The following is a 61376-nucleotide window of genomic DNA, read 5'->3' on the forward strand; positions in this document are numbered from 1 at the left end:
ACGAACGGTTTCCCCTTATATACCCATCGCAATTAATGAGGAGGGAGAAAACGAATCATCACGTTCAAAAAGAACGAATTGCGCGACACCACGTGTTAAGCGCCGTTTCCGCTGACGGTTATCACGCGCGCGTGGCCGCCCACGCGCCTGACATAGGAGACGTTTACACTCTTTGCTACAGTGCATTTAATGCCTCGGGCAGTGCAAACGTCCTTTCATTTCAGCACATGCCAGAAAGATCTCACCAACTTCCACCAACTCACACGTGAGATCAGCCACGTATGCAACAAAAAGCGACTACCTTATCCAATTACAAGCGGCATGCGGTTTCTCTGGTATACCGCACCATAACCCATACCGCATGTCGTTTTTTTACATACCCCTAAAAATAGGCAAAAATATATATCTCCACACTGTAAGGGGGTATAATACCTGTCCGCACTACCCACGAGCACACGTGGAATATGCGGAAATGACACACACGAGCCCGTTCAGGTGTGTCAGATACTCAGAACCAGCGTTGTTCTTTGGACTGAACCGCATCTCAGAAACAGGTAAACCGCATTGCCTTCATTCTCTTCAAGCTTCAAATCCCTCCTGTCCGGTTCACAACCACAGAGGGTGCAAGCACCCCTTCTTTAACAAGAAGAAGGAAGGGAATGTACGCGTGCGCACATCAGCAACCCCGACTCCTGAACCTTCAAGAGCCACATCCGAGCAACACACCCGTTTCGAGCGAATATGGGAATGCAAAACCGCAGACACTCATGAGTCGCTGCGGACATAACCATAGCTTCCGCAAATGGTTGTTACGGAAGAGCCACAACTAACTCCACATTGAGGAACGAAACTACTTCAAGGAAAAACTCCTCGGTACTGGAGCGTGAAGGAAGGTGCCTAAGGAAGAGATGCGGACAAGATCCCCAATGATCATACGAGCCCTTGTCGAACAACAAGCGATCGAACAAACGGTAACAAGTCTGCTTATGACTTTGTTACCCTACTTGTAAGTTGGATACAATAAACAATGGTAGGCATTACCATGCCTATGATCATGTTTATTTGACCGTTATCCAGAATCACATTGTTCGACCAAACATGGCCAACAATGACGCAAGTACCCAACGTTGTTCCCACAACCGTGGCCAACAATGTCAAGCAACGAGGTAACCGCAAAGGACGTGCGGTTACTTGAGAGCTAATGGGAAGAACATGAACACCCCACGAAAGGAATCATCATTAGATATCCAATCATGGGAGCAGCATGCTCTCTTCTTCATTCACCACTTCAAAGGTTGGTTCGAAGTTTGTGCACACCTTCAACCACCATCTCAGAGATTGGTTCGAATTTTGTACACTTCCTCCAACTAATTCCCACAGTTGGTTCGGCACACCAACAGGTGGCAACCAGCCAAAGGCTGAGAATTTCGCATCAGACGAAACATTTTCACCGGTACGGAAGAGGCGTCAAATGACCCTTCCAGAACTCCAGCTTGATTTACAAACAGAGAAGACCATCCACATGGTCCAGGATCTTCTCCAGACTTCAAACTACCTTCTAAACACCATAGTCGAGTACTCCTCCCACATACAACTTGCATGTGGCAGCAACACTAGACTGGGGGGACTTGAAGGGGTATGGTCCCAAATCTCGCGTCAGCATCGACCGCGAGTGACCATTACCCTTATCAAAACCCCCACCAGCCAACAACTTGTGCCCATGCGAGAACGCGTCGACACAAGGGTTGAATCCAATCTATCTAGTGATGAAGGAGGACTTACCTGGAACATGAGAACGGTAGAGTGATGCGACATAGCATCACATCTGATGTATGAAAACGGAAGTATTCACAGCTATGCGGCCTCACACCGCGTCCAGTGAACACTTCTATCAATACAAGGAAACTGGATAACAGCAACAGTCACCACAGGCGACGATGCGGCCAGCACCGCATCTCGCGTATTTCTTGATCACAAGCAAGAGACGCGATAACATCAGATGTTACCGCAGGCAGCGATGCGGCCAGCACCACATCCTATACGCTCAACAAGTGGGACTGACACCACAGTGCAAGTGGAACCAATGGCAGTCACCTGTCAGGTCTACGTAAGCGACAGACTGACGTGGCGTCGTCTCCCCGGCCGACATTTCTGACACACCTGCAAAGGTGCAGCATGCCGTCAGTCTATCCATCCACCTCCTCCTTCACTCCTCGGCTATAAATACCAACCCCAAACCAGGTTTGAGGTATCTCTTCACAACTCTCTCACTACTACTACTATCTTACTTTGCTTCCCAAGCAAACTACTGATTCTCACGCAGGAGAGTGGTAACAAGGAGCACCCCCCACGCCATCCTCCTTGTTACGAGTCACGGTTTGTTTCCTTGTGCAGGAGATCAACCCACCGGTGATCCAGCCAGCGATCCTCGAGAGGAAGGGATTAACCCTTCTTGACGAGACCAGTGAGTTAACCCTGCCCGGTTAACCATTGTTTCATCATTGGCGCCCACCGCTACTCTTAGCACTTTTCAAACCATCCTTTTCCCTCTCTCACGATCATGACTGATCACCAAAACAACACTGGGGATAACCAAAATCCCACAAATCTAAGTCCGGTAGGGGTCAATCCCTCAACATCGCAACCCGGACACATCGGCACGTCCACACAAAGGGGTCCCTCCCTTACGTTTGGACATAACTTATCACAGTACGCATCTGTGATCCCACCAGGCATGGACGTTCACGCCTGGTACAACCAGCAGGCAGCCTTGCTGACAGCAACATACAACCGCGCTTGTGCGGAAGCGCAGATACAAGCTGGGCCTACCCCAGCACCGCACACCCCCGCCGATCGTATTTTACAATACGCAGGCAGGGCACATTCACGTCCTGCTTCTAGAAGCCGACGTGAAGACCGCGGATCATCTTACTGTTCGGTCCACACGATCAACGAGGATGATTCCGCATACGGATCCCACACCAGGGGACCAGTGCATACCCGCCTAGGTCCCTACGTTGAGGACAGGCAACGATCCGCATCCCGACATGGCTCTGGAATTCAGAGCCGGTTGGGCCCACAGCCATACACCGAAGGGTATGGTCGTACCGACCCGGACGACCGTACATATTGTGGGGATTCGCATGACACCTGCAGCAGACCGGGAGGACGCAACTATGTTCCTCCCACTCACCCCCGCAGTACATACCTTAGGGCTGCAAAGCACCCTGAGAATAAACCCTACAGACCAAAGGCTGCGGCCGAAAACTCCAAATTCGCTCCGCGGATTGCCCGTGCACATGTCACTACAACAAAATTCCCATTCAACGTTGGGAAATACAGTGGTTCATCCGACCCGGACGACCACATGAACATTTTCATAGGCGCAGGGTGCAATGGCCAGTGGGACGAACCCACTTGGTGCAATTTTTTCCCCCAGACCCTTACGGGTCTGGCTAGGGCTTGGTTCGATTCTTTGCCAGTGGGATCACTGGCCTTATTCGAGGACTTTCATGCAAAGTTCCTCGCTCATTTCAGCGAGCAACGACGTCACGCGTGTGACTCATTAGACGTCATGAATATCTGGCGCAGAGACAACGAATCCCTAGAAGCATTCGTTGTCCGATACAATAAAGAGTGCCTAGAAATAGGCGACGTGGCAGATCAAATGGCACGGAACCATTTCATCAGGGCCGTGAAGGATAAGCAGATGGTTATGACCATCTCCGGCAAAGAAGGCTTGCCTAAAAAATGGGAAGATGTCATGGCCGCAGTCAAGACATATGCCCAGACACAGCGGTCCCTCGAACCGTATATGGCAAAGATGGAGCACCAGGCCGAAACTTCCAACCAAGGGTCCAAGCGTAACAATAAACGCAACCGGGACGTAGGGAATAGCGATATTTCCAAACCGTATGTCCCGCGGACCAACCCGTTTGACTCGAGGAAACGCAGTCCTCAACGGGACAACCGGGCACCAAAGAAAGATTCTCGGGACCGCAACTGGACCGAGATCACCATGTCGCCAAGCGAGGTCCTTCTTGCAGAACCGCAATTCTTGCGACCGGCCCAACCAATGAAGTCCAAGAAAAATCAGGACCTCACACTCTACTGTGAGTATCACAAGGACTCGGGCAACACCACCAACAACTGCATCAGTCTCCGGCTGGAGATTGAGCGGGCCTTAAAAGTGGGGAAACTGCAACACCTTTTGCCAGGTGGGCAAAAACCCACCAAGCGCATCACCCCTCATGGCGAAGGTACCTCCTCCGGAAAGAGAACCATGTACGTGGCTTCCACTCACATGATCAACGGAGGCAAAGGTAGGCCGCGCAAAGCAGCGAGAAGGCCGGACAATGATTGGAAAGACGAGCAAGTCGTCTTTCCAAAAGTCCGAGGCGGACCACGCGATAGGCGCGCCGTCGTTATTTCAGGCCAACTGGCACATTACTGCACCGAGCATCTATTCATCGACCCGGGCAGTACTTCTGATATAATCTACGAACAATGCTTCAACCAGTTCGACAAGGAGGACAAAGATCGGTTGCAAGCAGTAGATTACCCATTGGCCGGGTTCGCAGGGGAAACTGTCTTTCCCCTAGGCCAGATCACTTTTCCTGTGCGCCTTACCAGCGGAAGGCACACACGAACAGAAGAGGTAAACTTCATGGTTTTACCTCACACCTCCAGATATGACGTACTCCTTGGGAGAGAATCCCAAGGAGATTTCAATATGATTACATCCGTCCCCCACTATGCGGTCGGTTTCCCAACCGAATCAGGGGTCGCGATAATCTATGCCCGCAGGGACGTCATGATGTCGGACGAAGTACGTCCGACCAAGGTCGCAAGGCCCACTCCCAACGACCAACCAGAAAAATGGGTTCTCAACGCGAGATACCCAGAATAAAAGGTTACATTGGGCCACGCCTTGTCCCCGACCACAAAAGCGCACCTGAAGCAGCTTCTCTTCGGGAACCAAGACATTTTCGCATGGACACCCGCAGACATGACGGGGGTCCCGCGTTATATTGCGCAACATCACTTGAATACCGTACCAGGTATCAAGCCGGTGATCCAAGGCCAACGCCACCTTGGATCCGCTAAAAACCAGGCGATGCAAGAGCAGGTCGAAGAACTGCTCTCCGCAGGCATCCTGCGGGAAGTTAAATACCAGACTTGGTTATCCAACCCAGTCATGGTAGAAAAACCGTCCGGGGGCTGGCGCATGTGCGTCGATTACAAAGACCTTAACAAAGCCTGCCCCAAGGATTGTTACGTGCTTCCAGAAATCGACGAAAAAGTCGACAATCTCGCACCATTCAGATGGAAGTGCTTCCTCGATTGCTACAAAGGGTACCATCAGGAACAAATGGGAGTCAAGGATGAAGACAAAACGGCATTCCGCACTCCCACCGGGAATTACTGTTATACAAAGATGGATTCAAGGTAAACCCGGAGAAAGTTCAGGCGATCGAGCACATGCCATCGCCTTCATCGATGAAAGAGATGCAACGACTAGCCGGCAGGCTAGCAGCACTCAACAGATTCTTAGCTAACCATGCAGCTAAGTCTTATCCTTTCATCAAGACCCTGCGGAACTGTTTAAAGAAAGAACAATTCCAGTGGACCGCAGAGGCTGAAAACGCTTTCTGGGAAATGAAGGAGTGTTTGATACAACTCCCAACTTTAACCGCACCACGCAAGGATGAGCCACTCATATTATACCTATCCGCGGCGGACAACGCGGTGGGTGCGGTATTGATAGTGGAGCGGGAGGGAGTTCAAACACCCATCTATTACATCAGCAAGATGCTCAACGACCCAGAGACGAGGTACTCAATCATGGAGAAGTTGGTGCTAGCATTGGTGCATGCTTCAAGACGGTTGCGACGCTACTTCGCAAATCACGTCATCACAGTGCTAACCAATTACAGGATCGGCCCGATCCTATCCAAACCTGACATCTCTGGGAGACTAGCAAAATGGGCAATCGAGCTGGGCGCACACACGCTACACTACAAACTGCGCCCCGCGATTAAAGGCCATGTCTTAGCTGATTTCGCCGCCGAAGTACCGGTGAATCGCATCCAAGAATTCGAAGAAGCACAAAATCCTTCACCAACGCCATCTTCCTCAGAAACATGGGCACTATTTACCGATGGTGCCTCTAACGAGGAAGGTTCGGGCGCAGGTCTGCGACTCGTCAGCCCTGACGGCCAAGAGCTTACATATGCAATCCGCCTCGATTTCAAAAGCACAAACAACGAGGCAGAATATGAGGCCCTGTTAGCGGGACTACGTTTAGCAGTCAAACTCGGCGTGCAACACCTCGAAGCACACGTCGACTCTTTGTTGGTTGCAGGACAAATACGCGGCGACTATGCCGCAAAAGGGGACATCATGATCCTCTACCTCGACCAAGCCCTGCAACTAACATCCAAATTCGCTTCGTTCAATATCCGACATATTAATCGAAGTGAAAACAAGTCCGCGGATGCACTATCAAAACTCGCATCCACCAGCTTCCAGCACTTGGCAAAGGAGATACGCATCGAAATTCTGCAAAATCCTTCGGTACCCCTGCGCCAAGTCAACGTCATTCAATACGGTACAACATCATGGATGACACCTATTATCGCATATCTGCAATCAGGTGTGACTCCCGAAAGCAAATCAGAGGCACGCAAGTTACAACACAAAGCGTGCCACTATCAAATGGGAGACGGTATCTTATACCGAAAATCATACCTAGGGCCACTCCTGCGATGCGTCAACCCACAGGATGCCACATACCACATCCGAGAGATACACGAGGGCATATGTCGCATACATGCCGGACCACGCATGGTAGTGGCCAAAATCATGAATGCCGGGTATTACTGGCCCGGCATGCATCTGGACGCCGTCAAAGAGTTGCGCAAATGCATCGACTGTCAACATCATGCTCCAAAAACATTGCGGCCAAAGAACAACTTAGTCCCCGTCACAACCGCATGGCCCTTTCAGAAATGGGCAATTGACGTTGTGGGACCTTTCCCTGACGCTCTGGGTGCGGTCAAATTTATCATAGTAGCGGTTGATTACTTCACAAAATGGGTAGAAGCAAAACCGCTCGCCTCAACCACTGCTATGATAACAAGAAAATTCATTTGGGAACACATCATCTGCCGTTTCGGTTTACCAATGTGCATTGTCACCGATAACGGCACCAACTTCGCTGCCGACGAATTCCAAAAATGGCTATAAGAATTACATATTGAGCACATATTCTCATCAGTAGCACACCCGCAAGGGAATGGCCAAGTCGAGAGTATCAATAAAAGTCTAGTCGAAGGCATCAAGGCACGGTTGGGAACGGCCAGGCGTGGCTGGGTCGATGAACTCCCAAGTATCTTATGGGCTCACCGTACAAGCCCAAAAACAAGCAATGGGGAAACACCCTTCAGCCTAGTCTACGGTTCAGAAGCGGTGATCCCCGCAGAAGTAGGTCTCCCCTCTCCTAGAATGTTGGCTATTGAAAAACTAGACAACATCACAGAACGCAGGATCGATTTGGACCTCTTGGAAGAAAGGCGCGAAAACGCTGCCATCAACGAGGCCAAATATAAATCCAAACTTGAAAAGTACTACAACACGCGCGTCCGCGTTTGTACTTTCAATCCAGGAGACTACGTCCTACGCGACAATGAAGCATCTAATGCTGAGCGCCCAGGCAAACTTGCCCCCAAGTGGGAAGGACCCTACCTCATCAAAGAGGTCTTAGGGAAAGGCGCATACAAATTACAAACGTTAGAAGGCGAACCTATCGCACGAACATGGAATGCACAACAGCTTCGACGCTGTTATATGTAAGCCATGTTCTTACATTTTCTATGTAACCTATCGGGCCGCAGGCCATTGGCAAATAAATAAAAATTATTGTTTGTTACTACTATTACAAATGCGTGTTTCCACTTTGCGGTATCCCAAAAACAGATTGGCAAAATCTTCATTCGTGATACCCATACAAAGTGGTAACCACACACAAATATTGTAATAGGCCAGCAAAAGGCAAAAAGACTAAAGTGTTTATCCGGCCGGATAGACAAGTTTTTGTTAACCTAACACAATTCCTGAGCCCAAAAAGGCAAACAATGGAATTGACGCATACTCATACCGCAACAATATGGAGTACACTCGACCCCATTCACAATGGGTAGAGATCCGCATACATACGTTCAAACATGCAAGAATTAAAAACACTTGTCCAAATTGAACAATAAACTTTATATTCAAAAAATTCAAACACCTACACGGTGCTTAATGGATTTACATAAAGTTCCTATCATATACAAGAGGAAAGCAAAAAGGGGGCACACTAGCCAACCTAAACCCTATTTTGTACCGCTGGTACCCGCGTCATCTTCGCCGCCGCCAGCGGGAGTTTCCTCTTCTGCATCGGCATACAGCATCCGCAACCGATCAACGTAATCCGCAGTCTCTAAACAATCATCCAACTTCTACACACAAGAGAGGGACGTATCATAAAAGGAGGCTATAGCCGCGTTCAGGCGACCTTCGGTGTCCACGTCACGAAACCTGGATCGCTTTGCGGTAAAACCGCCTTCAGACATGACGTTCATATGACTGACACAGCGGCAATAACCAGCTTTAAAACCGGCATCGCGGGCATGTTCCTTGACCAAGTCCAAACCAGTCGCGGTCTCGGGTGCATCCATGATAGCCTGAACAATCTGCAGTAACAGGATGATAAGACTCGGATACTAATCCAAGCAAATATAAAGGCAAGGGATACTCACACGCGCGATACCGTGACTCCGCATCCATTCACGGTCAGCCTCCAGTTGGTTAAATGAAGAGGTCAGAGCATCTCTGGCCTCAACAGCAGCATTAGCCCGTTCTTCCGCGGCAGTCGCGCGGCCTGTAAGGTCCGTAACCGCAACCTCCCGGGCCTGAACTTCAGCCTGTCAAAAAGCAGAAAACAGTTTACTCAGTAAACATTCTAAAAAAAGCAGAGAAATATACAACAGAGGTAACGAATCATACCTGAAGGCTGGCAACAACTTTATTCAAACGGATGCGCTCAGCATTCGCCTCTTCAAGAGCCTTAGAAGAGCGGCTCTCCCTCTCTTTGGCCTCCTCAAGGGCCTTTGCAGCACGAGCCCCCGCTTCCTTGGCCTCTTCAAGTGCCTTTACGGCCCCGGCCTCCGCCTGCTGCGCTTTAACCGCAATCACCTCGGCTGCAGCTTTCTCTTTGCCCAAGGCAACGTTCGCTGCCTTGGCATTCGTCAACTCCTGACGAGCACGAAACAGATTGTCATTCTGCTTAGCCCAAGATTCATTCCACTTCTTGCGCTCATTGGAAAACTTCTCATTCCAACTCTTGCGTTCGTCAGAAAGGAGTTTGGCAAGAGTACGAACCTGTTTCAGCTGAGCAGTGGCAGCCCACTCTGATGTCTGTTTCTGCTTCTCAAAAGCAGCTCTATCCTTCTCAAGCTGCTCCGCACCCGCACGAGCAACTTTGACCAACTCTTCCGCTTCGGCCCGCAAGCGAGCAGCTTCCTCCTCCCTGCGGCCTAACACCTTGTAGTCTTCCAAACTGGCGTTCGCCACAATGGAACTTCCTACTAGCATGGTAGAAAGTTGGTTGATGCGCAACTCACGGGGTGCAGAACGGGCACGTTCAACTTCAAAAGGGGTGCCCAGACCACCCAGAATCTCCTTGCACGCAGAGGGGTCGTTGGAAATATCATCCCCCTGCATAACAGTCCAGGGGGGTCGGTGATAAACAGTACTTCGACCCTGGGTATAGGTGCGGTAATAATACTCCAATTCAGACTCCCCAGGCTGAATTGGAGGCCCATCATAACCCGCACCACCGGCAGACGAACCGGTACCCTTCTCACCAGCAGAAGACTTCTGCGGCCCAGCATCAGTTTTTTGCGGCTCTGCATCAGACTTTTGTTTCCCAGAATCAGAAAACCGTAGTCCCAAATTATCACCCTCATTAGGAGAGATCAGATTGTTGGACGAATCAACGGTATCGAATATCTGGGTCGCCACCTTCTCCGCAGTACCCTCCGTTCGCACGGTTGAATCAGGCACCACCTTGACAAAAGGCGCCGAAGGTTCCTCAGACGCACCCGCACCCGCACCCGTGGCATGTGGGAGTGACGACAGAGCATCAAAGATAGAAAAATCTTTATCTTGAAGCTCTGCAAAACAAAGTCAAAAAACTGTCAAAACACAAGTTGTGCGTACCACTTGAGACAAGCTATACAACACTCACCAACGGTAACCGCAGGTTCCTTTGGTGTCGGACCAGTCCTCTTGGACTGCAACCTCCGACGTTTCGGTCCACCAGCACCAGCGGCCGTCTCTTCTACTCGCCTCTTCCCAACAACAGACTGCGAACCCGCAGCGTTTCCACCCGCAGCTATACCCAAACCCTCAAGGGTATCAGATACTATCACATAATTCTTGTATCTATGCAAAGAAGAGTGAGAGATACCTACCGGCTGCGGCACCAGATGAGGCACAACAGTGACCTCCGGTATTTTCTTTTGGCGAAAGCGCACGCCTTTCACCGCTTGCCTCTTAGGCACACCCTTCGTGTCGGGGTCCCCTAAGGCCCCAAGATCACCTGCATGGAAACCATCCAAAAGGCGAGTTAGTGAAACCATTATTGTTCTCAAGTAAAAAGGATTCCTAAATATACCTTTGCCCCGCGGCAACTCAACTGCCAATGCGGCCTCAGTAGGCACCCGGAAGTTATCTCGAATGATGACATTAAACTCCTCCTCGCCATCCGCACAAACAACTGTTTCAACCTGACCCCGGAAATCCGAGGCAAACATCCTCCATAAGGGAGCATCCTCTGATAGCGAACGCACAAGTCAGTAATGCATACGGGGATAAGAAAGTTAAACAAATGAAAAGTACGTACCACCACTTTTCTCCCGCACCACGGGCTTTGACTTCTTGTTCCTCCTTGTCAGCATCATGCGCAACACCCACAACTGTGTGTTGCTCAGCTTCACCCATTCAATGGTCTGCAACCGCGGAAACCACTCCACCGTCTTCAAACTCGGGACTGCAATGGTTTCTGTTATGATCGTCTCGGTCACATTCCGAAACGTCATATTTGCAACAATTGCAGCAGCTTTGATGTAAAAGAACTTCATTTTCCACTTCGTCATACCCTTGGGAGGAGTCATCAGTTTGGGACTACCATCTCGTTGACGGAAAGAAAAGAACCCCAAGGATACCGTCATTTGGTAAAACCGTCGGAAATCTCCAACAGAAGGCTCTATGCCAAGAGCACGAAAGGTTGACTCAAAATTCCGAATCCGGATCATACCTAACGGACTCAGTTGAGAAATGTGGATCTTGTACCACTCCAAAACCTCAACAACAAAAACAGTCAAAGGTAACCGGAGATTACAGTCACCAAAAAAGTCTGCCCACATGGTAACATAACCGGCCGGAGCATCGGCACCGGTGTCACCCTCCGATGGATAAAAGGCCCCATATTCTGGGGGCATTTGGACGTCAAGAATCAGACGATCAAAGGACTTCTTGGTCCATTTTAGCACCGGTAAACCACCACCGGCGGTTCCCCCCCCCCCCCTTCTTCCTCTGCCACCACCGGGGATGAAGGCTCCGGGTTTTCACCTTCCACATTATGCGGACTTGTTGGTTCAGCCATCAGAAATGTCGAAGAAACAAAAGAAAGTGAGTGGAAAAACTAAACTCAACCTCACCGGAAGTTCAAGAAGTACCGTCGGAGAAGACAAAGAAATATTCTCTCACCGGCAAATTTTTGAAATTTCGAACAAGTGAGGGGAAACCACGAACGGTTTCCCCTTATATACCCATCGCAATTAATGAGGAGGGAGAAAACGAATCATCACGTTCAAAAAGAACGAATTGCGCGACACCACGTGTCAAGCGCCGTTTCCGCTGACGGTTATCACGCGCGCGTGGCCGCCCACGCGCCTGACATAGGAGAAGTTTATACTCTTTGCTACAGTGCATTTAATGCCTCGGGCAGTGCAAACGTCCTTTCATTTCAGCACATGCCAGAAAGATCTCACCAACTTCCACCAACTCACACGTGAGATCAGCCACGTATGCAACAAAAAGCGACTACCTTATCCAATTACAAGCGGCATGCGGTTTCTCTGGTATACCGCACCATAACCCATACCGCATGTCGTTTTTTTACATACCCCTAAAAATAGGCAAAAATATATATCTCCACACTGTAAGGGGGTATAATACCTGTCCGCACTACCCACGAGCACACGTGGAATATGCGGAAATGACACACACGAGCCCGTTCAGGTGTGTCAGATACTCAGAACCAGCGTTGTTCTTTGGACTGAACCGCATCTCAGAAACAGGTAAACCGCATTGCCTTCATTCTCTTTAAGCTTCAAATCCCTCCTGTCCGGTTCACAACCACAGAGGGTGCATGCACCCCTTCTTTAACAAGAAGAAGGAAGGGAATGTACGCGTGCGCACATCAGCAACCCCGACTCCTGAACCTTCAAGAGCCACATCCGAGCAACACACCAGTTTCGAGCGAATATGGGAATGCAAAACCGCAGACACTCATGAGTCGCTGCGGACATAACCATAGCTTCCGCAAATGGTTGTTACGGAAGAGCCACAACTAACTCCACATTGAGGAACGAAACTACTTCAAGGAAAAACTCCTCGGTATTGGAGCGTGAAGGAAGGTGCCTAAGGAAGAGATGCGGACAAGATCCCCAATGATCATACGAGCCCTTGTCGAACAACAAGCGATCGAACAAACGGTAACAAGTCTGCTTATGACTTTGTTACCCTACTTGTAAGTTGGATACAATAAACAATGGTAGGCATTACCATGCCTATGATCATGTTTATTTGACCGTTATCCAGAATCACATTGTTCGACCAAACATGGCCAACTATGACGCAAGTACCCAACGTTGTTCCCACAACCGCGGCCAACAATGTCAAGCAACGAGGTAACCGCAAAGGACGTGCGGTTACTTGAGAGCTAATGGGAAGAACATGAACACCCCACGAAAGGAATCATCATTAGATATCCAATCATGGGAGCAGCATGCTCTCTTCTTCATTCACCACTTCAAAGGTTGGTTCGAAGTTTGTGCACACCTTCAACCACCATCTCAGAGATTGGTTCGAAGTTTGTACACTTCCTCCAACTAATTCCCACATTTGGTTCGGCACACCAACAGGTGGCAACCAGCCAAAGGCTGAGAATTTCGCATCAGACGAAACATTTTCACCGGTACGGAAGAGGCGTCAAATGACCCTTCCAGAACTCCAGCTTGATTTACAAACAGAGAAGACCATCCACATGGTCTAGGATCTTCTCCAGACTCCAAACTACCTTCTAAACACCATAGTCCAGTACTCCTCCCACATACAACTTGCATGTGGCAGCAACACTAGACTGGGGGGACTTGAAGGGGTATGGTCCCAGATCTCGCGTCAGCATCGACCGCGAGTGACCATTACCCTTATCAAAACCCCCACCAGCCAACAACTTGTGCCCATGCGAGAACGCGTCGACACAAGGGTTGAATCCAATCTATCTAGTGATGAAGGAGGACTTACCTGGAACATGAGAACGGTAGAGTGATGCGACATAGCATCACATCTGATGTATGAAAACGGAAGTATTCACAGCGGTGCGGCCTCGCACCGCGTCCAGTGAACACTTCTATCAATACAAGGAAGCTGGATAACAGCAACAGTCACCACAGGCGACGATGCGGCCAGCACCGCATCTCGCGTATTTCTTGATCACAAGCAAGAGACGCGATAACATCAGATGTTACCGCAGGCAGCGATGCGGCCAGCACCGCATCCTATACGCTCAACAAGTGGGACTGACACCACAGTGCAAGTGGAACCAATGGCAGTCACCTGTCAGGTCTACGTAAGCGACAGACTGACGTGGCGTCGTCTCCCCTGCCGACATGTCTGACACACCTGCAAAGGTGCAGCATGCCGTCAGTCTATCCATCCACCTCCTCCTTCACTCCTCGGCTATAAATACCAACCCCAAACCAGGTTTGAGGTATCTCTTCACAACTCTCTCACTACTACTACTATCTTACTTTGCTTCCCAAGCAAACTACTGATTCTCACGCCGGAGAGTGGTAACAAGAAGCACCCCCCACCCCATCCTCCTTGTTACGAGTCACGGTTTGTTTCCTTGTGCAGGAGATCAACCCACCGGTGATCCAGCCAGCGATCCTCGAGAGGAAGGGATTAACCCTTCTTGACGAGACCAGTGAGTTAACCCTGCCCGGTTAACCATTGTTTCATCATTCGTGCATACCGCTGCTGCGGGTGCGGGGGTGCCGAAGGAGCCTGTTGTGCCCAAGGAGCCTGCGGCTCCTTTTGTTGGGCCGGTTCGCGATCCCACCGTGGAGAAGACGGTGGAAAAGACTGCTGCCCAGATTTTTGATACTGTAGATTCCTCTGACAATCTGATCTCTCCTAATGAGGGTGATGGATTGGACTTGAGGTTTTCAGATGCTGGTAAGCAGAAGTCTGATGCTGAGGTGCGGCAGCATGATGCTGAGCTGCCTAAATCTTCTGCTGATGAGAAGGTTGCTGGTTCTACTTCTGGTGGTGCGGGTTCCGATGAGTCTCCCATTCAGCCTGGGGAGTCTGAATTGGAGTACTATTACCGCACCTACACGCAGGATCGCGGTACCGCGTATCATCGACCCCCCTGGACTGTTATGCAGGGGGATGATGTTTCTAACGATCCTTCCGCGTGTAGGGAGATTCTGGGTGGTTTGGGTACCCCCTTTGAAGTTGAACGTGCCCGTGCCGCGCCTCTTGAGCTGCGCATCAACCAGCTCTCTTCAATGTTAGTAGGAACTTCCATTGTGGCGAATGCCATTTTGGAAGATTACAAGGTGCTGGGTCGCCGCGAGGAAGAAGCTGCTCGCTTGCGGGCGGAAGCAGAGGGGTTGGTGAAGGCTGCTCGTGAGGGTGCGGAGCAGCTTGAAAGGGATAGAGCTGCTTTTGAGAAGCAGAAACAAACCTCGGAGTGGGCTGCTACTGCTCAGCTAAAACAGGTTTGTACTCTTGCCAAACTTCTTTCTGATGAACGCAAAAATTGGAATGAGAAGTTTTCCAATGAGCACAAGAAGTGGAATGAGTCCTGGGCTAAGCAGAATGATAATCTGTTTCGTGCTCGTCAGGAGTTAACGAATGCCAAGGCAGCGAACGCTGCTTTGGTCAAAGAAAAGGCTGCAGCTGAGGCGGTTGCGGTTAAGGCGCAACAAGCAGAGGCCCTGGCTGTTAAGGCGCTGGGAGAGGCCAAGGAAACGGAGGCCCGTACTGGGAAGGCCCTTGATGAGGCCAAAGAGAGGGAAAACCGCACTTCGAAGGCTCTGGAAGAGGCGAACGCTGAGCGTACCCGCTTGGGTAAGGTTGTTGCCAGTCTTCAGGTATGATTCGTTATTCCTATTGTAGTTTTCTTTCTGCTTTTTTGCGAGTGTTCCCTGATTTTGAGTAAACTGTTTTTTGCTCTTTGAAAGGCTGACGTTAAGGCCCGGGAGGTCACGGTTAAAGACCTTACTGCCCACGTATCGGTTGCGGAAGAGCGGGCTAATGCTGCTGTTGAGGCCAAGGACGCCTTGACATCTTCTTTTAACCAGCTTGAGTCTGACCGCGAGTGGATGCGGAGTCACGGTATCGCACGTGTAAGTATCCCTTGCCTTTATATTTGCTTGGATTAGTATCCGAGTCTTATCATCCTTTTACTGCAGATTGTTCAGGCTATCATGGATGCACCTAAGACCGCAACTGGTTTGGATTTGGTTAAGGAACGTGCCCGCGATGCCGGTTTTAAAGCTGGTTATAACCGCTGCATTACTCATATGAACGTCATGTCTATGGGCAGTGTTATCGAAGAGCGATCTGGGTTTCGTGACGTGGACGCCGAAGGTCGCCTGAACGCGGCTGTAGCCTCTTTTTATGATACGTCCCTCGCTTGTGTGGAGGAGTTGGACGACTGTTTAGAGGCTGCGGATTACGTGGACCGGCTGCGGATGCTGTATGCTGATGCAGAAGAGGAAAATCCCGCTGGTGGTGCGGGAGATGGTGCGGGAACCAGCGGTACAAAATAGGGTTTGGGTTGGCTAGTGTGCCCCCTTTTTGTTTTCCTCTTGTATATACTAGGAACTTTATGTAAATCCATTAAGCATCGCGTGGGTGCTTGAATTTTTTGAATATAAAGTTTATTGTTCGATTTGTACAAGTGTTTTTAATTCTTGCATGTCTGAACATATGTATGCGGATCTCTACCCATTGTGAATGGGGTCGAGTTTACTTCATATTGTTGCGGTATGAGTATGCGTCAATTCCATTGTTTGCCTTTTTGGGCTCAGGAATTGTGTTAGGTTAACAAAAACTTGTCTATCCGGCCGGATAAACACTTAAGTCTTTTTGCCTTTTGCTGGCCTATTACAATATTTGTGTGTGGTTACCACTTTGTATGGGTATCGCGAATGAAGATTTTGGCAATCTGTTTTTGGGATACCGCAAAGTGGAACACGCATTTGTAATAGTAGTAACAAACAATAATGTATAAAATTGCTTATTTATTTATTTGCCAATGGCCTGCGGCCCGATAGGTTACATAGAAAATGTAAGAACATGGCTTACATATAACAGCGTCGAAGCTATTGTGCATTCCATGTTCGTGCGATAGGTTCGCCTTCTAACGTTTGTAATTTGTATGCGCCTTTCCCTAAGACCTCTTTGATGAGGTAGGGTCCTTCCCACTTGGGGGCAAGTTTGCCTGGGCGCTCAGCATTAGATGCTTCATTGTCGCGTAGGACGTAGTCTCCTGGATTGAAAGTACAAACACGGACGCGCGTGTTGTAGTACTTTTCAAGTTTGGATTTATATTTGGCCTCGTTGATGGCAGCGTTTTCGCGCCTTTCTTCCAAGAGGTCCAAATCGATCCTGCGTTCTGTGATGTTGTCTAGTTTTTCAATAGCCAACATCCTAGGAGAGGGGAGACCTACCTCCGCGGGGATCACCGCTTCTGAACCGTAGACTAGGCTGAAGGGTGTTTCCCCATTGCTTGTTTTTGGGCTTGTACGGTGAGCCCATAAGATACTTGGGAGTTCATCGACCCAGCCACGCCTGGCCGTTCCCAACCGTGCCTTGATGCCTTCGACTAGACTTTTATTGATACTCTCGACTTGGCCATTCCCTTGCGGGTGTGCTGCTGATGAGAATATGTGCTCAATATGTAATTCTTCTAGCCATTTTTGGAATTCGTCGGCAGCGAAGTTGGTGCCGTTATCGGTGACAATGCACATTGGTAAACCGAAACGGCAGATGATGTGTTCCCAAATGAATTTTCTTGTTATCATAGCAGTGGTTGAGGCGAGCGGTTTTGCTTCTACCCATTTTGTGAAATAATCAACCGCTACTATGATAAATTTGACCGCACCCGGAGCGTCAGGGAAATGTCCCACAACGTCAATTGCCCATTTCTGAAAGGGCCATGCGGTTGTGACGGGGACTAAGTTGTTCTTTGGCCGCAAAGTTTTTGGAGCATGATGTTGACAGTCGATGCATTTGCGCAACTCTTTGACGGCGTCCGGATGCATGCCGGGCCAGTAATACCCGGCATTCATGATTTTGGCCACTACCATGCGTGGTCCGGCATGTATGCCACATATGCCCTCGTGTATCTCTCGGATGAGGTATGTGGCATCCTGTGGGTTGACGCATCGCAGGAGTGGCCCTAGGTATGATTTTCGGTATAAGATACCGTCTCCCATTTGATAGTGGCACGCTTTGTGTTGTAACTTGCGTGCCTCTGATTTGCTTTCGGGAGTCACACCTAATTGCATATATGCGATAATAGGTGTCATCCATGATGTTGTACCGTATTGAATGACATTGACTTGGCGCAGGGGTACCGAAGGATTTTGCTGAATTTCGATGCATATCTCCCTTCCCAAGTGCTGGAAGCTGGTAGATGCGAGTTTTGATAGTGCATCCGCGGACTTGTTTTCACTTCGATTAATATGTCGAATATTGAATGAAGCGAATTTGGATGTTAGTTGCAGGGCTTGCTCGAGGTAGAGGATCATGATGTCCCCTTTTGCGGCATAGTCGCCGCGTATTTGTCCTGCAACCAACAAAGAGTCGACGTGTGCTTCCAGGTGTTGCACGCCGAGTTTGACTGCTAAACGTAGTCCCGCTAACAGGGCCTCATATTCTGCCTCGTTGTTTGTGCTTTTGAAATCGAGGCGGATTGTATATGTAAGCTCTTGGCCGTCAGGGCTGACGAGTCGCAGACCTGCGCCCGCACCTTCCTCGTTAGAGGCACCATCGGTAAATAGTGCCCATGTTTCTGAGGAAGATGGCGTTGGTGCAGGATTTTGTGCTTCTTCGCATTCTTGGATGCGATTCACCGGTACTTCGGCGGCGAAATCAGCTAAGACTTGGCCTTTAATCGTGGGGCGCGGTTTGTAGTGTAGCGTGTGTGCGCCCAGCTCGATTGCCCATTTTGCTAGTCTCCCAGAGATGTCAGGTTTGGATAGGATCGGGCCGATCCTGTAATTGGTTAGCACTGTGATGACGTGATTTGCGAAGTAGCGTCGCAACCGTCTTGAAGCATGCACCAATGCTAGCACCAACTTCTCCATGATTGAGTACCTCGTCTCTGGGTCGTTGAGCATCTTGCTGATGTAATAGATGGGTGTTTGAACTCCCTCCCGCTCCACTATCAATACCGCACCCACCGCGTTGTCCGCGGCGGATAGGTATAATATGAGTGGCTCATCCTTGCGTGGTGCGGTTAAAGTTGGGAGTTGTATCAAACACTCCTTCATTTCCCGGAAAGCGTTTTCAGCCTCTGCAGTCCACTGGAATTGTTCTTTCTTTAAACAGTTCTGTAGGGTCTTCATGAAAGGATAAGACTTAGCTGCATGGTTGGCTAAGAATTTGTTGAGTGCTGCTAGCCTGCCGGCTAGTCGTTGCATCTCTTTCATCGATGAAGGCGATGGCATGCGCTCGATCGCCTGAACTTTCTCCGGGTTTACCTTGAATCCATCTTTAGTCACGATGAACCCAAGGAATTTGCCTTCTTCCATTCCAAACGAGCATTTCCCTGGATTGAGCTTTATGTTAACGCTTCGCAGAGTCTGGAATGTTCTTTCAATGTCTGTGAGCATGGTATCTTCCTCCATGCTCATGACGACTAGGTCGTCCATGTAGATTTCGACACTTTTGCTTATTTGGCCGCGGAAAGTGTCGTTCATCATCTTTTGATAAGTTGCGCCCGTGTTGGGCAACCCAAACGGCATCTTTGTATAACAGTAATTCCCGGTGGGAGTGCGGAATGCCGTTTTGTCTTCATCCTTGACTGCCATTTGTACCTGATGGTACCCTTTGTAGCAATCGAGGAAGCACTTCCATCTGAATGGTGCGAGATTGTCGACTTTTTCGTCGATTTCTGGAAGTGTGTAACAATCCTTGGGGCAGGCTTTGTTAAGGTCTTTGTAATCGACGCACATGCGCCAGCCCCCGGACGGTTTTTCTACCATGACTGGGTTGGATAACCAAGTCTGGTATTTAACTTCCCGCAGGATGCCTGCGGAGAGCAGTTCTTCGACCTCATCTTGCATCGCCTGATTTTTAGCGGACCCAAGGTGGCGTTGGCCTTGGATCACCGGCTTGACACCTGGTAAGGTATTCAAGTGATGTTGCGCTATATCACGTGGGACCCCTGTCATGTCTGCGGGCGTCCACGCGAAAATGTCTTGGTTTCTGAAGAGAAGCTGCTTCAGGTGTGCTTTGATGGTCGGGGACAAGGCGTGGCCCAATGTAACCTTTTGTTCTGGGTATCTCGCGTTGAGAACCCATTTTTCTGGTTGGTCGTTGGGAGTGGGCCTTGCGACCTTGGTCGGACGTACTTCGTCCGACATCATGACGTCCCTGCGGGCATAGATTATCGCGACCCCTGATTCGGTTGGGAAACCGACCGCAGAGTGGGGGACGGATGTAATCATATTGAAATCTCCTTGGGATTCAAGGAGTACGTCATATCTGGAGGTGTGAGGTAAAACCATGAAGTTTACCTCTTCTGTTCTTGTGTGCCTTCCGCTGGTAAGGCGCACAGGAAAAGTGATCTGGCCCAGGGGAAAGACAGTTTCCCATGCGAACCCGGCCAATGGGTAATCTACTGCTTGCAACCGATCTTTGTCCTCCTGGTCGAACTGGTTGAAGCATTGTTCGTAGATTATATCAGAAGTACTGCCCGGGTCGATGAATAGACGCTAGGTGCAGTAATGTGCCAGTTGGCCTGAAATAACGACGGCGCGCCTATCGCGCGGTCCGCCTCGGACTTTTGGAAAGACGACTTGCTCGTCTTTCCAGTCATTGTCCGGCCTTCTCGCCGCCTTGCGCGGCCTACCTTCGCCTCCGTTGATCATGTGAGTGGAAGCCACGTACATGGTTCTCTTTCCGGAGGAGGTACCTTCGCCATGAGGGGTGATGCGCTTGGTGGGTTTTTGCCCACCTGGCAAAAGGTGTTGCAGTTTCCCCTCTTTTAAGGCCCGCTCAATCTCCAGCCGGAGACTGATGCAGTTGTTGGTGGTGTGGCCCGAGTCCTTGTGATACTCACAGTAGAGTGTGAGGTCCTGATTTTTCTTGGACTTCATTGGTTGGGCCGGTCGCAAGAATTGCGGGTCCGCAAGAAGGACCTCGCTTGGCGACATGGTGATCTCGGTCCAGTTGCGGTCCCGAGAATCTTTCTTTGGTGTCCGGTTGTCCCGTTGAGGACTGCGTTTCCTCGGGTCAAACGGGTTGGTCCGCGGGACATACGGTCTGGAAATATCGCTATTCCCTACGTCCCGGTTGCATTTATTGTTACGCTTGGACCCTTGGTTGGAAGTTTCGGCCTGGTGCTCCGCCTTTGCCATATGCGGTTTGAGGGACCGCTGTGTCTGGGCATATGTCGTGACTGCGGCCATGACATCTTCCCATTTTTTAGGCAACCCTTCTTTGCCGGAGATGGTCATAACCATCTGCTTATCCTTCACGGCCCTGATGAAATGGTTCCGTGCCATTTGATCTGCCACGTCACCTATTTCTAGGCACTCTTTATTGTATCGGACAACGAATGCTTCTAGGGATTCGTTGTCTCTGCGCCAGATGTTCATGACGTCTAACGAGTCACGCGCGTGACGTCGTTGCTGGCTGAAATGAGCGAGGAACTTTGCATGAAAGTCCTCGAATGAGGCCAGTGATCCCACGGCAAAGAATCGAACCAAGCCCTGGCCAGACCCGTAAGGGTCTGGGGGAAAAAATTGCACCAAGTGGGTTCGTCCCACTGGCCATTGCACCCTGCGCCTATGAAAATGTTCATGTGGTCGTCCGGGTCGGATGAACCACTGTATTTCCCAACGTTGAATGGGAATTTTGTTGTAGTGACATGGGCGCGGGCAATCCGCGGAGCGAATTTGGAGTTTTCGGCCGCAGCCTTTGGTCTGTAGGGTTTATTCTCAGCGTGCTTTGCAGCCCTAAGGTATGTACTGCGGGGGTGAGTGGGAGGAACATAGTTGCGTCCTCCCGGTCTGCTGCAGGTGTCATGCGAATCCCCACAATATGTACGGTCGTCCAGGTCGGTACGACCATACCCTTCGGTGTATGGCTGTGGGCCCAACCGGCTCTGAATTCCAGAGCCATGTCGGGATGCGGATCGTTGCCTGTCCTCAACGTAGGGACCTAGGCGGGTATGCACTGGTCCCCTGGTGTGGGATCCGTATGCGGAATCATCCTCGTTGATCATGTGGACCGAACAGTAAGATGATCCGCGGTCTTCACGTCGGCTTCTAGAAGCCGGACGTGAATGTGCCCTGCCTGCGTATTGTAAAATACGATCGGCGGGGGTGTGCGGTGCTGGGGTGGGCCCAGCTTGTATCTGCGCTTCCGCACAAGCGCGGTTGTATGTTGCTGTCAGCAAGGCTGCCTGCTGGTCGTACCAGGCATGAACGTCTATGCCTTGTGGGATCACAGATGCGTACTGTGATAAGTCATGTCCAAACGTAAGGGAGGGACCCCTTTGTGTGGACGTGCCGATGTGTCCGGGTTGCGATGTTGAGGGATTGACCCCTACCGGACTTAGATTTGTGGGATTTTGGTTATCCCCAGTGTTGTTTTGGTGATCAGTCATGATCGTGAGAGAGGGAAAAGGATGGTTTGAAAAGTGCTAAGAGTAGCGGTGGGCGCCAATGATGAAACAATGGTTAACCGGGCAGAGTTAACTCACTGGTCTCATCAAGAAGGGTTAATCCCTTCCTCTCGAGGATCGCTGGCTGGATCACCGGTGGGTTGATCTCCTGCACAAGGATACAAACCGTGACTCGTAACAAGGAGGATGGGGTGGGGGGTGCTCCTTGTTACCACTCTCCGGCATGAGAATCAGTAATTTGCTTGGGAAGCAAAGTAAGATAGTAGTAGTAGTGAGAGAGTTGTGAAGAGATACCTCAAACCTGGTTTGGGGTTGGTATTTATAGCCGAGGAGTGAAGGAGGAGGTGGATGGATAGACTGACGGCAGGCTGCACCTTTGCAGATGTGTCAGACATGTCGGCCGGGGAGACGACGCCACGTCAGTCTGTCACTTACGTAGACCTGACAGGTGACTGCCATTGGTTCCACTTGCATTGTGGTGTCAGTCCCACTTGTTGAGCGTATAGGATGCGGTGCTGGCCGCATCGCTGCCTGCGGTAACATCTGATGTTATCGCGTCTCTTGCTTGTGATCAAGAAATACGCGAGATGCGGTGCTGGCCGCATTGTCGCCTGTGGTGACTGTTGCTGTTATCTAGCTTCCTTGTATTGATAGAAGTGTTCACTGGACGCGGTGCGAGGCCGCATCGCTGTGAATACTTCCGTTTTCATACATCAGATGTGATGCTATGTCGCATCACTCTACTGTTCTCATGTTCCAGGTAAGTCCTCCTTCATCACTAGATAGATTGGATTCAACCCTTGTGTCGACGCGTTCTCGCATGGGCACAAGTTGTTGGCTGGTGGGGGTTTTGATAAGGGTAATGGTCACTCGCGGTCGATGCTGACGCGAGATCTGGGACCATACCCCTTCAATACCCAACAAGTTTTGCTAAAGTTTCTTGAGTTGGAGAGGGTGGTGGATGTGTTGTGGGGACTTGGGAGGGTGGTGATGGTGCGGTGGTGGTAATGGTGGTAGAATGGTCTAGGAGTGAGAGAGAGAAGAGAGAGAGAGAGTGTATGTACAGGTTGTAGGTTTGTATTATATATATATATATATACCAGTAGGGTACCCGCGCGATGCGGCGGGAGCAACGCTTTGTATTGCGGTACTCAAAATGTTTTAACATCTGGTTGGAGGTTCATTAACAGATATTGAGTTTTGGGTTTTGTATGAAGGTTCTAACAATTGATTTAAAAGTTATATTTGTTACCTTGAACTCAAAACAAAGCAAAATTTGGTGGTGAGGAGTGGTGATGATGCGCAACACTTGTGATGTTTATAAGCTATCGTGTAATGCGAGGATGACGAACGAAATGGACCAGGATGGCAAGCTACCAAACTTCGATTGTTGATTACAATTGTTACCATTTGAATGTTGATTTTGGTGGTTGTGGTGGTCGTTGACGTCGGAAAAAAAAACAAAGAAAGAGAGAATGATGGAGAGGCAGCAAATAATATGATGAATTTCAAAAGTTTAGGCAATAATTTCTTAAAAGAACTCAAAATGGTTTAAATTGATTATGCCAATGATGGCTTCTTGAATGCTTGTGATGGTTCCCTCATTCAAGACCCCAGTTAGTTATGAATCGATGTCGCAGATAACTCTACTTTGAATTTTATTTACTATTTATTTATCACTTCAAGTTCCTAATTCTACCTCTTTATTTTGTAATTTTATTATCATTTATATTTGTCTCAATTACCTTTCAACATTACATAATTTAGTAATCTTTGAGGTGAGGATTTTAGAGATTTTATCGGCTTTTCATGATTGCCGAGTTAAGCCTATTTTATCACTTCAAGAACTATCTGTAGCTGATTGTATATTCATCAAGAACTATCAGTTTTAAAGACAATATATTTTGCCCTAACAAAAATAAATTAATAAGCATAAACATTTTTCTTCATCAAAAAACTCAAAAGCCTTAAGCTAATTAAAAATAGAAACCGATGTCAAGATTTCTTAAAAAGAAAAAAAAGTACCCTTTTTTCAATCACAACCCTCAGATATTAACTTTAGACCTTCAGATTTTACAGCAGTTGGTTTTTTAATAAGTTTAGAATCAGAGAGACACTGCCCATATTTTGTAACCAAACTTTTAATATTCTTCATCAACAAACTAGGTACCATAGATCATAAGTTAGATCTGTGAATTTGTTATTTGAGGTTTTAGTAAGTTATAATTGTATTTAGTTTATACATGAAAGATCAATAAAGTTATAAAAATGATATTAAGTAGAAATAGAACCATACGCCCTATCTATAAATAATACTAAAAAAATTAAACCTTGTTCTATCTACGGGCCAGCCAAGAAAGACAATGGAATGTAATGCTCATTCCATTAGGCTGACCAACAATATAACTTCTGAAATAGACCCAAAAGAATTTCAAAATAACTAACACTACAAGAAATTTGGTGCTTTACCGACACAAAGTATATGTGGGAAAAAGCATATAGTGTGTTGGTAGTTGTCTTTACCTACACATAAATTAAGTGTAATGATGTGTAGACTCGTGACTGTGGATATAGGCCATTACCCACACATAAGTTATGTGTAGGTATATAGCAAGCTATACCTACACAATATGTGTGGCTAAAAGGCATTTATATGTGTGGTTAAAAGTACAATTTGTTTAGAAAGCATTTGACGTGGCAGATGATATGGCATCTGACGTGGCAGATGATGTGGCATCTGACATGGCAGATGATGTGGCATCTGACGAGGCAAGTGATGAGGCATCCGACGTGGCATGTGACATGGCATCCGACGTGACGGATGACGTGGCATGAATATATGTGTAGGTAAAAGTAATCTTATATGTAGGTAAAAGTAATATTATGTGTAGGTAAATGTTGAAGATGTGTTGGTATTGATCTTAATATGTGTTGAAACAAATGTAAACTAAAAGGCACTAAAATCATACATAATGTCACAAACATCACCATTGATTAATACATGAAACAAAGTGCCAATTTGATTAATACATGAAACAAATGTAAACTACAAGACAGTAAAATCATAAATAATCAAAAGGCTTGTCAACTTAACAAGAGAATCAAGAGTTGGATCTTGACCATTGATATGACCATGAAAATATAAATGTTACGATAGGTCCATAATACATCGTTAAACCATTTTATCTAACTTGTGACAGCAGGAGCAAGCACTTTATTTTGAAATGTCTGCAAAAAAAAAAAAAAAAAAAAAAAAAAAAAAAACAATCTTGAAACATAAGATATGCTCATTTAAACTATCATTAATTAATGTAAAAGAAAACCACCTGCATGAGTGTGTTGAGAACATACAAGACCTCGAAGATGCACACACAAGCTAATGTCGAAGTCCTTGCAAAAAAAGGCATAAAAATCAAATCAAAGTATGAAAGATATATAAATATAAGTAGAGCATCGATTACCTTAGCTGCCAAACAAGATGCAAGCCTGTTAGCATACTAAACACTACAAGAAATCTATTCTAATGAGTGAATCACTCCTATACAAAAAAAAAAAAAAAAAAAAAAGAGTTGATGAAACAAACAGGACACTTTTGCAACTCTGATTCAGCAACACTTGTCTATTCTTGAAGCTCCTTATGTTTTTTCTACATCTTAGACTCTTACCAATCATTTATGTAATCATATCTTCCAGTATACATTATTAACTAAAATTAATCAAGAGTAACATTATTACACTAAAATTAATCAAGAGTAACATTATTACACTAAAATTACTAACTTTAAACAACTTTGAACATTATGAAGCAACCCTACTCTCTTAAAAGTAACATCATACAATGATTTGGTTAACCTATTTACCTAGATTAATGTATACATCATATAAGTACACTAGGTTATCTACCCGTGTAATACATTACATGATAGTATATATATCCTTTTTATACTAATTCACAGAGAAGCACTCAGACCAGTATACCGATTCGGAAAGCTGCCAGCTGTGTGGGCTGACCTGGAGGCACAGCCTAAGCTCCCACTCCTGAAGGTGACCACTTCAGCATCTGTACATCCCTTTAAAAATCTAGAAATACTCGAAGTAAAATTACGTTAGAAAGAAATTTCACAATATTGTATTCGAGAAAAGCTATCAAGTTTCAACTCTTACTCACACACACGCACACCTGATAGAACTGCAAGATTTCTTGCATCTGATGTTGCGCCATCATATCCCCTGTTGGAAAGAATCCCAGGAGCAACATAGATAGGACTCCCACACGTTGTATACAGTAGCCCGTCATCCTAATAAATCACAAGCATGTTATTATTATCTACAATATAAGAAACATAAATGCCCTTAAATGAACAATGAATGACATCAAAGATCTTGCATGGAAAGGGCAGCCTTTTGAAGCTGAAATGGCGGGAATACCTCTTTCTAGTGCAAATTCCTTTAGCTTCATGTTCATCCTTTGGAGCAAACGAAATGCAACCACGTCTATCTCAAAAAGATATTCCCTAAAGCTTGCAACTCCACATCCAACGTCCAAATCACTTGGGTTATCTTACCCCATGCAATATCACGAAGTGTCTGCAGTTACAAAATCAAATATATTTAAGGTGAAAACAAATCAAATGAGAAAGAAACCAAAACCATTTTAATGAAATTGCTGAAATGTTGATAATATCATTTTACAATTTACATAATCAGAAAGAAACCAAAACCAAAACCAAAACCATTACCTCATCAGGTTCTTTTCTTATCTTGAACTTTATACAGGCATGATACTTTTTTAACTTTTAGTATCAAATAAATAAAAGATCACAGGAGTAAAAATATCAAAAGTTGTAGTTCTAATGTCAAAAGTCTGGTTAGATTAAAAGGGTTAGTATTTGAGTTTGAAATATCAAAAAATTATGATGGAAAATCACAGGAGTAAAAATATCAAAAGCTTCTAATTTAAAGGGTTAGTATTTGAAATGGGTAATCTGACGTAAAAACCTCAACTGGGAATGGGTCAAATGAAGGGGTGTGGGCCAACCCAACCTGGTTTGCCCATATCCATTATACCTACACTAAAGAGAATAATAACCAAACCAGGTGAAAGAAATTTATTCAATTACCAAATAAGCACCTTGGTTGCAGGGCAAGCTGGAGATAACCATACTATTCCGATCACCTAGGTCTACTTCGTGATTGTGTCATCGTCACCCGTTTAACCCTTGAAGTTATCTAGACACAATAAACAAACAACTTTAAAAAAGTGAATTAACTTTGAAAAAAAGTGAATTAATTTTGTTTTGACAATTCATAAGACGTAACACACACGCGTAAGTCATAACGGGTCAAAAGAAATCAAATACCCTTTATTAGATCTTATTGATCAAAATACACTTGTATGGGTCAAATGAACCCAACCAATTTATCGTTATGTTTATGACTTTTGGGAATAGTAGATAGGGACATATGATTTCTTTCAATTCTAGCTGTTAAATTCCAGGTCCTTTGATTAAAATTCAAATTTTCATGTAGGCATGGTTGTAAAAGTCCCGCCTAGGCTCCGAGTACTCGCTACAAGGTAGGCTGCCGAGGCCCGAGTATTGTTCGTCTAGGACAATTACTCCCCGAGTAATCTCCGCCTAGGCCGAGTACTTCCCGAGTACTCCCGAATCCGACTAGAAATAAGTGAAAGTGTGATTGTTGACTTCTATAAAAGCTTAATATAAAAAACATATGAGAAGTTCATTAAAGGCTAAATTGAAGTAAATTCAGCTAAAAAATCCACTTCTTGTTCTTTAGTTGACCCTAATTTGAAATAACTTTCTACGGTAAGATCTAGGTAACTATTTTCTAAAACTCCATCCATTTCTTAGAAAGTCAAAACAATTTTCAGAACATCATGGCTATCTAAAAGCACGCATGAGGCGCGCTAGGCACAAAGCACATTGGCACTTCCATATTTGCCAATATTATTATCATAAAATAATAGTCTATAAAAGCATACCTATTTTCTTTTTATTACCAGTAGCTTCTTACTCTGCTTTTAACTTCTCATTAGCAATGGCACTTACGGAAGCAACTTCTTTTGCATCAGCAACTTTTAAATGAAATGATAATCTCACTACATGATACTCTCATTACAGAAAGGGTCAATCGAAACACCCCTTATTGAAATTCCAATTCAAATGTTAATATAAACTGAAAGAGACAAAAGACTTACATTTCGTCAAACACTTGCTATGCCTTTCCAAATCCTCAAATCAAACATCCATCATTGAAATCAAAACCAAAGCAGAAAATAACAACAAATTAGGGCTTCAATCGAGCCAAAAAGCAAAAGAAAACTCAATAAAAACTTACCCTTAAAACTCCTGTCGAAACCCAGTTCGTCGCTGCCCGTTCATCCTTCTCTCGATTATGACAAAATCGATGCCTCTCAACCTTTTGTCCATTCGATTGTAGCCCCCTAACAAAGGTTTCGTATCGGAAATCCTTCAAGATCTGAACGATTTTGTAATTTAGGGTTTCTCATGCCGTCATCTCTCCTTCTCCATCGCCTCTCTCTCTATATTTCTCATTCTCTCTCTGTCTTCCTCTCCTCTCTTTTCATTCAGGAATTCAAATTTTGAAAATGCAGAGAGAGGAATTTGGTGCATAGAGGAATAGTACAGCTTTCAAAAGGGAATGTGCGGATCATGATCCGTGTGAAGTTAATGGACGGTAGGATCATGATCCGTGTTAAGTGATGGACGGTAGATCATCATCAACTGTGTGTTTTTGTTTGAGTTAGTAAGGGTATATGTGAAAAGTGAGGTTATAAATAGGGGTCGAGCCCGAGCTCGACTGGGCTCGTGCTCGGCTCGTCATGTTTTTATGAAGTTCGAGCTCGAGCTCAGCTCGAGCCTACTTATTTGAGCTTGAGCCCGGCTCGCGAGTTTAAACCAAAGCTCGAGCTTGGCTCGAGCTATTGTGAGAACAAAGCTAAAAGCTCGGCTCGAGCTCGCTTCAATATCGCTTAAACGAGCCAAAGCTCGGCTCGAGTTCAACTCGCCAATGTTATCATCATTATTATTATATTATAAAAAAAATAAATAAATTTTTGTTTGGGCTCGTTTAGGCTCGCGAGCCTAAATGAGCTTTGTATTTCAGGCTTGAGCTCGGGCTCGATAACTAAACGAGCTCTAATTCAGGGTCGAGCTCGGGCTCGTTAAAGCTCGGCTCGTTCGAGCTTTTAACCGAGCCGATAACGAGTAACTCTCGAGCTTCTAGGCTTGTTTACACCCCTAGTTATAAATGTGTTTGTTGTGTTTAAAAGACTTTTACATTATGCATTAAGGGTGTTTTAAGGGAATGGCAAATTACTTTAAGAAGTCCTTAGGATATGCTTATTATATATAGTATAGATATAAAAGTTTGAAAATATATAATTATAATTAATATAAATTAATAAATCAAATAGGTAGGGCTGGCATATCGTGTATACCCGTATACGATAAGACACGATACACGAAATCGCATACAAGAACACGACACGATAACTTATCGTGTCCTTTTTTTTCAAACACGAACACGATTACACGAAATTACCTGTTAATACCTGTTAACATGATTGTTCGACTGTTATACACGAAAATTACCTGTTAATACCTATTAACACGAACAAAAACACGAACACGACATGCTATCTGAGAGTTACAGAAGGAGTCTCGCGTTTTATTTATTTTTTTAATTGAATGAGGAATGAAAATAGAAAGGAATTAAGGAATCCACACGCACATGGCTGATGAGTTTTATTTAATTTAATTTCTTATCGTGTACTAACGGGTATTAACAAGTAAACAGTTATACACGAAAATTAACAGGTAATCTCGTGTCTACCTGTTTGGTACACGATACTTGTTAAGGCCATACACGATACCTGTTAACTTCGTGTAGGTTCGTGTCGTGTATTTGTGTATTCGTGTAAAATTGCCAACCCTACAAATAGGAGCCAAGTCGGAGCCTAGCTTGAAAAATGACCAACAAACCAAGCTTGAGCTTTAGATGGAGCTTGTTGCCCTCATAAGTTATTTTATATGTATCCAATATCTATACATATTGTACATTTCTAAATATGTGTAGGTATTTGTTTTGCCACATCACCTTATAAAAAAGATTCGAATATGTATTTTATATGCATTCAATATCTACACATATTGCACATTTCTAAATATGTGTAGATATTTGTTTTGCCACGTCATCAAAAAATATATATTTACTTATTTTATATATATCTAATATCTACACATATTGTACATTTAAACATGTGTAGGCATTTAATTTGCCACGTCATTTTTTAACTTAGTTTATCTACATATTTTTTTTAAAAAAAATTATGTGTTGGTAAACATAATCATTTACCTACACATCTATTAGTTTTTTACATATATGTAGATAATTTACCTACACATGACGAAAATTTGCCACATGTGTAGGTAATTTAATATTTAATTGATTGCCAATTTTGGGGGGAAATTTTCCCACCAACACCAAGTGTGGCTAAAATCTATTACCAACACATATTAAGTGTTAATTATTATGAAAATATATTATCAACCAGTACCCACACATATACAAACGTGTGAGGGTAAATACCCACACATTTACATGTGTAGGTAAATTATGTGTGGGTAAACACCCTAATTTCTTGTAGTGTAAAGTTAAATATATTTGTGTCTTATATTACTGAAATACATCACCCGCGCGCCTTCTTCTGAACCGCCACCGGTAGTTACTGTTCCTTCTTCCCACTCTTTTATTTCACCGTCAAAGCATGTGAAAGAGAAAGCAAGCCAACCAATGTTTGCAATCTTATGCCACTTATGGAGGCCTAAATATATCCTACCTATAATGTAAATTATACTACTATGAAACACAAGCTCATATAATAGACTATACCATGTACAAAAAAAACATTTCAAAGTATCAAAAGACAACAATTTTACCTAACTATGACTATATGCACCAGGAGCACTTCAAGAATTTGACCAAGGATCTGCCATGCTCTTTCAACGGAATCAACACTGCAAGTTTAATGATGCACATTAAGGTATTTGATTTCATACAAAAGTTATAAAAGATTCATAATTTACAACTGTTTAAATATATATGCCTAAACAAACCCTATGAAAATTGAGTTACCTAAGCCGGAGAAAGTATTCCACTGCGAACATATCCCTATGTAAAAAACAATTTTAAATGTTTTGATGAATAAAATTGTACCCTAGTATCTACTTGTTTAAGGACAAAATGTAATGTTCTAATTTGAGGTTGATTATTTCAAACTCACCATCCTTAGAAAATCCAAAATTACAAGTTTAAAAAACATAACTCAATACTATTAAACAAAGTAACAAACATTAGAAGCACTAACAAAAAACATGACTCGATCCTAAAATCATGTCAGAAAAGTAAAAAAATAAGATCAAGTAATGAATTAACAAACCTTGGGGTTAAAGGAGTCAACAATAAGAGAGGAGTTGACTCATGATAGGAGGAAGACTAATCTCTCAAAAAAAGTCACCATCGAAGTTGCATCTGACCATGATCAAATAAGGTCGACATCAACAAACTATACAAATCTCTAAAACACAATCAACATTTAATCAATTTAATCAGAAACATAAAATATCAATAGCCCACCTAGGGTTATTTTACCAGATCTAGCTAAGAAATGCTTAAAACAACCAATCAGCAAAAATAACTCAATAGAGAATTAAGGTTCGTGAATTTAGGTACCTGATACAAAACCTACAATGATAAAGATGGAGTTGTTAGTAGCCGGTGGTGCCTCTGGTGGACGAAGGAGCAGAAGTAGGAAAACGAAACAATGGGAGAAGGTAGAAGACGACTGAAGAGTATCATGAGAGAGAGAGAGAGAGATGGCGACGGGGTATCTTCCTATGTGCTTTATAAAACAATACAGATAACAACTATATGTTTTAAATTTTAAAAATTGTTTCCCACTTAGTTTTTTCCATCCTTTTTATAGAAGGTTTGTTATACTATCTATCCTTAAAATTAGGAAGTTTTGTTAAAATTTGACTAAAGTATAAAGAAATTGTTTAATCAATTATTTGACAATAGTTTTAGTTTTTAAAAGTTTAGAATGAAAATCTTATAGAACCTATTATTTAACTTATTAAATGATTATATAGTATAGATTAGTTGTTATATTTTTATTTAATCACTTGTACATTAAAGCATTATCTACTTGTACCTTATAATCCGTGCGTCGATATTGAACAAGATAACTACCGAAACGTCGACAAAAATGTGTAGGTCGTCATGCTATCTTTGGATTTTTTTTAAACAATATAGTTTACAAGATATGTCAAGAATAAGTAAAAAAAAATTATAAGTTTGTTGTGGAGGGGTGAATTGTAACTAATTATCTATAATTTTGTTAAAACCTTAGGGATGTAAGTGTAATAAGTTTAGGGGCTAAAAAATAAATAGTGTTTAAAAGACCAAACTACCCTCATTTTAGGGGTCTTTCTATAAATAAAGAGAGGGAAAAGTTTTTATTTTTTGGGTATCTTAAAATGTCCTTGACTCATGCATTATAATATAGTATAGATATATATTACATTACGGCTTAACGTACTTCACGAACGACAACGTGCGTGATTTGTTCTATAACATGCGTGATTTTAAAATGAACGTGCGTAATTACGTGTCGTATGTAATGTACGTTAGGCCGTAATGTACGTTAACCTTCCTCTCTCTCTCTCTCTCTATATATATATATATATATATATATATAAAATTTAATTTTATATAATATTAAAACCATATATTAAAGACTTGTTCTTTGTATTTTATGCATTAAAGAGTGTTGTACTTTATGTGTAAATGACTAAAATGCCCTTGTAGTTAACAGACTTGGTGGATGGTGCTAAAAAAATGGACTCAAATGGTTAAGAAAAGTGGATGTAAGGACTCAGGGCGTTAAACATTTTGATTTTGGACTCAAGTGGTTAAAACCTCTAAAACATAGGGACTCAAAAAGTAATTTATCCAACAAGGTTTTAATAAATTAAATATGTGGGCTAATTATTATTGGGCCAAGGTCCAAAGAAGGATTAATTGTGGAAAGGTTACGATGTAGGAGTATATAAAGAATTTATAAATCCTAATCCTTAAATTCTTCTCATTTAATTAAAATGTAGAGAGAAAATGAAGAATCAAGATAAAAAGCCACAAACTTGAAGGATAGAAGCTCGATTTTTTATCCAATGATAATGGATCATCACAAAATTGTTTAGGTCGGATTCTAGGTAAGAATCGACCTCTAAGATTTCTCTTTTAATGGACAATGAGGTTTTTGGCAAACTAAAGGTTCCTTCACCAAAGGTCGGATCTTTACTTGTCAAAGAGGCTAAAAACCTTAATTTTTGGTTCATGGAAGTTAAACGTAAAAAGTTGGGATTTTGAGTTATAAACGGAGCAAACAGCACGAATCCACGTATTTGCGACACTAGACATTTATAGTGAGACATTCAAGGTGTCGTGCGTGAAAGACTTTACAGTATCGCATGAGTTAATACGACACTCCCTAAGACACTTCCTACGACCCTCCCGACGATAGCTTCTCAAACTCAAACTCGACTTCGAGAAATCATATTATGAAAGAAAGAATGAGGGAACGTTGAAAGTGGTCAAACAAGTTATCGACCCTTAAGGTGACATTTTTCAACGAGTTTAACAAGGTTCAAGATCAAATGATGAAGTTCGTGATTCAAGAAGGTTTGTCGTTCAATAACATCGGCAACCCTCGCTTGACAAAGATGATTCAAGACATGTTCCAACCTTGTACAAACAAGTAAGTTGTACGACTGTAAAAGGTTATTGTGTGAAATTGTGGAAACAAGCAAAATAAGATTTAATTGTATTTTTTGAAAACTTACAAACTGAGGTTAACTTAACTTCCGATGTTTGGTTGCTCCACATGCTTTACCAGAATTGTACCTTTTCATCAACGCTCACTAGGTAGACCCCAATAAGTGGCAAATGATAGAGCGTATGATTGTGTGCATTCGTTTGGCTTATTATGGGTTTCACCTAATAGGCCTAAAATGCATGAACTAAGACACTAAGCACTAGTTAATACACACACAAGAGTAGAGATGCACAAATATGTCAACCGGTTTTGGGGTTATTGGATATTAATAAAAATTGGTACAATCAATAACCAGTTTATTAGGGTTACCGATTAGGTTAATAACCAAACCAATTTACCAAAATCTGATTAAAATAACATGTTATTTAAAAAAAAGTTTCAGATAAATACTAAAAATATAATAGAAACTCAATATCTTTTCATTACTTATGAAATATTAAGATTAACAAAACATAATTTTCTTACAAAACACATAGAGAAATCGCGAATACATTGTTATTATTTAATAAATAATCGTAGCCTTCATTTAATGCCTATTCTACGCCTAGGGCAACTAGATTCATCATAAGCTAGTTCATCAACAAAAACCGAAAATGCCTCTGCTTTTGCTTCTTCTTCCTCGTGTAATTATTCTTCAACAGCGAGTTTACCTTCGAGACTTGTAATATGTTGTATAGATTCTGCCGCCCCCAAGTGGTCTTTCAGGAAAAGACACATTTCCATGACGTTGGATTAAATCTCATTCTTTGAATGGACTAAACCCTCTCACTAAAAGAAGAAAAAACTGAATTCCAAAGCTACCATGGAAGCTTGAACACTTGAAGATCACGGGCCATGACGGGTAGAATGGGATATTGAGATTCCCTTTTCCCTTTTCATTTCAGCTGCATAGTAGATAGAAAATTGTTCCAATGTACCAACCGAGCTCGCTATGTGGGGTGTTTCCCCGTACCCGTTTATTATTTTCATTTCTTAGTGAAGTATATAAATTTAGCATCTGGTCCCTCCTTGACGCACTACATGAAGCTGAACCCACTGACTCATGTATTTTGATGTGAAACCATATTTAAGTAAATAGGAAAAGTATAAATTGAAAACCAACTTGGGTTGAGGAAACATGTCAAAACCCTATTAAACAATGATTTTTTTTATATTTATGTTGTGTATGTTATTATATTTGTTAAAAAAATTGAAACAAAAAAGTTTTTGTATCCAAGTATTACACTTAGTCTAAAAGATGTTGTGTAATTTTATACAGTTTACACAAGTTTTACATATTTAACAAAAATGTGTAAAATGAGGTTTTGAAGGTCCTAGAACTTTTTATTTTATTTTTGTGTATCAACTATAAATAACATATAAATATAAAAAAATAATGTTAAAATGAGTTTTCACGGGTTAATTTAACTCAAGAAGGTTTTCTACATAGCCATCCCCTAAGTAAATAATAATCAAACATATATTGTAAACACTTATTTTGTATCTTTTTTTTATAAAAGTGACGTCTTAAGAACAAGTTTAAGAACAAGTTTAATGCCGCAGCATAAGTGATAACACGATGATCTCTTTAATATATTTTTTAAACTTTCATCGGAACCATCCTTAAATTTTAAATAAACATTGTTTTCATAGTTATAGTCATTTAATTTGGTACACACTAAATATAACTGGTTAGATACCCTCCTTGACACACTACATGAAGCTGAACCCACTGACTCATGTATTTTGATGTGAAACCATATTTAACTAAATAGGAAAAGTATAAATTGAAAACCAAGGGTTGAGGAAACATGTGAAAACCCTATTAAACAACGGTTTATTTTTTATATTTATGTTGTGTATGTTATTATATTTGTTAAAAAATTGAAACAAAAAAGTTTTTGTATCCAAGTATTACACTTAGTCTAAAAGATGTTGTGTAATTTTATACAGTTTACACAAGTTTTACATATTTAACAAAAATGTGTAAAATGAGGTTTTGAAGGTCCTAGAACTTTTTATTTTATTTTGTGTATCAACTATAAATAACATATAAATATAAAAAAATAATGTTAAAATGAGTTTTCACGTTAATTCAACTCAAGAAGGTTTTCTACATAGCCATCCCCTAAGTAAATAATAATCAAACATATATTGTTAACACTTCTTTTGTATCTTTTTTTTTTATAAAAGTGACGTCTTAAGAACAAGTTTAATGCCACAGCATAAGTGATAACACGATGATCTCTTTAATATATTTTTTAAACTTTCATCGGAACTATCCTTAAATTTTAAATAAACATTGTTTTCATAGTTATAGTCATTTAATTTGGTACACACTAAATATAACTGGTTAGGTACCCTCCTTGACACACTACATGAAGCTGAACCCACTGACTCATGTATGTATTTTGATGTGAAACCATATTTAAGTAAATAGGAAAAGTATAATTGAAAACCAACTTGGGTTAAGGAAACACGTCAAAACCTTATTAAACAATGATTTTTTTTTTATATTTATGTTGTGTATGTTATTATATTTGTTAAAAAAATTGAAACAAAAAAATTTTGTATCCAAGTATTACACTTAGTCTAAAAGATGTTGTGTAATTTTATACAGTTTACACAAGTTTTACATATTTAACAAAAATGTGTAAAATAAGGTTTTGAAGGTCCTAGAACTTTTTATATTATTTTTGTGTATCAACTATAAATAACATATAAATATAAAAAAATAATGTTAAAATGAGTTTTCACGGGTTAATTCAACCCAAGAAGGTTTTCTACATAGCCATCCCCTAAGTAAATAATAATCAAACATATATTGTAAACACTTGTTTTGTATCTTTTTTTTATAAAAGTGACGTCTTAAGAACAAGTTTAATGCCGCAGCATAAGTGATAACACGATGATCTCTTTAATATATTTTTTAAACTTTCATCGGAACTATCCTTAAATTTTAAATAAACATTGTTTTCATAGTTATAGTCATTTAATTTGGTTCACACTAAATATAACTGGTTAGGTACCCTCCTTGACACACTACATGAAGCTGAACCCACTGACTCATGTATTTTGATGTGAAACCATATTTAAGTAAATAGGAAAAGTATAAATTGAAAACCACGAGTTGAGGAAACATGTGAAAACCCTATTAAACAATGTTTTTTTTTATATTTATGTTGTGTATGTTATTATATTTGTTAAAAAATTGAAACAAAAAAGTTTTTGTATCCAAGTATTACACTTAGTCTAAAAGATGTTGTGTAATTTTATACAGTTTACACAAGTTTTACATATTTAACAAAAATGTGTAAAATGAGGTTTTGAAGGTCCTAGAACTTTTTATTTTATTTTGTGTATCAACTATAAATAACATATAAATATAAAAAAATAATGTTAAAATGAGTTTTCATGTTAATTCAACTCAAGAAGGTTTTCTACATAGCCATCCCCTAAGTAAATAATAATTAAACATATATTGTTAACACTTCTTTTGTATCTTTTTTTTTATAAAAGTGACGTCTTAAGAACAAGTTTAATGCCACAGCATAAGTGATAACACGATGATCTCTTTAATATATTTTTTTAAACTTTCATCGGAACTATCCTTAAATTTTAAATAAACATTGTTTTCATAGTTATAGTCATTTAATTTGGTACACACTAAATATAACTGGTTAGGTACCCTCCTTGACACACTACATGAAGCTGAACCCACTGACTCATGTATTTTGATGTGAAACCATATTTAAGTAAATAGGAAAAGTATAATTGAAAACCAACTTGGGTTGAGGAAACATATCAAAACCTTATTAAACAATGATTTTTTTTTTATATTTATGTTGTGTATGTTATTATATTTGTTAAAAAAATTGAAACAAAAAAAATTTGTATCCAAGTATTACACTTAGTCTAAAAGATGTTGTGTAATTTATATATACTCTAATTTGCAACATAAAGCTGCATTGATTGTTGTAACATGTGTTTCTATTGTGTTTCATGCTTTAGTGTTTGTATTTTGAGCATTCATAATTGTACATTTACTTTTTGGTGTTGTAAATTCATCCCACAAAATCGCAGGAGAGAGTGTGAGACAAAAACGTCAATGGAAACCCTAACTATCTCCCACCGCCCTCTTCTCCGTCTTCCCGTCGCTCCTACGTCCGCTCCGGCGCCTCCTTCACTCTCCTCAACAACGCATCCACCTGGCCATCGATCAGTTGCCGAATATCTCACCGATAAAAGTGCCGATTGACGTTCAAATCGGCGCTAGATTCAGCTTCAATCGATCAGTATTTCGGACTCACGGAGTCAGACGCACGCAATCCGACTTTATTGATTTCGTTTAGGGTTCGATGCGTCAAAAACCTAATCAGACGGTGTTAGAAGACGACAGGGTTCCGGTAAGCCCCGTTTTCATCTGCTGTTTGATTTGCCTATCTCTGTTTCATTCGGTTCATAGGTTAGGGTTTTTCTTTGTTGTGTGCATATAAGAGTATGTGATTTGGAAAAATTGACTTCGTAACTAAAAACCCTAGGAACTGGCCATCATACATACTCGAAATCAACTAATAACAACATGTTGTGAAATTAGGCAACATAAAATAGGGACGACTGAAAAAGTAGTTTTGATAAAAGTAGTTTTGATTAGTGATGAGTGATCATGCTTTTCCTAATTTTTAAATCTGTTCGATATAAAAAAGGTGGAAATGGGAAAAAGGCTTTTAATGAATTATGATTCTTATACAGGTTGAATATTTTGATCCTATTAAAAAGTAACAACTTCACAGCCCTACTAATATTATTTTTTTGTAACCCAAAATAGATAGTTAGTTTCAACTATTGATCATTAGTTTCTCTAATCTAGGTTATAACTCAAGAAAATCCAAAATTTTAAATAGCGGATTTGTGAACTTCATAGTACAACCTTGACGAAAATGGCTTCAATTTTTTCTCGCCTACCTGCTACACTTTAGACAACATCTACATTTTATTTCAAAGTTGAACTTGGTTTGTTATTATCTCAAAGGATAATATGTATACATTACTTATACCATTATACTGTACTGCTGTAAATTATATAGTATGTTGGTTTGTGTTTTCAGCATGCTAAACATGCAGTTGTTTTCGCACAGTTTGAAGTCAATGGTACATGCATTTATAGCCCAGATTAGGTAAAAAGATGATAATGTGTCAAAATGTTCGTATAGCCAATTGTGGTCATAAAATTGGTTTGGACGATGTTGATAACGGCCTTATCTGGTATGAATTGAAAGGAAAAAACGTTGTATAAGACACTTCTGATACTAATAATAACCTTAATCAACATTCAGGTTTGGCAAACTACAGAATTCCTAGACATAATTTGTTGAATTCGTTGAATTATGTTGCTGATGTTTCACTAGAAGGGCAATATTTGAGTGCACTAAAAGATTCGCTCAAGATTTTTTTAATTATAAGTTTCATGGCTCATATATCATTATCTTCTATTTTACTCTCTAATATTTTGTCATACATCGCGACATTTGATTTCATAGATTTGAAGCTCTTATGGCACCCTTGACATCTGGCCGTGTGACCATTGTAGCAAGTTCAATGATCACGACAAAGGTACTACAAGTTGCTGACATGCTTATATTTAATTTGTTTTTATAAGAACCATAGATTAGCTTAAATTCTATCTATTTAGTTTATTTTCTATCTATTCAATAAGGTACTCTCTATAAGACGAGTCTTCTATATGAAACCAAACGAGCCCGAGGTTCTTTTGCATGATTATCCAAGCCATAAAAGGCGGCAATTACCTCTTGTAGCAAAGACGTGCAGGGCTAGTCCTAGACCAATTATTTTCGCATGTGGTTTGACGGTGGTGTTCTCCTTTCTCTTATTTGTCTTCTAAATTCCTCATTGTCAATTCTTTACTCAAGTTTCTAAGGTTCGTCCACCTCGATTTTAGTATTAATTTGTTTGTGTTTTTAATAACTTCTTTTTGATGCTTTGTATAGTTCGATGGCTTGCATAAGTGACCGCAAATCCGTAGCAGTTTCGGTCAATAAGATCATAATGATTTGATAATTTACAGCTCTTGAATGCTTAATTTATGTATAAGAATTAAGAATGGAGCGGGTTGTCTTTAGTTTGGTGGGCTTTGGTTTCCAACTGGAGGAGAAAAGAAAACTTAGAGGGTAAGTAATTATATTCAAGATTTGAGAATTGGCAGTGGTAATTTCAAGTTATATTTGCAGATGCAAGGAACAATAATGGAACCTCAACAACTTATACATCATATTTTTTTTTGTAGAATTGTTGCCCGCTTTGTTGACTATGCACTCCAACGAGGTTGCAAAAACGAGCCGGCTAGAACAAAAGATCCAAAAAATGGAACGCTCCTTATGCTATAAATGTAATTTTTGTTTTCGTATGTAAATGTAGGTATGTAAATGTAGATTTGGCTTTTTGTCTTGCAACTTTTTGTTTTGCAATAGGAGAATACAATGAGACATCAATTGGTGTTTACCAATTAGGAATACAAGCATGAGACATCAATAAATTGATATTAATTTAGGAATATGACGATTTACCAAGTTCATACCCGCCGATGAGCGTGGGTATCGTTTTTGGACAATCATTGGTGTTTAAGAAAGCGTGTTCCAGCTGAGACACCATCTTATGTAATTAACTCAATCAAGGCGACTCAATGGCAACCGATTGAATATAAATATCGCCCCCGCCGCAACGCGGCGGGTTGCGTTTCTAGTTTTATACAGTTTACACAAGTTTTATATATTTAACAAAAATGTGTAAAATGAGGTTTTGAAGGTCCTAGAACTTTTTATTTTATTTTTGTGTATCAACTATAAATAACATATAAATATAAAAAAATAATGTTAAAATGAGTTTTCACGGGTTAATTCAACCCAAGAAGGTTTTCTACATAGCCATCCCCTAAGTAAATAATAATCAAACATATATTGTAAACATTTGTTTTGTATCTTTTTTTTTATAAAAGTGACGTCTTAAGAACAAGTTTAATGCCGCAGCATAAGTGATAACACGTTGATCTCTTTAATATATTTTTTAAACTTTCATCGGAACTATCCTTAAATTTTAAATAAACATTGTTTTCATAGTTATAGTCATTTAATTTGGTACACACTAAATATAACTGGTTAGGTACCCTCCTTGACACACTACATGAAGCTGAACCCACTGACTCATGTATTTTGATGTGAAACCATATTTAAGTAAATAGGAAAAGTATAAATTGAAAACCAAGGGTTGAGGAAACATGTGAAAACCCTATTAAACAATGTTTTTTTTTTTTATATTTATGTTGTGTATGTTATTACATTTGTTAAAAAATTGAAACAAAAAAGTTTTTGTATCCAAGTATTACACTTAGTCTAAAAGATGTTGTGTAATTTTATACAGTTTACACAAGTTTTACATATTTAACAAAAATGTGTAAAATAAGGTTTTGAAGGTCCTAGAACTTTTTATTTTATTTTGTGTATCAACTATAAATAACATATAAATATAAAAAAATAATGTTAAAATGAGTTTTCACGTTAATTCAACTCAAGAAGGTTTTCTACATAGCCATCCCCTAAGTAAATAATAATCAAACATATATTGTTAACACTCCTTTTGTATCTTTTTTTTTTTATAAAAGTGACGTCTTAAGAACAAGTTTAATGCCACAGCATAAGTGATAACACGATGATCTCTTTAATATATTTTTTAAACTTTCATCGGAACTATCCTTAAATTTTAAATAAACATTGTTTTCATAGTTATAGTCATTTAATTTGGTACACACTAAATATAACTGGTTAGGTACCCTCCTTGACACACTACATGAAGCTGAACCCACTGACTCATGTATTTTGATGTGAAACCATATTTAAGTAAATAGGAAAAGTATAATTGAAAACCAACTTGGGTTGAGGAAACATGTCAAAACCTTATTAAACAATGATTTTTTTTATATTTATGCTGTGTATGTTATTATATTTGTTAAAAAAATTGAAACAAAAAAAATTTGTATCCAAGTATTACACTTAGTCTAAAAGATGTTGTGTAATTTTATACAGTTTACACAAGTTTTACATATTTAACAAAAATGTGTAAAATGAGGTTTTGAAGGTCCTAGAACTTTTTATTTTATTTTTGTGTATCAACTATAAATAACATATAAAAATAAAAAAATAATGTTAAAATGAGTTTTCACGGGTTAATTCAACCCAAGAAGGTTATCTACATAGCCATCCCCTAAGTAAATAATAATCAAACATATATTGTAAACACTTGTTTTGTATCTTTTTTTTTTTTTATAAAAGTGACGTCTTAAGAACAAGTTTAATGCCGCAGCATAAGTGATAACACGATGATCTCTTTAATATATTTTTTAAACTTTCATCGAAACTATCCTTAAATTTTAAATGAACATTGTTTTCATAGTTATAGTCATTTAATTTGGTACACACTAAATATAACTGGTTAGGTACCAACCAACTTATAGGGTAATAAATTCCCGATAAACATGTGGTTGCGCTTTAAAAACATTAGGTAATTCTGTAACATTTCGTTAACTTGCGGCACATTCTCTTCTGGTAGCGGTGATTGATGGGAGTGGGGTTGGGGGATCACATCTCGTTCTCGGTTAGCAGCATTAAACAAGTAGTCCGGGACAATGTGCTTAATGGGTTCGGTTCAATTTTCTCTTGGAACAATTGGGTTCCAAGGAAAGTCGGGCTTCAAAAGATAGGCTTCCAATGAAGGAAAGGTTGGTTCGAAGAAACATTCAAATCAACTCTGGGAGTTTCCAGAAGTAAGTGATCACCTCTTTGTTTCGTGTTCGTTTGCGCATTTGGTTTGACAAATCATATGTTAATGATGTGGTTTCTATCCTTTTTTCGCCTTTGACATGAATGACCTTTTGGGGCTCCAATTTTTTTTCAAGGCAACAAGCGGAAAAAGAAGGCATTTCATGCAATTATTACGACGACTATGTGGAGTATTTGGAATACGCGACACGACACGGTTTTCAATCAAAAATCCTCTTCTTTGGTTAGAGTGGTGGACAATACTTATGGGTTAAACATAGGGCGAAGGAAGATGGCTTGACTTAGGATAGATGGAGAATTTTTAGTGTTTTTAGCGATGTTTAGTTGTTTTGGTGGTATGTTCATGTATTTGGACTGTATCTTTTGGGTTAGTATCTTGCTAAGCCTCATTTCCATTAATAATATGTTGTTGTCTGTTTAAAAAAAAATTCAGTTAGTTTTTCATCACATTCATAACCAACTGTAGGAAAGCTCATAAGTTGACCCTTAGATGCAAGATTATCATGAAGAGCTTCCAAAGTTCTTCTCTGTCGTGTCGTTCTCTCAAACATTTTCCACGTATATCACAATTCGGGCTCAAAAAGGTTCTTTAATCTCACGTACATCTCAATTCTGTCCTAAAAGATTCTTTGATTACTAGTACTAAAAACTTTTAAAACATTCACTTCTCTCATTTATTTCTTCAACCTTGAGCACGTCTTACCCAATTAAGTTAATGATGTAGGAACCGTTCACGTAATTAAATAAAATAAAACAAATTTTATTACTGATTACAATAGAAATAAGAAAGCAGAAAATTACAATACAAGTTACAACTGAAATAAACCAAAATACAAGAAAGGGGTAGAAGCAGAGTGGCTGAGTCACGTGTTCAACACGCTTCCCTTAAAACAAATGCCGAGTCTCCCAAGAGTACTCGTTTTGTTTCCCAGGGTACAACAGCCGGAGCAGTAGTACCGCCGGAGTTCGCCTACAACCCGAAGGTTACCTTGAAACTTGCAGGAAGAAGATGATAACAGTAGAGAGAAAGTTAGAGTTGCTGTTGTGTTGCTGGGTTTTTTCTTGGTGTGGGTATGGAGCTGTATTTATACAGCTCCTAGGTTGAAACAGTCAAAAACGAATTAAAGAGAGATTTAAATTGCATTAAACGTCTTCAATGCAATTTAATACGTCATTTAATTCTCAGTCAAAGCTTATTAACTCGTCAGTTACGAAGCTGGACTGAAACTGCACTGTCATTCAATGCTGGAAGCTTCTGCGCGCGCGTGCGCGCGCAAGTCACCCTGGTGCGCACGCGCCCAGGTCTGCATGCCCATGCGCGGTGCGTCCCCTTGGCTCACTGCCATGCGCGCATGTGCCACGTCACCATGCGCGGTGCGTCCTCTTGGCTCAAGTCCATGCGCGCGTGCGCCACGTCACCTGTGAGCCTATACGAGCGCGCCACACAGTCGCGCCGTATTGGCTCACTCTGGTGAGCCACGCAGACACAGCATGACCCATGCACCATGTGCGCAACCGCGCGCCTCCGTGCCACGTGTACTCACGCACGCATGCGCATGACTGTCACGTCATGCGCCGCATCACCTACCACTTGGTCCTTGCAACCCTTGTGCTCCACCACGCGCACGCGGTCAAAAATACAAAGGCGGCTCTCGGCGATGCGAGCGTGCGAAGTGCAAAGTGCGCCATCAAAGCGCCACATTGCGCCTCATCGCCCACGCCACGCGCGCGCGCGCGCGCGAGCGTGTGCGAGTGCGAGTTACGGTGCTCCACACCTTTCGCGAGGACACTAGTGTGTGCTTCGATGATACAATAAGGATGGAGAGTTCCATCTTAAATACCCATTTAAGTTCCATCTCTCCTTCTATGTGGGACAAGGTGCTACTTTCCCTTTTGTTTCAGCATTCAATGTTTCAAACACCCAACTTTGAGCATCGATATCTCATTCATCTTAGCTCGGTTTTGGACGTGGTTTAGTTCGTTGCGAAGCTCTTCCAACATAGAACACAAACCCACAAATAAATATATAGAACCCGCTCATTTTATTATATTAATTTCTAGTCCAAAATAGGAAAAAATCATTTTCCTATTTTTGTGAAAAATGCTATTTTCACCTATTTTTCCAACAATCCCCCACATGAAAAATGCTATTTTCATCAAATTTCCAACAATCCCCCACATGTATGGAAATGGATCTTTTCCTAACACTTTTCAACGATAAACTTCGACAGTTGAGTATTGCAAGATAGGTAGGTTGAAGCCTTTGAACCTTCTTTTTTGAAGCGCACTTAGCTTACTAGCAGTGTGTAGACGCGATGTCCTTGAACATACCCCCATTTGTGTAAACGACAATACACTTCACACAATACTCTCCCTGGTTTGGCCAACTCCTCATTGTCGTGTCCTATTATGGTCCTAGAACACTAGCCTGGTTCTGCGAGAGCTCCAGGATTTGCGCACCCCACAAATCCATTTGAAGCGTCCCCACTTCTCTCTAACATAGGTGATTCCCATGAATCATTAAAAGCATCATGGTTATTTGATTTCCCGAAATCATTAACCTTAATATGCTTAACCTCACTTCATGTCACTGATTGGAATGGACTAGGAAGTATATATAACTCTCTTTTATTTAGTTTGGGGTACTCCCCCACAGTGACTCCGTTTTGGTAATATGATTAAGTTGTCCTATTGAACTTAGATCTTGGGATCTCCAGTCAACTAAGTTAGGTTTCCCTCATATTCCCATTTACCACGGGCTTTAGTCCCATTCCTCTTGACGATGTTTCTACTAACTCTCTGCTTAAGCCTTTTGTAAACGGGTCCGCAATGTTATCCGCTGATCTTACATAATCAATTGTGATAACACCCGTTGAGAGTAGTTGTCGTATCGTGTTATGTCTACGTCGCATATGCCTTGATCTGCCATTGTACATCAAGCTTTGAGCTCTACCAATTGCTGATTGGCTATCAGAATGTACACATATGGCTGGCAAAGGCTTTGGCCATCTTGGAATATCTTCCACGAATTGACGTAGCCATTCCGCTTCCTCGCCTGACTTATCCAAGGCGATGAATTCATATTCCATTGTGGATCTCGCTATAACCGTTTGCTTAGAAGACTTCCAAGCAATAGCAGCTCCTCCAAGTGTAAACACGTAACCACTTGTTGATTTGGAATCTTTATTATCCGACATCCAGTTTGCATAAGTGTATCCTTCGATCACTGTTGGTTGTCGGGTATAATGCAGTCCATAGTTTCTTGTGTATCTTAAGTATCTAAGCACCCTCGTGATAGCCTTCCAATGATCCGCACATGGATTGCTGGTGTATCTACTTAGTCTACTCACCGCGTAAGCCAAGTCGGGTCTAGTACATGTCATTAGATACATGAGACTGCCAACAATTCTTGAATACTCTAACTGAGCAACTCCATCTCCTTTATTTTTCTTGAGATGTTGGGAGGTATCAACTGGAGTTCGAGCTACACTCGTATCTCCCGAGTTGAATTTTTCAAGAATTTTATCCACATAGTGAGATTGACTTAACACAAGACCATCTTGGGTTCTTATGATCTTTACTCCAAGAATCACATCCGCTAAACCCATGTCTTTCATGTCAAATCTCGCTTTCAACATGCTTTTAGTAGCTTTGATAATTTTATCATTACTCCCAATGATAAGCATATCGTCTACCTAAAGGCATAATATCACATAACCTTCATTTGTGTCTTTGAAATAAACACATTTGTCGCACTCATTTATTTTGAAACCATTGTGAATCATGACATGATCAAACTTTTGGTGCCATTGTTTTGGTGCTTGCTTCAAGTCGTACAAAGACTTGACGAGTTTACATACTTTACCCTCTTGACCTGGGGCAGAGAAACCTTCAGGTTGCTCCATGTAAATCTCTTCTTCTAAATCGCCATTTAGAAATGCGGTTTTAACGTCCATTTGGTGAACTTCCAAATTTCTTAAGGCCGCTATAGCAAGAACCAATCTAATCGAGGTTATGCGCGTCACGGGCGAGTAGGTATCAAAGTAATCTAGACCTTCCTTTTGTCTAAATCCTTTAATCACCAACCTAGCCTTGTACTTATCAATACTTCCATCAGTTTTCATCTTCCTTTTGAATATCCAACGATATCCAAGTGTTTTGCAACCAGGTGGAAGATCTACTAACTCCCAAGTATGATTTTGCAATATAAAATCTATTTCATTTCTTATTGCTTCTTTCCATTGAGGTCCTTCTGAAGAGGAAACCGCTTCATGATATGTATTGGGCTCGCCCTCAACCATATAGCTAACGAAGTCTGGACCAAAGGATTTTCCAACCCTTGGCCTTTTACTTCGCCTACGATCACTTTCTTCAACCTCATGTCATTCATGTGTCTTATCATGAACTACCTCATCAACTGGTGTAGATGAACTTTCACCTACTTCAAAATTAGGTGTTGATGACGTTGCATGTGTTTGTCTTCTCAAAGGAAACACATTTTCAAAGTAAGACACAACGTTAGGATTCACCTCCATGATAGTGTTTACGTGTACATTAGGATTCTTGGACTCATGTACAAGAAAGCGATGTGCACTACTTTGATGTGCATACCCAATGAATATGCAATCAACAGCTTTGGGTCCTATCCTAAGAGCCTTAGGAGGTGGTACAATCACCTTTGCTAGGCACCCCCACACTTTCAAGTATTTGTATGAAGGTTTCTTCCTTTTCCATAACTCATATGGAGTTTCGTCTCTCTTTTTGAGTGGTATCTTGTTCAAAAGATAATTAGCCGAGAGAATGGCTTCCCCCCACATTTCCTGGCTCACCCCAGAACTTATCAACATGGTGTTCATCATTTCTTTCAATGTGCGGTTCTTTCGTTCCGCCACGCCATTTGATTGTGGAGAGTAAGGAGGTGTACACTCATGTACAATGCCACTTTTTGCGCATAAATCGGCAAAAGGTGCAACATATTCGCCTCCTCGGTCGCTTTGCAAAGCTTTTATCTTCTTTTGAAGTTGATTCTCAACTTCATTTTTATACAAGATAAATTTACTTATTGCTTCATCTTTACTCTTTAGTAAATATACATAGCAATATTTAGTACTATCATCAATAAACGTGATGAAGTACTTATTTCCACCTCTTGTGGGTACCGCTTTTAAATCACAAATATCAGTGTGAATTAAATCAAGAGGTTCGGTTATTCGTTCAACCGATTTCGATGATGATCTTGTAAGTTTGGATTCAATGCATGTTTCACATTTATAGTGTGAATCAATATGGAATGTTGGTATACAATTTAAATTGATTAAACGGCGTATTGAATTAAAATTGGCGTGACCTAATCTACCATGCCATTTATTCGAATCAGAAAACTCAAGCATATAAGTAGAAGTAGTAGCCATTTTATTCATGTTTTTCTTGATTGCCATTACATTCAACTTAAACATTCCATTTTGGGCATAGCCCTTGCCTACATACATTCCTCGTTTAGTTAGTGCAAATTGATCGCTCTCAAAAACTAAACGAAATCCAAACTTATTAAGCAACCAACCCGAGACTAGGCTCTTTTTCAAGTCTGGGACATATAACACGTTGCTTAGTGTGAGCTCCTTCCCTGAAGTCCACTTCAAAATCACCGTTCCTTCACCCTTGATGTCCGCGGTGACTGCATTTCCCGTGTACAGCTTCTCATCTCCCGCAAGCTCCTTGAAGGTGGTAAACATGCTCCTGTCTGGGCATACATGACGGGTCGCTCCCGTATCAACCCACCATCCTTTTGGAGTGTTGGTCACATCATTGACCTCATCCAACATTGCGGTTTTGTCGGAAATCATTGCCACCAAAGGCATTTCGTCTTCATCCACCATGTGCGCACGCTCACGCTTTGGTTTCTTGCATTGGTTAGCCCGATGCCCCGGCTCGTCACAGTTGTAACATGTCCCTTGGAACGTCTGCGGTTTCTTTTTCACAACCCCTTTCTTCGGTCCAAGTTTGCTAGCCTTTGCTTTCCCTTTGTCCTTTTTCCCCTTGCCCTTATTGCCCTTAGAGGATTGCCCATGCTCAACCAGATTTGCGCTAGCACTAGTCTGTGCAATGCTGCCTTTTTGGGCAATTCTATTGTCCTCTTCAATCCGAAGACGAACAATAAGGTCCTCTATAGTCATCTCCTTTCGTTTGTGTTTAAGATAATTCTTAAAATCAACCCAACTAGGAGGTAACTTTTCAATCATCGCTGCCACTTGGAATGTCTCGCTAAGTGTCATGCCTTCCGCAAAGATGTCATGTAGTATGATTTGGAATTCTTGGACTTGATTCATAACCGTTTTAGAATCAACCATTTTGAAATCCAGAATACGGGCTACCACAAATTTCTTTGTGCCAGCATCCTCCGTTTTGTACTTCTTGTCCAAGGCATCCCAAAGATCTTTGGAAGTCTTGACATTGTAGTACACAATATACAATGCATCCGAAAGCCCGTTTAACACATATACTCGACAAATAAAATCCGAGTGCTTCCAAGCCTTTACCGCGCTCAGAGCCTGAGCGCTAGTATCCCCTTCCGCAGGTTGGGGAGCGGATTCAGTTAAGAACCTCGCAAGGTTCATGGTGGTCAGATAGAAGAACATCTTCTGCTGCCACCGCTTGAAGTGTAGACCCGAGAACTTCTCGGGTCGTTCAGCGTGATTAGCCACTGTGGACGCTCCCACAGTGGTGGCGTTTAGGGGGGGCATCACAACATTTGTGGTGTTGTTAACGTTGACATTTTCGTTCGTCATGCTGAAAAATTAAAATTTGTAAAGTTTAGACAAAAAATTCTGATTGACGCAAATACCAGAAGTAATCTATTAAATTTTAATTTTACCACAAATTTACTGTTTAGGCCTCTAAGTCCAACTTTGAAGACCAAAAAACAGAAAATCTTTAATAATTAGAACTTACTGATTGGTTTCTAAGTCCAACTTTGAAGACCAAATCAGAAAGTTTTAGCAAATTTAGGACAAGTTCGAATGTAACCAAAATAGTTTTCAACCAAAGTCGCTCCTTTGAAGATAAAAACTAAAAAAAATCTGTTTTTAAAACACTAACTAAGTGAAAACAAAACTGGTTTGAATCACAAACAGAATGGTTTTGATTACACGAACGGTTTTAAAAATTTGTTTTAAGATTGTAGGAACCGTTCGCGTAATTAAATAAAATAAAACAAATTTTATTACTGATTACAATAGAAATAAGAAAGCAGAAAATCACAATACAAGTTACAACTGAAATAAACCAAAATACAAGAAAGGGGTAGAAGCAGAGTGGCTGAGTCACGTGTTCAACACGCTTCCCTTAAAAAAAATTCCGAGTCTCCCAAGAGTACTCGTTTTGTTTCCCAGGGTACAACAGCCGGAGCAGTAGTACTGCCGGAGTTCGCCTACAACACGAAGGTTACCTTGAAACTTGCAGGAAGAAGATGATAACAGTAGAGAGAAAGTTAGAGTTGCTGTTGTGTTGCTGGGTTTTTTCTTGGTGTGGGTATGGAGCTGTATTTATACAGCTCCTAGGTTGAAACAGTCAAAAACGAATTAAAGAGAGGTTTAAATTGCATTAAACGTCTTCAATGCAATTTAATACGTCATTTAATTCTCAGTCAAAGCTTATTAACTCGTCAGTTACGAAGCTGGACTAAAACTGCACTGTCATTCAATGCTGGAAGCTTCTGCGCACGCGCAAGTCACCCTGGTGCGCGCACGCCCATGTCCGCATCCCCATGCGCGGTGCGTCCTCTTGGCTCACTGCCATGCGCGCATGCGCCACGTCACCATGCGCGGTGCGTCCTCTTGGCTCAAGTCCATGCGCGCGTGCGCCACGTCACCTGTGAGCCTATACGAGCGCGCCACACAGTCGCGCCGTATTGGCTCACTCTGGTGAGCCACGCACGACACAGCAGGACCCATGCACCATGTGCGCAACCGTGCCCCTCCGTGCCACGTGTACTCGCGCGCGCATGCGCATGACTGCCACATCATGCGCCGCATCACCTACCACTTGGTCCTTGCAACCCTTGTGCTCCATCACGCGCACGCGGTCAAAAATACAAAGGCGGCTCTTGGCGATGCGAGCGTGCGAAGTGCAAAGTGCGCCATCAAAGCGCCACATTGCGCCTCATCGCCCATGCCACGCGCGCGCGCGAGTGTGTGCGAGTGCGAGTGCGAGTTAGGGTGCTCCGCACCCTTCGCGAGGACACTAGTGTGTGCTTCCATGAAACAATAAGGATGGAGAGTTCCACCTTAAATACCCATTTAAGTTCCATCTCTCCTCCTATGTGGGACAAGGTGCTACTTTCCCTTTTGTTTCAGCATTCAATGTTTCAAACACCCAACTTTGAGCATCGATATCTCATTCATCTTAGCTCGGTTTTGGACGTGGTTTAGTTCGTTGCGAAGCTCTTCCAACATAGAACATAAACCCACAAATAAATATATAAAACCCTCTCATTTTATTATATTTATTTCTAGTCCAAAATAGGAAAAAATCATTTTCCTATATTTGTGAAAAATGCTATTTTCACCTATTTTTCCAACAATCCCCCACATGAAAAATGCTATTTTCATCAAATTTCCAACAAATGATGTGTGCAATACATCGATTATCGGAAAAACACCATCATAAATTGGGTGATATCTTAATTTAAAATTTTAAACCACGTTTGTATCATTACGTGCGACTATCTCCACAATATAGCTTTATACGTATGCATCGTCTGTTGTAAAAAAAAAAAAAAAAAAAAAAAAAAGACAGGTCTAGCTATTAAAGTTTATGGGTAAAGGATTTTATTGATATAATAAGCACCATAAAGATCAATTAATGAGGTTTTGTCCAATACAAGAATTTTTTACTTTTGTCATCATGTGAGACAAACGTTAGGAATCCACTTATGTAGTAGACTCGATTCACTAAGGTACTGAGTGCTGAGTACTGTTGATGCACTTTTGTGTGGATGTGGCTCGGTTTGGTTCGGTTCGGTTCGTTTCGATTAAAGATCGACGTCGCGACATTCCTCTATCGTGCGACTAGAAGAACGACACACAAAACACGATGACACACAAATGAAAGAGTTGCCATCATGATGACATTAACATGATGTCGTCATGACCTTGAGTGGATCGAAATAGAATAATGGAAATTGAAGGTTATGTTTGAACATACATGTCGAAATAGACGGTCTATTTCGATAATATACAAGCTATTTCGATCTAGATGAATGTATTTCGATGATGTCCTTGTCTATTTCGATATATTTCGTTGTAATGTGTGTTATTTTGATGTAAGACTGCTGGTATGTGGTGTAAATACCAGCAGATACCCTCTGTTTCAAGTGATTGCACATTTAGAGAGTGAAAGCTTATTTTGTGAACTTTGTAAGGCTACTCTTCTGAAATCAATTCTAGTGAATGTTTAAAGTGATATCCTTCTTGTATTGAAAGTGTTCTTGCTTTGATTTGCATATAAACTTGGATTCCGCACTTGTTTATCTGTTCACCAACAAGGAATAGGTTCTCTAAGATCCTCTTTAAGGACCAACAAGTGGTATCAGAGCTTTGGTCCGATTCCTTGTTGAAAATCAAGCATATTGGTGTGATTTGAGTGGTTTTTGAATGTTCATTGAAGAGTTTTTGGACAAAAGCTGAAAACCCACCTACTTGGATGATTGTTTGGACTAAAAGTAACTAAAATGGTGTTATTTGTTGATAATTTTGGTTGTTAAAATAGTTAAAGATCATCAAAAACCTGATTTTTAGTGAGTTTTAGAGTTGGAAATTTGAATTCCATATTTTCCAGCGACAAGTTTGGCCGGAATTTTTGCCGGAATAATACTTTCTGGTGAAGGGTTGTAATTGGTTGACCTGCAAAAAGATTGGTAGAACAGTATTGTCAAGGTTGTCTCCTGCACAGACAATTTCTGCCCCACTATTTTGATCCATCCCACCCTTTTCTATTTCGATATACATAATATTTTGATACACACTTGTTATCGAAACATCACCTTCTATTTCGATACCCTATTTCGATCCAACCCCCCTCTATTTCAATCCCAACACCTTAATTCCCATTTCGATACACACACTTCCAATTTCGATCCAACACACAATTCCCGTTTCGATTCCTACTGTATTTCGATACATACCCTATTTCGATCCTACTTTATTTCGATACATCTCCTGTTTTGATAACCCCTTGTCTTCTTGTTACCATAGTGAGTTTACAGTAGCTTCATAAGTACTTTGTTCTTAGTCAAAATGAATACAAACCCTTTGGGTTGGGTTCAAGAATCAAGCACAAGTAACAATCCACCACAAAATAGTTCCGCAACATCGTGGGTTCAATCTCTCATGTCTTCGCACTTCGCAATGATATCCACGAGTCAATGGGCATTGGTGGCAAACCAAAATCAGAGTAGATGTAAGTCCAGAAAACTACAATCGGATATCGCAAACACCTAAACAAGTCACGAAAAAACAAGAAAAGGTGTATAATATGAAGAAAATAGTCGATTTTAGTTTTCGGGACTTACAATTGGTATTAGAGCCTAAGAAGTCTTTCGAAAGGCTCAGTTTGTCATCGGATATTGCTTGAAGATTGAAGAAAAAGGCTGTTTACAGTTTCAGATTCGAAGAATATTGGCATTTTTTATTTCTCTGTTAGTTATACCAGACGAGTTTTATACTCGTGTGCAATCTAATCAATTTGATTATTCTTGTTCTTATCACTTTCATTAGTTTTCCGCACTTTTGATCTTGTTAATGATATCCGATTGATAGTTTTTGGAATTACAATTGGTATCAGAGCCTAAGAAGCCTTTCAAAAGGCTTGGTTTGGATCAGATATTACTGAAGCTTGAAGAAAAGGATCTGTTTTTCTTACTCGAAGATTTGAAGAAAACATAAAATGAAATTTTTATTAGAAAAATCAAGAACACGAAGAACAGCTTAAAGATTAGCTTAAAGATTGGAAAATATTTCAAAAAAATCGTATTTTGATCTTGTTTTGGGAAGAATTGACTGTGTTTGCTGTTTTTTGGAGATTATTGGTGGAAATAATCAACAGAATTTGAATTTTGAGATCATTCCTTGTTTATTGGAATTTAATTTGGTGATTTGTTAGCAAAAGAAGCTAGCGTACGAGTTCAAGAGCAATTAAGTGTGCGAACTGGAGTGTAAAGATTATTAGTGTGCGGATCATATCATATTATTAGTCTGCGGATCAGTTAAAATTATCAGTGTGCGACCTATAATGCTAGTGTGCGACTGAGTTTAGTGTGCGACCTGATTCATCTAGTGTACGAGTTGGCTTAGTGTACGAGTTGGACTAGTGTGCGACCAGACACTCTGTGTGCGACAAGTTTACTTAGTGTGAAACTTGGCCCAAATCACAAGTGTGCGGCCAAATATTAAGTTGTGTGCAACCCAAATTAAGTAGTGTGCGGCCCATATTGAAGTGTGCGATCCACATAGAGTGTGCAAGTATGTGCAAAGGTGGAATTTTAACCAGCTGACGTGTACGGTTTTAAAAGTATTTAAGTGTAGAATTTGATCTACAGACAATCTTGGCAAACTAACTGCACAGTTAACTTGTGTGATTTTTACGACAAAAAAGGCACGAAAATTCCTAAAAAGACCCACATAGAGTGTGCGAGTATGTGCAAAGGTGGAATTTTAACCGGCTGACGTGTACGGTTTTAAACGTATTTAAGTGCAGAATTTGATATGCAGACAATCTTGGCAAACTGACTGCACGGTTAAACTTGTGTGATTTTTAGGACAAAAAAAGGCACGAAATTCCGAAAATGTGCGTGCACATTATATACCATCGGACTCGAAATTCCGAGACGAGTCTAACAGTACGATTTGGTAAAAATAGTTTTTGGTCAGTTTTTGTACGGTTCTGACGCTTCGGTTCGGTACGACATACGTTTCTAGGGGATCACAGTTTAGCATCTTAAAAATGTCTTCTCAGAAAGATGTGCTTGAGTAGAAACTGGAAGGTTTCACATACTTTTCTGGTGAATCTATAGAAGCATTAATTGGCCGGTTTGCTGAGCTTCTCTCTGAAATGAAGAGGGTAGAGATTGTGGTGTCTTCTCGTGTGAGCAACATGAAGCTTTTGGATGCTCTAAAAAGTATTCCAGATCAGGCAAACTGTAGATGGTTTAGAAATGATAATCAGATAGTGTTGACAACCAATTGTTACTGTTACAGAATGAAGCCTGATGAGCTAATTTCACTTATCAAATCATATGATAAGGCCGACAACCAGAAGGCTCAAGGCAACACATTTGCTGCACCTTGCTCATCCACTCATGTTACTCCTGCTGCTCCATTGCCTGCTGCAGTTTGCTCGTCCACTCCTGCTGATTCATTGCCGAATTCAGAATCAAGTTGTTATGCGGGTATTCAGATTCATGACTTCACTCCTACTCCTACTGAGGTATGTTTAGATAAAATTTTATGTACTACTGCCTGTAGAGAGAAGGTAAGCGGGTACAAATGTAAGACCCAAACACGTTTAACCTTAAAACGACGCAGCCGAAATACGATCCTTAAAATTTCTTTCTTTATTAACTACATTACTTACGTGAAGGCCTAAATGTCAAACATTTTCTAGAAGGAATTTACAACATTCACACTTAAATTAACATTCCAAAGCATTACATAATTCAAGCTACATGACCATTCTTTCCGTACAATCCTTGCTCTTTGACTCGATCTACGCCTGCTTATCTTCATTAATGCTAGAGGAAATCCGTGTGATACCTGTGGACATCATATACAACTTAATCGTTAGTCCTTGACAACACCATACAACATTATTCTATATAATTGAAAATCGTATAACATTCCACAATGTAAACTTGGATTCATTCAATCATTCTCTTAATTCAAGTTCGACTTCAATTCCTCATGAACCCGACGTTTTCATACCTGCATTACATTCCAACCTCAAGGAACATTATTAGTAATCGTCAATACTCAAACATATTAAAACCATACCTACGTACAGTCTTAGCAACTTACATTCATGTATGCATACATTTCTACGTACGTACATACAATCATATACAACTTACGAACTCTTGCTTACCACTTTTATTCTCATATACTTAAACTATCATGAGACCCATAACATTCACTTATATTCAAACCGACTTAAATATTAGTTATGAGGCCTTGAAAAATCGTTTAAAACAAGTTCCATGACCAAAACAAACAAAAATAAAGATTTTTGCCAGTTCAGTGGTCTCTCGCGGGCCGCAAGAGACTCAGCTCTTTTTGACGCGGGGCGTGACAGTCGTGCGTCGGCAGATTACTCGCGTAGGCAGCCAGTGCGTCGGCAAAAACAGAAGCAGCACACAGCGTCGGCGACGCCTATATATGGCGTCGGCGACGCCCTTACTTTTTCCATTTTTCTGTTGTGTTGTTTTCGTCGCTCGAACGCGCTAAAACTCGCATAACTTTTAAACCGTTTAACCGTTTTACCTCCCATTTCTTCCCACATGATCGTAATTTGGTCCTCCATCATATGGACTCAAAATCTAACATCCGGACTAAGGAAATTCTTAACTTATATGTTTTCGGTCTAATATTCATTTACGAATTATTCGACCCGTTCATGTTTTTATCAAACAACTCATATGTTTATACTTAAAACTCACATGAATATTATAACTATAACACTTTTACATTATCCGGAGTTCCATACATGGGGCTTATGAACTCGATTCCGGGTATGCATTAAACTCATTCATTTAAATCAACTATACGTAGTTGAACTTTATTAGTAAAATTTCCTTACACCTCCGAGGTCTAAAGTGCATCGTTACTTATCATACAATTTCATTCAAACGATTAGAAATAAAAGCATTTGAACAAAAGAATTAAGCACAAGAAATTATATTTTTTTTCTTTTTCAGCCCCTTCACCCGGCCGTGTCAAGTGTCCACCCGGCTGTGTCAAGTTAACATATATTTTTCACAGAACCTTCACCCGGCCGTGTCAAGTGTCCACCCGGCCGTGTCAGCTCTGCACGTTTATTTTTCACCCATTTTACATCCAAACCTATCCAAACTCATTTTAATCGCTTGGGGTTAATTTCTTAACATATCTAAGCTGTGATCCATTACCCGGATCCATAATTCATATAGTTTACGCTCCCATTACCCGGTTTGCGTTTTACTTTATTTTGACCCGTTTGGTCTACTTAACAGAAACCTTCACTTCTATATAACCAAACCTTATTAGACTCCGATTATCATACTTAAATAACTAGCGCATAACCTTGCTTAAATAAACTAAGAAGTGATTCCGGAGAATCACTTACTTAATACTTCTTACTTGATATTATCATCAACAACAGATTTCAACTTAACTCCAAACAATTATCATACAATTAATCTCTTTTTCTACTAAAGAGGGAGTCCGTGAATTTACTTACCTCGTGCATCCGAGTTCGTGCAAAGCTTCCGTGTTTACCTTTGACCCGTTGCCTTTCCATGCTTGTGTCCATGTTGACATGACTCCTAACCATAAATGCCGTCACATTCAAAACACAATTAGCGTACATACACTCATTCATTCGGCTTATAGATCATGCAATGTTCGACTTTTGTTATTCTATTGGCGCGGAAGTAAGACATGTATCATCATAATTCATTACCATCATACATGACACATAAATTAGCTAGTACATAACACATAAGTTCTTGCATACAATTTTACCTTCTAACTTCACTTAGTCATTTCATTAAACACTTGGCACGTACAAATTTTTAAACATAATATACAAGTATCTTGAGCAAATTTTACATAATTCATCCATTGATTAGCATAGCAATCCCCAACTTCACAATTTGACATCCTAACTATGTACATATAGTTCTACACAATTTATTCATCAAAATACCATCAACATTATACTAATTTACATACATAACTTCACAAATCTTGATCATTCTATAACAATTAAGTGGGTTTTACCCCAAATCATCAACATAGACAAAATTAAGCATATCATAACATCTACACATTCATATCAACTAATGTTCATGTTAAATTTTACACTACATTCACAGATTACATATAACCCACTTAATCAAACATCACTAAAACATAAAATTCAACTTACTTGATGTTAGGAACACTTAGGTGATCATAATGCTTAGTTCATGCATTCATTTAGCCCTCAAATTTCCTTCCAATTTGACAGATTTTGTGTTTGTTAGGGTTTTGTTCTTCCCCCTTTCTCCTGCTCTTCACGTCACACACACACAAGTCCCTGATGTGTGTGTTTTGTGTTAAAATTTTAATTAAATTACTTTTCTAGTTGCCCAAGTTTGGTCCCTCAAATATTGAGCATTCTACTTTATGGTTAACTTTTGTTATCATGCATTCTTAACTTAAGCCAAGAGATCACTTGCATTCTAACTAGGTTAGTACTCCTAGTTATCATTCTATAAAATAATCGAACAATTATAGTCATATACTTATTCTTAACACGTACACATATAAATAGCCTAGTTATTTTTATTTCATGCTATATCATAGCAAACATACTAACAAATTAAAAATTCAGATTTTGGGGCGTTACAACAAAGAACAGGCAAACTCTTTAATTATGCAACTGCAACTATCCAAACCTGATTTATATCAGATCAAAAAGAAAATCAATGGATACAAGGATATGGTGGAGGCGCAAAAGCTTGGTATCCACCAGTTGCATAATGACTTGAGTCAAGAAAAGTGTAGGCATATCCACTTTAAAGAACTTTCTGAAAAAGTAACTGCTGAACTTGATGCTCTAAAATCAACTTTTGAAAATACAGAGTTCAATTTTAAGAAATTTGATGTTTCAAGTGAAAAAGTGGAGAAGATGATAATAAGCAGTTACAGTTCAGTAAGAAAGAAGTTAGGAATAAGGGTTTGGGATTTGTATGCATTACTCCACCATACAATTACAACTATACCTCTATTCCTATAACTGAAAAGGAGATCGCTAACATGCCTAGAATGGCTTATGGTGGGGTTAAGGGTCTGAAAGTTGAGCCAGTCAAGACCTCAAAAGTTAAAATCTCAAAGCCAAAAAGGAATGAAACAAAGACAACCAAACCAACATCTGCACCTGTTTTTGTTAAATCAAAGAATGTTTCTAAACAAACAGAGACATTGAGTTTTGAGAAAAATGCATAGGTTGATAAACACTTTTCGGTTTTAAATCCGAATGAACCGACTGAGCCAGCTACACCATCTGACTCCAAATGTGAATCACCTTAAGCAACTGATTCTGAGAAATTGGAATTAGTTGATTCTCGTGAATACAACTGTAAGTCTTCTGGGGTAGCTAACTCAACAGCAGAGGATTCATCAGAGCCACTACAAAAGGAATGTAACTCAAGTGGTTCAGCTGAATCAAGCAGTGAAATAGTGACTGAGCCCATGAAGTCGAAAATTGAAACAACAAGGCCAGTCCCTGATTTTAAGTGTGTGAACGTTACTTATGCTTCTACTTCATGTGCAGATGAGGTAGAAGTAGAGGATTGGGTTGAGGGGGATGATATTGTTTTCCAAAAAGCTGACGATGTTTGTTTAAAAACATCAAATTTGTCTGTTGATGCTCCTCGATATGTGAGAAAGGCTGTTTCTGAGCCAGCTTTGAGAGGCCGTCAAATAGATATGTGCCTCCAAAGCTAATAGTTAGAGATGAAAATGCTAAATCTAACATTGTTTTTAGAAAGAAAAACAGTGAATGTACTAACTGTTGTAAACAGGGACATACGAAGCAGAGCAGAAAGTCGGAAAAGTTTGCAAACAAATCATCCAACAGATCCTATAACTCAAATTCTTCATCGATTGGATGGAAGGGATTGAGATATACTCCTTATGTCAAGAAGCAAGCATGCTACAACTGCGGCATACCCGGTCACATTGCAAGGAATTGCACACATCGTCCCTATGTGCCATATTATACACAACATCATAGGGTTATACCAAGGGATAGATCTTATTCTAAGCCAGACGATACTTGATATCATGTTCACCTGTTCATCAATACAATCAACTTGTTCTTCATCTTCTATAGCTTTTCTTGTTGTTCTGCGACTTGTTTAGGTGTTTGTGATATCCAATTGTAGTTTTCTGGACTTACAATTGGTATAGAGCCTAAGAATTCTTTCAAAAGGCTTGGTTTGTCATCGGATATTACTGAAATTTGAAGAAAAAGGCTGTTTGCAGTTGGCAGATTTGAAGAACAGTTTTTAACATCAAGAACAGTTAAAAAAATCGTATTTGATCTGTTTTAGTGGTTTGAAATTTGTGTTTGCTAATTTTTCGTGATTATTGTTGGAAAGAATCAACTGAAATTGAATTTCGAATCAATTCCTTTATTTTTGGGATTTAAGTTTTTATTGGTTTCAAAAAATACAAGTGTACGGGATCACCAAATATAGCTGTGTACGGGTTCTTTACTTGGAGTGTGCGGATTTGGAGTGTGTGACATTATAACTTATTTAAATACTAAACTTCAGTGTACAGGCCCAAAAGTCAGTGGGCGACCCAAACTGAAGAGTGTGCGGCCCAAATAATACCAGTGTTTGTGATATTCGATTGTAGTTTTCTGAGTGTTTGTGTACCAGACAATACTTGATATCGTGTGCACTTGTTCATCAATACAATCGACTTATTTTTCATCTTCTACACATTTTCTTGTTATTCCGCGAATTGTTTAGGTGTTTATGATATTCGATTGTAGTTTTCTAGACTTGCAATTGGTATCAGAGCCTAAGAAGTCTTTCGAAAGGCTCTGTTTGTCATCGGATATTGTTTGAAGATTGAAGAAAAAGGTTGTTCGCAGTTTCAGATTCAAAGAATATTGGCATTTTTGATTTCTCTGTTAGTTCTACCAGAAGAGTTTTATACTCGTGTGCAATCTAATCAATTTGATTGTTCTTGTTCTTATCACTTTCATTAGTTTTCCGCGCTTTTGATCGTGTTAGTGATATCCGATTGATAGTTTCTGGACTTACAGTAGACAAACTCTTCTAATGAGTGAAAATGAAACTGGTAGTAACAACCGACCACCAAAACACATGCATATAAATGATTACCCGGGGTGGAAGGGAAGATTTCATACTTATGTTCTTGGTCAAAATACTGAATTGTTCGAGAATAATTAACGACATCAATGTTTTCAATAATCTTCATTGTTCAATAACGAATTGCTTGGAACCACTCAGAAGTATCCTTTAACCGACTAGGTCTATTTTTGTGAAATATTTTGTATGCCCTGTCGAACCGAAAGAAAA

The 61376-nt window shown here is 41.1% G+C and overlaps 2 long non-coding RNA genes across 11 annotated transcripts; one reads left to right on the plus strand and one right to left on the minus strand.

The window, feature by feature from the left end:
• Positions 1-25237: 25237 nt before the first annotated feature.
• Positions 25238-28915, minus strand: LOC110916249. 10 transcript variants are annotated; one of them, XR_002579602.2, is made up of 9 exons: positions 28622-28912; positions 28482-28515; positions 28266-28382; positions 27396-27493; positions 26693-26851; positions 26445-26562; positions 26243-26344; positions 25591-25654; positions 25238-25492 (listed from the first exon to the last, which is right to left on the minus strand). It is a non-coding gene; the product is annotated as an uncharacterized LOC110916249 (long non-coding RNA). The 10 variants fall into 10 exon arrangements; XR_002579604.2 differs by having other exon boundaries at positions 28482-28504; positions 28622-28911; XR_002579605.2 differs by having other exon boundaries at positions 27385-27493; positions 28482-28915.
• Positions 28916-38216: 9301 nt separating this feature from the next.
• On the plus strand, positions 38217-40744 carry LOC110916881. Its single transcript, XR_002580091.2, has 4 exons — positions 38217-38587; positions 39722-39794; positions 39898-40369; positions 40486-40744. It is a non-coding gene; the product is annotated as an uncharacterized LOC110916881 (long non-coding RNA).
• Positions 40745-61376: the final 20632 nt, after the last annotated feature.

Source organism: Helianthus annuus, chromosome 16 (assembly GCF_002127325.2).
Source record: "Helianthus annuus cultivar XRQ/B chromosome 16, HanXRQr2.0-SUNRISE, whole genome shotgun sequence".
NCBI lineage: Eukaryota > Viridiplantae > Streptophyta > Magnoliopsida > Asterales > Asteraceae > Helianthus > Helianthus annuus.